We start from the raw sequence: 72089 nt of genomic DNA, 5'->3' as shown, positions 1-72089 counted from the left end.
AGAAGAGGTCATGTGGCCCAATACCCTTGTTTTACAGATAAGGAAAGGAGTTCCAGAGAGGTTAAGTAACCCCAGCATTTGGGGTCAGCGGGTGGCTCCCTTGCCAGAGATTGGTCCTGCTCTAGGCCATCTCTGTGGCCTCACAGTTTGTTCATTAAACAACAGATAAGCTCACAAGGAGAGGCCAGTATTGCTGCTGTTATCTGGCTCTTTGGGTGGCAGCTGCAGGCCTTTTCATTGCTGGAATTCGGCATTTGGAATCAGAGATAGGGTAGGGAAAACATTCCTCTGGGTACATGTGAACACATCATTCTTTGATGACCCCAGGCCTAAAAAGCTTAACTTGCCAACCACTCATTCATTCATTTCACCAACATTTACTGAGCACTTACTAGGTACAGGAACTCATGGTAGCCTCTTTGGGGGCCCCAGAGAGGAGTGAGATGTGAGGCTTTGCCTTGGAGGAACTTGTGCTGTGGTAATTATGAAAGGACGTCCCACTGCAGAGGCAGCTGGGGCTTCTGTGCAGGAGGTGGGTTTGTTGCTGCCCTTAGAAGGACTTAATGACATCCAGGTAGGTGAGCCAAAGCAAGGTCACTTGGGACCTCGGTGTGGTAAATCTTGGATACCAAGGCTCAGGTATGGCTCTGAATCTCGCCGTAAGAAAGAGGTTCCGTGGCCTCTCTCACTGGTGGTATTGGGGTTGCCCTGAGTAGCCCCACTTGAGAACCTCCCACTGTTGCCCCCAGAGTCATGGAGTCACGTAACTCCATGTGCCAGAGAGACTTTGAAGGCTGAAGAAAAAGTGGTGCCCAGTTCCAGGGGTTTCACTTTCACCTTCATCTCAGTGTCCTGAGGTAGAGAGAATTCACATCCTCAACCAGGGCTCAGGGAGGCTTTGGCAATGAACAAAGTCACAGGGCTGTTTAACCACAGAGCCGAGACTTGAACTCAGGTCCATGACCCAAAATCCTGTTGCTGTGAAACTGTCACTTCTGCCTTTTCTCACCTCAGGTTAAAAGCCAAAACTGTACTGAAAAATCCCACTACTGATACCCTCTGATGCCAGACAACATGTGAGATCTTGTACAAATGAGTTGAAAAGTGAAGTGGTAGGAAATCTCTTAGAGAAATGACTGCTGCTGTGGGAACGATACCCAGCCTGGGTATCATTTCTGCCTCTCCATGAGACAGGCTCAGCCTGCTAGTGAGAAAAAGTATGGTTTGGATGTCAGGCAGCTCCTGTACAATAGGCTCTGAAGGCCCCATGGTGGGCCTCTGGTCTTTCAACATCCCTTCCCCTTGTCTCATGGCCTGAAAGGGCCATGATCTAGAAGGCTTTTCCAGTGGTCACTGCTGATTATACCTGAAAACAAACTCTCTTGGGACAGAATATCAGATACAGCCCATTGGGAAGACAACGGATTAAGTATCTGAGGGACAAGAGGGCACCCTCAGAGGGGCAAAGGTGAAAGCTGAAGTAAAAGGGCAGCCAAGGCCTGCTGGTGGTTGGCCAGTAAGCAATTGTAAAGAAAAGCTCATTTCCACAGACATGCACTGAAGTCATGGGACCTCAAAGATTAGTAAGAAAGCCCCAGTCCTGCCTGATGCCCAAGAGCTTTGGGCCTGTATGCTCATGTGAAATGTGGATTTTGGCAGCCTGTGCATTTACCGGAGAGGGAAACTTGCCTTTCATGCACCATTAATAGTCTTCCCTATGCGTTTGGAAAGCTAGTGGCTGAGGTTTCCCACTGTGCCCTAAAGGGGAGTCCAGGCCAACCACACAATGTTTACCCCACCGGATTTCCCTTGTTGGTTTCCACAAGTTCTCCTGCTCCAGAATAAGAAATTCCCAGGGACCCACTTGGAAGTGTTTTGGGAAAAATGACTAAACCACCAGTGTCATGACCCCAATGCCAGGGCATGGAAATCAGATAGTAGAATGTGTACACAGTAAACCTTTCCCACTTTTAAGCGACCACTGGCATGTGACCTTACTTCCCCAGATCTCATGTGGTTGGTTCAGTTTTCAAGTGAGAGAACTGTACTACTGGAAGATCTCGGGAGATTTTTTCCAGCTCTGACAACCTGTGTTTCCACAATGTAGGAGTTCATGGGCAGTTCTGCCTGTCACCTCAGAGACCTGTGGTCCTCACATGATGTCCTGGCTTCCAGAACCTTCCTCGGAACTTCCCCTACATTCATGCCTGAATGTAGCACCTTGCTCAGACAGGGTCCTTAATAAATGTTTGTTTAATGAAAGTCTCCACGACTCTGAGTTATAGAGTGACTTGGCAGTCGAAAGCAAGAGTATCCCAGGACCCATGTCAAAGGGAAAGCAGGAGGGGTATTTACGCCAGGGAAGAGAAGGCTCAAGGAAGGCAAGGAAGAAGCAGACCTCTCCTGGGAGGCTTGCGGGGCAGAACCAGCAGAGCTGGGGTGACATGGGGGAGACATGAGAACTCCCAGGTACGATGCCTGTGGTTCAGTGAGGAGTCAGAGTTTGGGTAAAGAGAGCCAAGAAATAAGGCTGACTAAGGATAAATCTGGAAGCCTTGCAGTAACTGGAAGCAAAAAAAGGGTTTTTAACAGGGAACTGATGTAATGAAAACTGAGTTGGAAAACAATCTGGCAGCAGTGTGCAGGATGAACTGAAAGGGAAGGTCTGAGAGGAAGAACATCAGAGAGGTTACAATGGGGAATAAAATCTGGACAGAGGTGGAAACAGTACAAACTCAGGCAACAGGTTTGTAGCGAGCATATGCAAAGGCCTGGACACTGTTCTAGGAGCGGGATACGGTTGTGAAGGAGGTAGACCCAGATCCCCAGCCTTGGGAAACTCATCTTCCAGGAGAGGAAAGAGTAGGAAGGAGATGACTTTTAAGAATTAATGCCTCATTTTATTAGGTAAGGGATTTGAGGAAACATACACATCCAACTCAGAAGGATAAATATAAACGATTTAATCTATTCTCTTTAACATCCCTTTAGATGAAACAATGAATTGTGTAGGGCTGATCCTATAAAGTCACTCATAGTCAGCTTAAGGCCTGACACCAGAGCATGACTAGGCACAGGCAGCTGCAGAAAGGACTCCCACACCAGGTCCAAGCGTGCAGCTCCTTGAAGTTTGTGGCACTTGATTCAGATAATTAGTAATGGCTGCGAATGGGCTGGAGTCTGGATCGGGCCCACGGAGAGGTGTTTTGTTTGGCATCATACCTGAAACTTTGAGAGGAGTCCTGGGCTCTATAACGTCTACCCATCTCCACAGCTGTGTCACCCGTGTAGCCCTTAAAGTCATTAAACCTTGGGAATGCCAAGAGTGGAATGAGGGTCCACCAGGAATCCCCAATTTGGGGGGAGTTTTCCCAACAGGGGCTTTTGAAAACAATTGGGTATTAGAGATTTCGAGGTAAGTTTTGGAAAAAGTCTAGAAGGCAGATTATGGATTTGTCTTCAACTGACCACTGAGAATAGTCTTTGATCATTAATGGAGCAGAGGGTAGGGTTATGGTCCATTACAAAAATTAAGATATGGGCCTGAAGGTAAAGGAAAATCTTGTTCAGAGACAAAACATTTTTAGGGAATATCCCTAGAACTTTGTGATGACATTTTTTAAAATTAATTTATTTTATTTATATTTGGCTGCGTTTGGGTCTTTGTTGCTGTGCGTGGGCTTTTCTCTAGTTGTGGTGAGTGGGGGCTACTCTTTGTTGCAGTGCACGGGCTTCTCATTGCAGTGGCTTCTCTTGTTGAGGAGCACAGGCTCTAGGCACACGGGGTTTAGGAGTTGTGGCACACGGGCTTTAGGAGTTGTGGCACACGGGCTCAGTAGTTGTGGCGCACGGGCTTTGTTGCTCCGTGGCATGTGGGATCTTCCCGGACCAGGGCTCGAACCCGTGTCCCCTACATTGGCAGGCAGATTCTTAACCACTGCGCCACCAGGGAAGTCCTATGATGACATATTTAGGCTGGGATGGCGGGTGAATATTCCTAGGGGGTAGGAAAGTAAGGGGAAGGGATAAGCAAAACAACAACAAAAAAACCCCCAATATTTTGAAGTTGAATGACTGGGAAAATGATGTATGAGAAGGTTGGGGTGGGAGGAGGAGGTTAGGAGGAAGTCAGTGGTTTGGGTTTTAACCATAAGTGTGGAGTGATGGTGAGGCATCTAAGTGCTGATGTTCATAGGCACTTGAGATATGGAGTTAAAGAAAGAGGATTGGGCCAAGAAGGGAATTGGGGGTGGGGCACCCACACAGCAGCAAGAGCTGAAGTCAGGAAAAGAAACGAGTTCTCAAAAGGAGTATGAAGCAGAGGGCTAAGCTCTTAGGCTGGGAAATGCTCAGGGTTCAGGGACTGCAGGGGAGCTAGGAACAGGTACAGAGGAATAAGAAGGAGCAATGGGAGAAAAGGAAAAGCCTATCACATCAGCCACGGGCAAACTGATACAAGAAGGAGAAATGGCCAAATGGGTCCAAAGCCACAGACTGAGATCAGAAGAACAAAGATGGAGGGGGAAAAAGTATGGATTAAGTGGTGGGAAGGTTGTATGTAACCTCTGAGGGACTGGTATCATGAGTGTAGTGAAAGCAGAAACCAGAAATTAAGAGGCAATGGGTATAAAGGAAATGGTAACAGTAGGCATGGGTTATTTATTTGGAAGAAAAAGAAGTTAACTTGCAAAGAGGAGAGGAGGAAGCCAGAGATACAGAAGGAAAATGAGGAGAGGTCTGTATCATGGCAGCCAGGAAAGGAACCAGGCATGGAGTGAGGGGAAGCAAAAAGTAGTTTGGGTTAAAAGAATGGGCTTTCAGCTCCCACAGATTGGTGCTCACCTCCCACTTTACCACTTGCTTTGACATGCTGAGGCTCAGTTTCCTCATCTGTAAAATGGAGGTATAATGTATTGAACTCATTCCAGAAGGTCGTTGTGATGACTGAGCCCTAATGCATGTAGAGCACTTGGTGAAACGTTCCAGGTGAGAGTGAAACTGATGCTACAGGCATCAGGTCTTGGCCACACTCTTCAAGGGACTGCTGACACCACATCCAGGTTGTTTGTTCCCCTTGTAAAACAGCAGTAACAGTTGTCATAATATTTTTTTAAAAAGAAAAAATTACTTTTTGGAGATTCGTGCCTTTTGGACATTCTCCAGCTTCTACCTTCCTCTCTGTCTCTATTATTGTAGCATCCCAGCCATGCCTCCTTGTTCATTAGAGATGCTGGCACTTAGCCATGATCAGCCTCTTCTGGTCTCCTGATAGCTCTTGGGCCAACTCTCCCCAGCTTTCTCTGTAAACTCACCTTTTCTTACAAGATTTATCCTCCTCTATTCTGTCATCAAATTTTTGTGTCCCTTAAGACACCCTTCTCAGTCTATACAGTCTCCATAGCTCATATGTCAGCTCAGACACCTCCCCTGAATTATAGACCGTATATCACCACTTGGATGTTCCAACAATTCCTCCAGCTCAAAATTTCCAAAATCTAAAAGAATTCTCCACACCTCAAAACTGGTCCAGGCTCAGAGAACGACACACCACCCCTCTAGGTACACAGTCTGGAAACTTAGGAAACATACTTAACACTTTCCTCTCTCCTTATATCATTAGATTTAAATCATGAGAGTCATGCCAACTTAGTGAACCTGTCTATTTGTCTCTATTTCGACCTCCTAAGACCATGGTGACTCCCTCTCTTACCTGAAAAACTATGGAAGCCTCCCAGCTGCTCTCCTTCACCCACTCCGATACCCCTCCCTCCATCGTATTCTTCCCACTGCAGCCAAAGTGATTCAGATTTTTAAAATGTAGATATGACTTTGCTGATCCCCTGCTTAAAGCCCTTCACTGGCTTCTCATTTCTTTTAAGACAAACTCTAATTTTTCTAATGCACCTGAAAAGCTCTGCAGAGGTGTCCCCTGTCGCCATCGCAAGTCCCAATACACCCCATACTGCCCCTGCTCTCTGGGGCCCAGGTCACCAGCTTTCTTCCTGTTCCTTGCTGACCCTTCTTTCTGCTTCGCATCATGCTCACCCTCCCCCTGCTCCCATCCGTCCCAGGCTACCAGTTCCATTCCCCAGCCCCTCCCTGGGACAGGACACTGCAGCCACAGGCCTCCCTGCCCCCAACTGGATGTTCTCACTCACTTGGGGAACCATTCAGTAAAGATCTGTAACTCCTCCTCCAAGACCCTGTCTGTTAGCCCCTGGGGGCTGATCACATCTGTCTTGTTCCTTGCGAGAGCCCCAGGAGGCAGCCTCCTGTCTGTGGGGACCCAAATCAGAAAGTGTGGCAGGGAGGAGAACCAAGGTGGCTGGGTCACATTCCTCTGGGAGTGGGGGCAAGAAAGAGAGACGGACCAGGTGTACTGGAGAGGCTTGGCACCCGGCCCTCAGACCCTGCTGGACAGGTCGCCTACATGCTGCAAGGTAGGATTTGGTAGGGTCTGGCCAAGCGGGGCAGCACTTCTGCAAGGTGAGGGCCTGCCTTCCCACCCTGGCAGAGGGTCAGGGCTGTATCAGGGCATCTGGGAGCCCCTTTTGGTACTGCAAGGCCCAGAGTACATCCTGACCCCAAAGCACTGGGATACCCGGTTTCTGCTGTGCCCCCAGCTGACTTTGCCCTGGCTCAGACTGGGGACTCTGGCCTGGCATTTCCTTATCCTGAGGTTGTGGGGCATTAAGGTGTCAGGATATCTGTGGTACACATAGCATGGGAGCAGAGGCCTGGTTCATCTGGAGGCCAAAGCCCCTGCTTAGGGCCAGGCACCTAGCGTGGGATGCCCCAGTGAATGAGACCACAAACAAATGCCTGGAAAGCCAGGTATTTGAGATGGCTTTTGAAGGCCTGTGGCACTTTAGGGCCACATGTGTGTATATGTATGTTTGAGGGTAAGGGGAGGGTATTCCTGGCACAGGGGACATATAAGTAACCTCTCTGAAGTTCTAGGACCTTCCTCCATTCCTGTACCACACCTCAAAGGCCTATGTTCAACCTGTCTGTGTGACCCATTGGAATGTTCTACTGGACAGGAAAACCAATGTAAAAGGAGGAGAGAATCTTTAAGGATCTCTCCAGCTGTGCATTCAGAGATCTGAAAATCTAGCTCCTTTAAAGGGAGTCATTCTGAATAGCCTGGAAATGAACATAAATGACTGAAAAGTCCCTGAATGTTGAGACCAAATGAATCCCATAACAGGCACCAAATGGCATGATTCAGAGCACGGGCTCTGGAGACAGACTCCGTGGGTTCCAATCCCATCTCCACGACAAACAAGCTCGGTGCCCAAGGGCAAAATACGTACCCACACTCCAGTTTCCTCATTTGTAAAATGGGTACCATCATACTTAGCTCACAGGGTTGTTTTGAGGATGAATGACTTAATATTTGTAAAGTGCTGGGAACAATGTCTGACACACAGCAAATGCTATGTAAGCGTTAAAAAAAAAAATTCTTTTTGGTCTTTAAATACTGCTCTTTTAGGCATCTTTATGACATACTTTTGAGCAAGATGAGGAACCAGGCTTCTTTGCCCCATCAAACTTTTCGAAATACAGGCAGTGCTAACTTTGCACAGTAGTGCAGGACAGCAAAAATGACCATGCAAACTGAAACTATGCAAGGCAATCTTAAAAATCAAGAAAAAAAAATACAACTGTACTGTGACCTTTAAAAATTTTGTTGAAACATGAAAAACTCTCTTAGTATAGGTTTTAAGCGTATATGGAAGTGAAAAAAATAGTAAAACCAATGTTTTAATACACTGTAATTTAAAACATTAGAAACATTGCAATTCTTAGTTTTTTTTTTTCTTTGTAAAAAAAACTCAGCAAGAGTATTTGAACAGTTCCTGCTGCCTTCTTTTTGTAGAACTTAGAACACTGAGGGAACATCTTTTCTATGCCTTGGTGAACTGTCATACTCCTTTATAAAGTTGCATCAGCTTCCAACATTTTATACTTTGTGCTTTCAACACTGTAACATCTCTCTGAGAGTTTGTTAAACGTGAAGTTTTTGCCCGCATCACTTCCTCTAGGACATCTTCCTCCTTTTTGTCACAACCACTTTCTTCACCTAAGCTTTTAACACTGGTTTCAGGTTTCATCAATAAAAACAGAAACAGTGAGGGTCCTGACTGGCAGAAAGTCACAAGGAGCTTACTCAGAATGACGTAAAATTCCACTCTGGAAATTCAAAACCTAAAAACTCAACCTGTTCAAAGAAGCTGTTCATTAACAAAGGAACCAGATGATAGCAGACACATTGCTGACATTTCAGTCTCAACTTATATATATTTAGAAAAAGAAAAAAACTGCCCAACATGTGTGCAGGCAGTTTTAGTGCCTTGCACTTAACTGTTAATGATTATTTAAATGGTAGAATAATAGGATGAATCAATAGAATGAATCAAGCAACTGAATGAATTCAACTATGTCATGAAATTTCTGTACGTGCCAGAAATGGATCTTTGATTGTGTATCTAAGATCTCATATAAATCAGAAGAGAAATGTAATTATATATTCTTCAGGAACCTGATGAAAGTTATGGCTTCTTTCCCCCATAAAAGTGCAGCTGAGCAGATACAACATTTTACGCAGCATTTCAGGGAGTTCACAGAGCCCCCGAAATCCACTTAGAAGTCCTGGTTAAGAATCTAGAACTCTATTACTAGGTAAAACCCAGCCAAAGTCTGTTGCAGAGACATTGCAAGTCTTGGGAACTTAGAGCACTTTCCAAGAGAAGGTAATCCTTGGAGTGGTCACCTGGGACCAGGAACTGAATGGAATGGTTGCTCTTTCCTTTACACAAGGCTATTCGTTCTAAGTCTCTTCAACAAACCACCATCCCTGAAACTCTCTTCTGAGAGTATAGGTATTGGAAAATCTTACTGAAAATAAAGACTCAACATTCCGTTGCGGAAAAACACAGCAGAGGGGAGTGGCCAAGATTGATGGAGTAGGAAGACCCTGAGCTCACCTCCTTCCATGGGCACTCCAAAATTGTAAATATTTACAGAGCAACTATCCATGAAAGTGATCTGAAGGCTAGTAGAAAAGATCTCTACAGCTAAAGATATAAAGAAGGAACTATAATAGGACAGGTAAGAGGGGCATATATGGAGCATAGTCAAGACCCATACCACCAGGTAGGTGACCCACCAACAGGAGGATAATTACAATTGCAGAGGTGCCCCCCAATAAACCAGTGGTCTGGGGCTCACACTGGACTCCCCAGCCTGGAGTGGGGGTGGAGGTCCTACACTGGGAAGACAAGCCTCCAGAACATTTGGCTTTGAAGGCAAGTAGGGCTTGCTTTCAGGTGACCCAGAGGGCTGTGGGAAATAGAGACTCCACTCTTAAAGAGTGCACACAAAGCCTCACATGCCCTAGGACCAAGGGCAGAAGCAGTAATTTGAAAGGAGCTTGGGTCAGACCCAATGGCTGATCTTGGAGAGCCTCCTAGAAAGGCAGGAGGCAACTGAACCTCAACCTGGGGATGAAGACACCAGCAGCAGCCATTTTGGGGAGCACATCCCACCACAAGGACGCTGGTGCTGGTAAGCACAATTTTGGAATCCTCCCTCTAGCTTATTAGCACCAGGACCTGGCCCATCCCCACTAGCGCATTGGCACTAGTCCTGGAACCTCCCAGGCCAGGAAGCTAGCTGGGTGGGGACACAGCCTCACCTACCAGCAGGCCGGCAGCCCTAGGAACCCCTGAGCCTCTAGCCACCCTGGGATCTGGCCCTACCCACAAATGAGCTGGCACTAGCCCTGGACCCAGCTTCACTCATCAGGGAGGCACCAGCCCTGGGATCCCTTGGGCCCCAGCCCTGCCCATCTACAGGCCAACATCAACTCTGGGACACCTGGGGCCCTGCAGCTAGAGACCCCAGAACCCATCTCTGCCCACCAGTGAGCTGGCAGTAACTCAGGACCTGGCTTCACCCACCAGTGGGTGCACACCAGCCTTAGGACCCCCTGGGCCACAGCCCTGGGACCACCAAGGCCCTGAAGCCAGCTGTGTCAGGATCCAGTGTACTCACCAAGGGGCCAACACCAGCTATGGGACCCCTGGGCCTATAGCCAGAGAACCCAGGACCTGGCTCTGCCCATCAGTGGGATGGCAGTAGCTCCAGGACCTGGCCTCACTAGTGGGTGGGCACCAGCCCTGGGAAACCTTGTGCCTGAGCCCCACCCACCAGCTGGCAAAACAACAACTCCAGGATCACAGCAGCCCCACAGCCAGCCATGTCAAGACCCAGCCTACCCACCAGCAGGCAGGCACCACCTCAGGATGCCCGGGCCCTGGCCCTGGCCAACAGCAGACCTACAGCAGCTCCAGATCACCTTGAGCTCCTCAGCCAGGCATGTCAGGATTTGGCTATAAAATATATGTCAAAAACAATAAATTTTGAGGGGAGGGAGAAAATGCAGAGTTGTTAAAAGGCATTCAAGCCTTTAAAAAATCAGCAACTTAGGGCTTCCCTGGTGGCACAGTGGTTGAGAGTCCGCCTACCGATGCAGGGGACACGGGTTCGTGCCCTGGTCTGGGAAGATTCCACATGCCACGGAGCGGCTGGGCCCGTGAGCCATGGCCACTGAGCCTGCGCGTCCGGAGCCTGTGCTCCACAACGGGAGAGACCACAACAGTGAGAGGCCCGTGTACCGCAAAAATAAATAAATAAATAAATAAATAAATAAATAAATATTTATGGGCTTCCCTGGTGGCGCAGTGGTTGAGAGTCCGCCTGCCGATGCAGGGGACACGGGTTCATGCCCTGGTCCGGGAAGATCCCACATGCCGTGGAGCGGCTGGGCCCGTGAGCCATGGCTGCTGAGCCTGCGCGTCCTGAGCCTGTGCTCTGCAATGGGAGAGGCCACAGCAGTAAGAGGCCTGTGTACCGCAAAAAAAATCAGCAACTTAAAATGACTTTATATATATATATATATATATATATATATATATATATATATATATATATATATATATAAACCCATATACAAACCTTTTCGTAACCACAAACTAAACATCTATAATAGATACACACAGAAAAAAGAGGAAGGTATCCACACATAACACTAAAATTAGCCATTAAATCACAAGGGAATAGAGCAAAAGAAGGAACCAAAAAAAACAAAACAAAAAAAACCTCACAAAACAAGCCAAAGAGAATTAACAAAATAGCAATAAGTACATACCAATGAATAATTATTTTTTTTACTTTTTTTTTTTTTGCCGGGCTGCGCAGTATGTGGGATCTTAGTTCTCCAACCAGGGATCAAACCTTTGACCCCAGCAGTGGAAGCACGGAGTCTTAACCACTGGACCGCCAGGGAAGTCCCCATTTTTTTTTTTAAATAATTACTTTAAATGTAAGTCGACTAACTGCTCCAATCAAAAGACACAGAATGGCTGAGTGGATATGAAAACAAGACCCATATATATGCTGCCTACAAGAAACTCATTTCAGATCTAAAGAAACACACAGACTGAAAGTGAGGGGATGGAAAAAGATATTTCATGCAAATGGGAAAGAAAAAGAAAGCAAGTGCTTATATCAGACAAAATAGACTTTAAAATAAAGACAGTTACAAGAGACAAAGAAGGACATTACATAATGATCAAGGAATCGATCTAACAATAAGTCATGACAATTAGAGATGTATATGTACCCAACATGGGAGCACCTAAATACATAAAGTGAAATATTAACAGACATAAAGAGAGAAATTGACAGTAATACAATAATAGTAGAGGACTTTAACACCCCACTTACATCAATGGACAGATCATCTAGACAGAAAATCAATAAGGAAACACTGGCTATAAATGACACATTACACCAGAATAACTTAACAGATATATAGAACAGTCCATCAAAAAGCAGCAGAACACACATTCTTTTCTAGTTCATGTGAATCATTCTCTAGGATAGATCACATCCTAGGCTACAAAACAAAGTCTCAGTAAATTTAAGAAGACTGAAATCAAATCATGTATCTTTTCCCACCACAAAGCTATGAGAATAGAAATCAACTACAAAGAAAAAACTGCAAAAAAAACAATATAGGGCTTCCCTGGTGGTGCAGTGGTTGAGAGTCCGCCTGCCGATGCAGGGGACACAGGTTCGTGCCCTGGTCCGGGAGGATCCCACATGCCACGGACTGGCTGGGCCCATGAACCATGGCCGCTGAGCCTGCGCGTCTGGAGCCTGTGCTCTGCAATGGGAGAGGCCACAACAGTGAGACGCCCACGTACCGCAAAAAACAAAACAAACAAAAAAAACCACCACAATATAGAGGCTAAACAATATGCTACTAAACAACCAATGGGTCACTGAAGAAATCAAAGAGGAAATTTAAAGAATACCTGGAAACAAAGGAAAATGAAAACAGAAAGGAATCATGAAAACAGAGCAGAAATGAAAGAAATAGAGACTAAAAAAAAAAAGAAAATATCAATAAAACTAAGAGCTGGTTCTTTGAAAAGATAAACAAAATTGGAAAATCTTTAGCCAGACTCATCAAGAACAAAGAGGGCCCAAATCAATAAATCATAAAAAGAAGTTAAAACCAACACCACAGAAATACATAGGAACATAAGAGATTACTACCAACAATTATATGTCAGTAAGATAGACAACCTAGAAGAAATTAACAAATTCCTAGAAATGTACAATCTCCCAAGAGTGAATCAGGAAGAAATACAAAATATGAGCAGACCAATTACCATTAATGAAATTGAATCAGAAAAAAAAAAACTCCCAACAAACAAAAGTCCAGGACCAGATGGCTTCATAGGTGAATTCTACCGAAGAGTTAGAAGATAGTTAACACTCATTCTTCTCAAATTATTCCAAAACTTTTCAGAGGAAGAAACACTTCCAAACTCATTATACAAGGCCAGCATCACCCTGATATCAAAACCAGACAAAGATAACACACAAAAAGAATATTACAGTCCAATATCACTGATGAACATAGATGTAAAAATCCTCAACAAAATATTGGCAAACCAAAGTCAACAATACGTTAAAAGGATCGTACGTCATGATCAATTGGGATTTATCCCAGGGATGTAAAGATGGTTCCATATCTGCAGATCAATCCATTTGATTCACCACCTTACCAAACTGAAGAATAAAAATCATAAGATCATCTCCATAGAAGCAAAAAATCTTCTGACAGAATTCAACATCCATTTATAATAAAAACTCTCAACAAAGTGAGAATAGAGGGACCATAACTCAACATAATAGGCCATATATGACAAGCCCACAGCTAACAACATACTCAGTGTTGAAACGCTGAAATATTCTTCTCTAAGATCAGGAACAAGACAAGGATGCCCACTCTTACCACTTTTATTCAATATAGTTTTGGAAGTCCTAGCCACAGCAATCAGAGAAGAAAAAGAAATAAAAGGAATCCACATTAGAATGGGAGAAGTAAGACTGTCACCGTTTGCTGATGACTTGACACTACACATAGAAAATCCTAAAGACACCACCAAAAAACCAAAAAAAAAAAAAAAAATTAGGGCTCAACAATGAATTCAGTGAAGTTGCAGGAGACTTCTGCAAGAAATCTGCAGAAATCTGTTGCACATCTATATACTAAAAAGAAACTAACAGAAAGAGAAAATTTAAAAAGCAATCCCATTCACAATCACATCAAAAAGAATAAAATACCTGGGAATAAATCTGACTAAGGAGGTAAAAGACCTATACTTGGAAAAGTATAAGACACCAATGAAAGGAACTGAAGATGACACAAACAGATGGAAAGCTATATTGTGCTCATGGATTGGAAGAACTAATAATGTTAAAATGATCATACTACCCAAGGCAATCTACAGATTCAATACCAGCTAGAAGGGTGGGATAGGGAGGGTGGGAGGGAGGGAGATACAAGAGGGAAGAGATATGAGGATATATGTATATGTATAACTGATTCACTTTAGTTATAAAGCAGAAACTAACACACCATTGTAAAGCAATTATACTCCAATAAATTGTTAAAAATAAAATAATAAAAAATAAATTAAAAAACAAAAAAACCCACACCCATAACATTCTTCAAAGAACAAGAACAAGTAATTCTAAAATTTGTATGGAAACAAAAAAGACCCAGAACAGCCAAGACTATCTATCTTAAGAAAGAAGAACAAAACAGGAGGTATCCCACTCCCTGATTTGAAACTATACTACAAAGCTATAGTCATCAAACTAGTATGGTACTGGTACAAAAAACAGACACATAGATCAATGGAACAGAATGGAGAGTGCAGAAATGACTCACACTCATATGGGCAATTAAGCTACAACAAAGAACAAAGAATATACAATGGGGGAAAAGACAGCCCCTTCAATAAATGGTATTGAGAAAACCAGACAGCTACATGCAAAAGAATCAAACTGGACTACTTTCTCACACCATATACAAAAATAAATTTAAATGGATTAAAGACTTCAAAGTAAGACCTGAAACCATAAAACTTTTAGAAGAAAACACAGACAATAAACTCTTTTACATCAGTTTTAGCAGTATTTGGGGGGATATGTCTCCTCAGGCAAGGAAAACAAGAGCAAACATAAATAAATGGGACTACGGCAAAAAATCTTTGGTACAGCTAAGGAAACTATCAGCAAAATGATCACCTACTGAATGGAAGAAGATATTTTCAAATGACATATCCAACAAAGGTTAATCTTCAAAATATACAAAGAACACATATAATTCAACATCAAAAACACAAACAACCCAATTTTAAAATGGACAGAGGACCTGAATAGACATTTTTCCAAAGAAAACATACAGATGGCCAACAGGCACATGAAAAGATGCTCAACATCTCTAATAATCCAGGAAATACAAATCAAAATCACAATGAGATATCACCTCACACCAGTCAGAATGGCTATCATCAAAAAGAGAACAAATAAGTATTGGTGGGGATGTGGAGAAAAAGGAACCCTTGTGCACTGTTGGTGGGAATGTAAATTGTTGCAGCCACTATGGAAAAAAGTATGAGGGTTCCTCAAAAAATTAAAAATAGAAATACCTGTGACCCAGCAATTCCACTTCTGGGTATTTATGGAAGAAAATGAAAACACTAATTCAAAAAGATATATGCACCCATATGTTTATTGCTGAATTACTTACAATAGCCAAGATATGGAAGCAACCTAAGGGCTCATCAACAGATGAACGGATAAAGAAGATGTGGTGTGTGTGTGTGTGTGTGTGTGTGTGTATAATGGAATACTACTCAGCCATAAAGAAGAATGAACTATTACCATTGGTGACAACATAGATGGACCTAGAGGGCATTATGCTAAGTGAAATAAGTTTGACAGAGAAACACAAATACTATATGATTTCACTTATATGCGGAATTTAAAAACCAAAACAAATGTAACGAAACAGAAAGAAAGTCATAGGTACAGAGAAAAGACAGGTGATTGCCAGAGGGGAGGGGTCTGGGGGAGGAAAAATATAGGTGAAGAAGATTAAGAGGTACAAGTAAGTGAATTATGGGTATGAAATGTACAGTGTGGGAATATAGTCAATAATTATGTAATATCTTTCTATGGTGACAAATAACAGCTAGATTTACCATGGTGATTATTTTGAAATGTATAAAAATATCAAATCACTATGCTGTGTACCAGAAACCAACATAGTGTTGTAGGTCAATTATACCTCAAAAACAAACAAACTCATAGAAAAAGAAATCAAACTTGTGGCTACCAGAGGCAGGGGGTGGAGGGATGCGGAATTAAATGAAGGTGGTGAAAAGGTACAAACTTCCGGTTATAAGATAAATAAGTACGAGGGATGATAAAGTACAATACAATAAAGATAACTGGGAGGGAGACGCAAGAGGGAGGAGATATGGGGATATATGTATACGTATAGCTGATTCACTTTGTTATAAAGCAGAAATTAACACACCATTGTAAAGCAATTATATGCCAATAAAGATGTTTAAAAAAAGATAATTAACACTGCTGCATCTTATATGTGATAATTGTTAAGAGAGTAAATCCTAAGTGTTCTCATCACAAGAAGAAAATTTTTTTTCTATTTCTTTAATGTTATATCTGTATGAGATGATGGATGCTCACTAAATCTATTTTGATAATCATTTCAGGATGTATGTAAGTCAAATCATTATGTTGTACACCTTAAACTTATACACTGCTGTATGTCAATTACATCTAAATAAAGCAGAAAAAAATATGCTTTCAAAAAAAAAGAAGAGAAAACCACATCAGAATCAGCAAATCAAACTGAAAAATGTCCTGCACAGGACACCAGCTGTTGTAGGGAGCTCGGTTGCTGAGTGGCACCTGAGCCTACTGCTGGTGGCATCTACTATGTCCTCTCTTTTCCTCCTGCTTCCCCACTTCTTTTTTCTTCCTCTCCTTTTATTCTTCCTCTCCTATTCTTCTTTCCTACTACCTCTGTCATAGGCCCATGTGCACTGCTTCATCAAGTCCATGGTGCAAGATTTAAGCTTCATCAAAGCCAATAAGAAAAGATTGTCCTGAGTGAATCATGTTGAATTCAACAGACAACCTGAGAATGCCTCAGTGATGCCCATGAAACACCTTCTTACTGAAGAAGCTTACCCTTTGGGGGAAGTAATTTTGAGCAAGGAAGAATATTGGGGAATGCTTTTTTAAAAAATTTATTTGGCTTGAAGGGAAAAAGATTGTCTAAACAAAATCTGCTGATGAAGTCATAGAATGATTCCACCTCTGGAATGAGCTTCATTTTCATGTATTTTGGTAAGAAATTTGGCTCTCAATTGGGAATTCAGTCACTCTACCCACTCAAGGGCAAGATGATAAGGTTCTATCAGACCAAGCGTCTAAACGAACCTGAGACTCTACCAAGGTCAGAAATGCTGCACTTCAAGCCAAAAGATCTGTCTTGGGCTTGCTTGTTTTGACTTGTAACTATAAATTTGTCTTGTCTAAGTGTCCAATCACATTATAAAACAGAACGCCCATCTCTGCAGTACAGCATCCTCTGAAGTAAGAGGAGTCGTAAATGTACATTTTGGAGGATTCTCTAATTTTTCTGACCCTCTGATTTCCACAGGACTTTAAGTTGCTTCTCCTGAGTTCAAGCAACGCAAGATGGTTTTGGAAGTGCTGAACCCAAGGCATTATAACATCACCAGCATGGTGACCGAAGTTGCGCCTGTTGCCAGCATTGCAATCCTGCTGCTCACTGGCTTTCTTCTCTTGGTTTGGAATTATGAGGACACATCCTCAATACCAGGTAAGTCAGTCATTTATTTCTGTACCTAAGAAGATTGTTTTCTTGGGCTTTTGATCCATGAGGGTAAAGGAAATTTTGCAAAACGATGAAGAGCAAACTTGGGAAGATGGCTGAAGCCCACGGCACATAAGCAAATGAGGACTCAGGTGAAAAAATTTTAGCGAATTATCTGCACATGTTTATTGAAAACATTAAAACAATATCTTACATAACCCCTTCCAGTCTCCACTTTGCTTTGGTAGAATAGACTTGGCACTAGTATCCTTTAAAGTAAGTTTAAGATGGAGTGGAGCAAGGTAAAATTCCAGGATTGTTTTTTTATCTTTTGATTCAAATTCATTCCAGTTTTGCTCTAAAGGTGAAAAAGTCTCTGGAATGCCTTCTATACAGCTTTCTGTCTCCCTCCCACTTTACCTCATCCATGTCCTCTGCCCTCTCTCTTTTTTGAACTTATTCCTTCTCTTTATCCCATTCTTCATTTTTCTTTTATTCTTGGGCATGGTGGTGATGTTGGTGCCACCATGAGGGCTGGATGGGACCTGGACAGCGGGAGAAAATTGGGGACCACTATAGTTCCCTTGAAAACCTAAAAAAAACTTCCACAAGCTCTGTGGATCAATCAAAAGTAGAGTATAATATAATTATCCAGATAATTCCAGTAGAAACCCCATCACTCCACACTACCAGATTAACTCAGAATTCTCAGAAATATCAGACGGTTTTTTAGTTTTCAGGGAAAACTCCTCATAGCAGGCATCTGTCCCCAGTTCCATAAGATATCCATAAGATATCCGATAAGGCTTTATTTCAAGAGCAGAGTCATTACACACTTTCAAGCGTCGTGGGCCTCTTCCCAGAGTGATGTCGAGTGGGAGTGTGGCACTGCTGCAAAGTGCCCTGGGTCTGGATTCTCTATCGTTTTCCAGAGAACTGACTGTCTCTCTGCCCAATTCAGCCTGGTATTTTAGTTTACTTTAAGGCCCAATGGAATGGAATGTTTAGTTTGTTTTGTTCTCTACTCCTGATGGGGGTCTGAAGGAAGACTGTTCCACAGTCTTTTAACTTGAACCCCTTCCCCACCACTGCTCCTTCCTCACTGGATTTCTCCTCCCCCAGTGGGCACCCAAGTCAGGGTCCATGAAAGGTGGAAGTGAGGGAGGAGGTATTTTTTAACAACTCCCCCCAGATGTTTATGTTGCAGGTGATGGTAGAACTCCCTTGGACCTTTGGGGAGGGGCAAACACAAGAACTGGCATCCTTGAAGCCCTGGACCAGGAGCCTAGGTGGTAGCTCACTCTGTCCACCACCTCTGGGCTGGGGACATCATGCTGTCATATACTGATAGTCTATGACACTAATACATAGTCCTGTGGTTCTCAGCCCTGCCTGAGGAGGATCCCCATGTGGGTTTTTGTTTTTTTAACATCTTCCCAGGTGGCTTTCCTGAACATTCAGGGTTGAGAGCCACTGAATGGAGCCCAACCCGTTCATTCGACAGAAGGGGAAACTGAGCCTCAGAGAAGGGCTCTGCCTTGCCCAGGCAAACCATTGTGACAAGTACGAGTAACTGTGGAGTTCAAACTCCTCATTTCATGGGGGAGGGGTTAAAGCCACAGAAGGGAGATGGCTTGCCAGCATCTCAACTGGAAGGAAAGTGGCAATAGGGGGAGCAGGGGAACCACCAGGAAGACCTAAATCCCAGGTAGATGATCATTTTGCTACCAGGGAGCTTCTAGTTCCATGCTTTCCTTGGGAAAATGTGAGGTCTGGTCAGAACCTTCTAGCTCTAGAAACCTCTGGCCCAGGCTAAGATCCCGCGACTCCTGGTTGGGGAAGGGAAGGTGAGGACACTGGCCTTGCAGGATGGGTCTTGCTGACCAATACTTCTGAACTCCTTTTGCCAGATCCCTCCAATCACTGGTTCTCTGGATTCTTAGCTTTATACATATGGGGAATCTCAGGGTCAGTGAAGCCAAAGAGTTGAGAGGGTACAATGAGCCAAAGCCCTCTAGTAAGTTACAGTTTTCAAAGCAGTTTCACACCATTTTCTCTTGTGAACCTCTGGGCACTCTGGTGAGTTGAGTGTGTTGATGCCTATTTTACAGATGAAGAAACTAAGACTTAAAGAGGCTAGGTGTCCATAACTAGTAAGTGATGAAACTGGGACTCAAATCTAAGCTCCTGAGAGGCCCTGCATTATCAGGTGATGGGGACAGGGGGGTCGACGAGTGTGCAAAGGTGACACACACAGGCAGAGGACTTAGTGCCAGCGATGGCCGTGAGGGTTCGGAGAGGAAAGAATCATTCCTATTTGGGGGTTTTGTAAGCTTCAATTTGGGGAAACTGACCCAGTTCACTGGTCTCTGCCAGGACTACAGTTACCTGGCACCTGGCAGCTCTCCCTTCCCCAGTGATACAGGGCGATGCCCAACCTTGCACGTGGGTCCTCTCCCCCAGGGGCCCTCTCTGCCCTGGGCACCACATTCTTTATGGGAGCACTGGAAAAAAAGGACATGGCAATAGTCTCCTTTTGCTCATTAAAAATACAGAAAATGAACAAATAAACATGTCATCACAGACAGGACAAGAAGTAGGATGTTAGCAGCATCCTGGAAACTCCTCTTGTGCCTTTTCAATCATACCCTCTCTCATTTCCAGAAGTAAATAACCTTCTATTTCTTAACGATCGCTCCCCTGCTTTTTTTTTTTTAATAGATTTTTCACCTAATTTCATATTCCAAACAACATACTTTAGTTTTGCCTGGTTTTACATGCTTTAGCAATAGAATCCTACATTATTCTTCTGTCTTGCTTTTTTGCTCACTTTTTTGCCTGTGGGTTTTATCCAGGTTGTGGCATGCAGCTGCAGTTCATATGGTATGCAGTTATATGAACACCCCATGGTTTAATCTCCCATTCTACTGTTGATGGACATTTAGGGTGTCTCCAGCTTGGGGCTATTGTGAACAGTACTGCTATGAACATTCCTGTGCACTGGATACTCTAGGGTGTACACTCAGCATGGAACGTAACAGTTTCTTGATTAGGACAGAGGGTGGGAGGCCCCAGCTGTTGGCTTCACGGAGGCCATCTCTGCACAAAAATGCAGTGAAGTATTTACTGCTCCTCTGAGGGTGTGCAAGAGACTCCTGTACTCACACATGCCTAGATGAGCATTCCCAAATCTGAGAAGCAGAGAGCAGTGTAATGTGGACACAACCAGAGTATTTCCCTAATATTCTACCAAAATTTCTCCCCCGCCCAGAGCATTCTTCTCTCCAACCGGAAGGTATAAGATATACACGTTAACTGAAAGGATCATATTGTGTGATAATTATTTGATTTTGTGCTTTTTTCACATTCCTTTTCCCTGCCCAGGATCTGATGGGGACCTAGTTATACTTACCATACCATCACGGGTCCCTAAGTTGGAGCTAGTGTCTATACCTAGTAAGATTTCAGGGTTTGTTGGATGAATTAAGTTGAAATACGATTGACTGCTGAAGACTCAAACTCTGATTCTCTTATGGTTAAAACACTCCGGTTCTCAGCCTTAGCAGAGTTCATCACAATCTCCCTTTTTCAATAGATACAGCTCTTCACTGTCATATTTTAAATTTGATTGGCGGTTTCCAAATACTAAGACTTTCCACATAGCAACAAACATTTAGATAAAACATGGAAAGTGCAGCCTTTCATTTGTATGTCTTTGTGCCTCATGGCCATAGTATATGAAGTAAATCTTTGTTGAAAAAGTCTATTCCCAAATAGACTGGTGTTTGACTTCACATGGATTAAATGTATGAGATATAAGATATTTTTCCATTTTATCAAAATGTAAATACACCTAAAATATTCTAAATAAGGATGACATTTAAAACTTCATTCTTTACACGTGTCTAATAAATTGTAAAAATTCATTCAGGAAACATTTATTGAGGATCTACAATGTTTCAAGCTGTAAATACAAAGTGTTTTGTTACTATGCATATTTGTATTCATAAAAGGTCAGTATGTCATTAAATTTTAAGGAAATATGTATACAATCAAATCAGCTTATTTCTTTTTGAGAACTCAATGAAATTAGTTTAATATAAAGTCAGTCATCTGACTATATAACTGTATAATGTAGTGTTATGAGAACAATCTTAAGATTAAGAACCCTTGATCCAAAGAACTCAAATTCTTATATTGGTGCTATAAACATTAACAAAGAACTTTAAAGACAAAAGAACCTGGTAGTATTTGTTACATTAATCCTGCTAACGCAAAGTTAAGGAGTAAACCCTGTTTGCCAAATTTGGGACTGAACTTCCACTTTAGATGAGTCATGCAAAAAGTCAGATTATCTAAGGAGTTCACTGGTGGCCTAATGGTTAGGATCCCTAGCTTTCACTGCCATGGCCCACGTTCAGTCAGGGAACTGAGATCCTGCAAGCCATGCTGCACAGCCAAAGAAAACAAAACAAAACAAAAATTTAGATTATCTAAATTATTATAGCTCTGTACTGTCTCAGACAGTTGTGTGAGTTTTGGCTCCAGGACTATTTCACTGACAGAATGGAATTAAAGGAGTAAGATACAGAAATGGTATAACTTTACAATGAAACTCCTAAAACCATTCCAACAAGCTTCTGACGAACTTTTCACCACCACCACTAAAATCAAGCTACCAAGTTTGTTCTCTGATACAAGCAACAGCAACTCCCCTGGCTGCTCACCAGATTCACAGTCTTCACAATTCTGTCATCATCTGCGTCAGCAAGGGTGTAAGGGCCACGGCTCTTCACTAAAACCACATCACTGGACTCAGACTCTGGTCTAGACACAGATCAGACACACTGCCTCATTCTTCAGTGCTTAGCTTTATTTAGTCTAATGAGATTTAGCTTAAGATTCTCTTCTTAAACCAAATCCTTTTTTAAGGAAATAAAAAAGAAATGCATGCTTTTTATTTTTTAAACCCCACATTTGTTTACTTATTTATTTTTAGCTGTGTTGGGTCTTCGTTTCTGTGCGAGGGCTTTCTCTAGTTGTGGCAAGCGGGGGCCACTCTTCATCGCAACATGCGGGCCTCTCACTATCACGGCCTCTCTTGTTGCAGAGCACAGGCTCCAGATGCGCAGGCTCAGTAGTTGTGGCTCACGGGCCTAGTTGCTCCGCGGCACGTGGGATCCTCCCAGACCAGGGCTCGAACCCGTGTTCCCTGCATTAGCAGGCAGATTCTCAACCACTGTGCCACCAGGGAAGCCCCAGGAATGCATGCTTTTTGTTTGGACATTGTCTTTGCAGGCCATGTTTCTCACAGTTAAAAAGATGACACCAAAACCACAAATTAACTCAAATCCACCCACTCCATTGACTGGTGCTTTCAAACCCAGTTTTCAGACAAAACTAGCAGCCAGACAGATCTGTCAACTTGTCACTTGTCCTGGCTTCCATGCCTGTTACCAGAGGGACTGATCGACTTGTATTTGAAACCCATAGACACCGTTTAACACAGCAAGAATAGACTAGACACCTATTCCAGTTTGTTCAGACAGAAGTGATTGAGACCAAATGGAACTGGTGTGGTGTCAACTGGACAACTTTTTACTCATAGAGCTGTGAAGAGCCTCATGTTAACTTGTGTTGTGGTTTTAATCATTTTGTGTACGTGATTCACCTCTATACAAAAGGACATGTAGATATAAAGGAATAAGAACAACAGTAATTTAAAGTACTTTGTCTTTTTGGTGCTACGGAAATACTGATTGTAATCTGATGACTTTCCTAGGTCCTGGCTATTTTCTGGGAATTGGGCCCCTCATTTCCCACTGCAGGTTCCTCTGGATGGGGATCGGCAGTACCTGCAATTACTACAACAAGACGTATGGTGAATTCGTGAGAGTCTGGATATGTGGAGAGGAAACCCTCATTATTAGCAAGTAAGTCTGTTAATAATCAGTGACATATTTTAAAAATCAAGGCTGGGATATTTCCTATTAAAAATCAAACTTATTTTGATATTTTGCCATCTTTGTTTCCAAAGTTATGTTTTCATTACTTAAATAAAGGTGAGTGATTCCCAGGTAAAAATCTAACATTTGAGACAAGTAGAATAATTGGGTCTTGTTTGAAGCCAGAGGTACATATAAAGAACTCTGGGAAGACTGAAAATTATTCAAAATCTCTCTGAGCAGTGAATGTGGAAACTTAGAATACAGGTGATTTGGTTCTGACAAAACACACTTGAGGGAGAGGTATTATCTTTTATGCTTTCCTATTTCCTAAGATTTTGGTCTTAGCTGTACAAGTAAGCATCAAAACAAACAAACAAGCAATAATAGCAACAACAACAAAAAACACCTGAGGAAAAAAGTTCTGACTGTATCAATTCGCTGATGTGTTTCTAATGCCAGGCTACTGAGAAACTCTGGGAGGATAGACAGCAGATGAAGAAGCCATTCATACTCTGCTCTCCTATTGGTGACTGTGTGCCAGTGTCCTTGCTGAGTGATTTTATATAAATTAGGAACAATATTGCCTATTAAAAGAAATGGTATTCTCCTGCTCCCCATACACTTAATATTTTCCAGATAACTTTAGCAGACTGAATTTACTCCAGGGTTAACAAAATACGCATTGACTAAAGAACTAGCTTTGTGAAATATTAGTTTTCTTACTGATTGATCATGGAAAATGAAGAGTTTATAAGAGAGCACATATCATAGATGTTCAGCTATCTTTGCTAGATTTTTAGCAAAGCTATCTGCCAAAATGTCTCATTAATGAGTTTTTACATTTATAATCCCTGACAGAGATTTACCCACAAACTAAGACTGACCAGGGTGTTTTACTGATTTATTAGAATTGTTTCTTCAGATACACAGACTATTGCCCAGAAGTAAGTGAAGCATTTCTGGAAACTGCATTGATTTTTTTTTCAGGCCATGATGATATACATCATTTTTGAAACTACCATGGTGAACTCAAAGCCCAATTCTTTGAACCAAATACTTGAAAGAAGGGAGCAGGGGAGAAAAAACATGTTATCCTTCCAAATATTTCTACCTATCCAAGAATGTTATTTTCAACCAAACTAATATCTCGGTTTTTGCCTGGTTTTTTTTTTCATTTCACTCAGTTTGGTGGTGTAAAATTTTGAAGAGTAGCTAAGGCAGACCGTGTTACACATCTAACCATAAATGGCTTCAGGTGGAAATGTCATTTCATTGGGTTCACAGTGAAACACCCCAGTGCAGCGGTTCTCAGACGGTGGCCCCCAACCAGCAGCATCCACGTATCTGGGAACTTGTGAGAAATGCCCATCCTTGGGTCCCACCCTGACCCACTAAATAAGAAAATCTGGGGGCGGGGCCCAGCGATCTGTTTCCACGAGCCCTCCAGGTGATTCTGAGGCACACTCCAGTTTCAGATCCACTGCTCTAATGGCAAGGCCAGAGTTACTCTTGGATTTTACTTCTCTTGGTCTATGGAGCTCTGCCTAGCCAAATTTAAGTGAATTTGATATGCTCTCATTTTCAAAATCAACACTTTACTCACTTGTGCAACTGACTAGAGCCTCAAAAATGTCCTGCAACAGATGGCGATTGGGCTTGGAGGACTGGGACACTGCCTTCTGCTCTTTGATCCCCCAGCACAGCAAGTTGCCTTCCAGCCCTCCTCAAGTCAGTGTCTGCCTTCCCTGTCACCCCTTTCCCTCAGATACAGGCAAAGGGACCTGCAGGATATTCATCTAAAAGGATCACGCCTGCAGCTCAGTATCTAGAGCAGCGCTTCTCACCCGGGCTGCACATTAAAGTCACACAGGGAGCTGTTCAAAACCCCACTGCCCAGGCCACAACCCAACTGTTAGAGTCTCTTGATGGGGTAGACCCAGGCATCGGTAGTGTTTAGAGCCCCAGGTGATTCCAATGTGCTGCAGAGCTTGAGGGAGGAGAGAAAGTAAGAAGCTTCTGGGGCAGGGGGCCTTTCCCTGGGGTTGGGGAAACACCTAAGCAGGTTGGAGGGGTTTTGTGTAACTTTCTTACCCCTAAGTGTAGCTCAGGTGCTGGGAGTGCAAGACTAGACCTGGAGGGAAGAATGAAGCATGTGAGAAAGGACCAGAGGACCAGGACAGAAATTGCTCTTAGACACTAGGCACTTAGATCACCAGATAAATTCCCAGGAACCCCAAAGGCAATTCCTGAAACAGGACCCTCGTTACAACACAGGTGGCATCTGATCACTCTGCTATCTTAGTTAGGGAAGTGACCTTAGCCACCCTGACAGGGTCAGGTGCTGATTCACACTGAGGACCTGGACAACAACCCACCCTGCCCTTCCCCCAGCTCTCCCAGTTCTTTCCCTGTTCTGTCCTCATAGGCTTTTCTCTGGTTGGAGTCTGTGTTCTCTATAATTGCCTCTGAGCCGCTCAATTTTGTTGTTAAGCGCTGAGCTCCCCGCGGGAATAGGACATGTTTGTCCCCATCTCCTTCCCTTGTCTGCTCTTCAGGTCCTTCCAGAACTACCGGTACCTCTTGAAAAGACTCCATTGGACCTCAGAAAGCCTTTTCTTTTTCTTTGAATAGTTTGCCAGACTTTTTCTCTTTTGAAAAGTTTGACATCTGTAGTCATTACAACTGTGCTGAGATTATGCCCCAACTTTCAAGTCAGCCGAGTTCTGAAGTCGGGGGAGCTGCAGAACTGCGGGGGGCGGGACGTCAGGCACAAGTGCTGCCGGGATTCTGCCCGAGCAACTGGGCGCTCTGGGAGCAGCTCCATCTGATCATCTTAAAGTGCGTAAAGTGTGCAAGATTCCCAGGCAGGGATGCTCTAAATTACTGAGGGTCTACAGACGTTACGCATGATACTTTATGTCGTGTGTATGTATTAGTGTTTGTAATAGTATCAAAAAGGAGAATGTGGGTAGCATCCATAAAGGGGAGATAGAACTTAGCATGCTAACTGGGGTCAAATTTGCACATCAGTTAGCCATTTAAATACTAATTATTGTTATAGTATTTGTATACCTGTTTTAATCATGTATAAATTTACAGGGAATTCATTCATTTATTTTGTAAGCATCCACTATTGAGAATTTATACTAAGCACTGGATGATCCTAATCTATCATAGTCATTATTGGCTCTCCATTAATTCATTAAATAAATATTTATTAAGAACTTATTATGTACAACAGGTTATCATGAACAAATCAGCCCCAAATCCCTGCCCTTGTAGAGGAATATATTGCTACAGTGTTAATACACCGACAATAAAAGGGTAAAACATAGTATAGCAGTAGGGTGAATGACTGTCTTGGTTTACTTGGGACCAGAGGATTTCCCATGTTGTGGGATTTTTAATCTAAAACTCAGATAGACCAGGATGGTTGTCCACACTATTAGCAGGTAGATATGGGCTATACAGAAGATAAGGTGGGTGGAGCAACTTTGCGATGGGGAGAAATCAGGATTCCATTTCAGATATTTTGACTTGACTTGCTTAGTACCGCCGAACGGGAAGTTAAGAAGGAAGGTCAGAAACTAGCAAAGGAGGGTGAGGAGAGCCACACAGAGAAGGGAAAACCAGGAGAGTGCGGTGGTCTGAAAGCCAGGCGAGAATGCATGTCAGGGAGGATGGAATTGTCAACTCTCCAGATAGTGCCACATGACTGGACGGAGATGTGAGCATTGCATTTAGCACCAGGGAGGTCATGGGTGACCTTGATAAGGGCAGTTTCAATGGAGTTCTGGGGGCAAAAGTCTGACCACTGTAGAGAATGGGGAGAGAAGAATTGGAGGCAGCAGGTACAGACACTCTTTTCCCATAAAGGAGGCAGAGAAATGGAACAGAGCTGAAAGGGATGTTTGGTCCAAGGAGTTTTTATTCGTTAAGATACAAGATATTATGACATGTGTGTTTTAATGGGAATGATGAGTTACAGACGAAAGTGTTGATGCAGCAGACAGGAGGAGTGTGCCAGGTGAGATGACAAGGGGGTCCAGGTAACAAGTGGATGCGGCCTTGAAAAGGGACCTGGAAGTTCACCCACAGTAACAGGAGGGAAGGTTGAATATATGGGCACTGATCCTGGTGGTTGGACTTGCAGAGGTTCCAGTTGCTTCTGTTTTCTCAATAAAATAGGAAATGAAGTCTGTAGTTGAAATAAAGGTGAGAAATACAACACTGGGGGACAGAGGAGACAGGATATAACAGTCATCCAGGAAAGTGAGAGAGTGACTGGACTTGGGAAATGTAGTAGAATTGCCAGCTGCACTAAGGGCTCACTTGAATTTAACTGAGACCTGCCAGTGTGTGTGTGTGTGTGTGTGTGTGTGTGTGTGTCCATGTGCATGTATGGTTTTTTCCCTGGCCCCATTCAACTGCCAGGTGCAAGCACAGAGTAAGCTAAACTGAGAGCTGGATTTAGCCAGGGTTGAGGTTTTACCAGGCAACTAGGACAAAGTAAGCAGAGGGTCAAGGGACTTGAGGATGCATGGAAGGGAGAGACTCTAATGATCGACAAGAAAATATTTTTCCAACTTTCTAGTAAGAAAAGTTCAAATGAACAGGAAAGTTAGAAGAGCAGTCCTCCCCCCTTTTTCCCCATGACCTTGACCTTCTGAAAAGACCACATCAGTTGCCTTACAGGATGTCCCACATTCCAAATCTCTCTTACTGTCTCATTATGGTGTCATTGAACATATTCTTCTATTCCCGGTATTGCTTATAAACTGAACACTAGGTCTATAGGCTCTATTCGATTCAGGTTAATTGTTGTGTAATAATACGTTCCTGTTAGTCCTAGGCACTTCACATTGCATCACATCAAGAGACCAGGGAAGGTGTTCCCATATTAGAGATACTAAATTTGGTCAGCTTAGGGTGGTAAAAGTCAGATCTCTGTGTTACAAAGATTCTTTTTCTCTTGCAGAGACCTCAGTATCAAACCTGGGTAAGGATATTAGAGGGCAAAGGACAGGGAAAATGTGGTAAGATTGATGGAGTGTAAGTCACAAGCACAGAACAGGTCTACACAAGGCAAGTGTTTATAAAATTTTGGTACCAAATATTCCATTGATTGTCTCCCTTGTATTCCTAGTACTCATCAATCTTGAATCTGACCACAGGTGTCTGAGTTCTTTAAACTCAGAATGGGAGGGTGGCTTTTTCTTTACCACCTAAGGACTTACTTCCTGGCTACTTTTCATTTCGAAGAGACAATACGTTTGCCATCGTTGGAGATGTCTTTTGACCTCAGTCGCATTTCAAGAAGAATAATGACCCCCAGGGATCAGGCATCTTATACTACCCACTGTTCCTTCTGAGCCTGGGAACTCACTTGGTCTCTCCTCAGTGGTAAGAAGTCCTCACTCTCCCAGTCAGTCAGTCAGTCAATGTAACATCTCCCTCACTTGGTGTTACAGGCCGGCCCGCATTGTGGGAAGGAGATCTCTAGTGTTCTCCTGAATATCAGGGAGCTCTGGGCTGGCATCCCTAGTTCATCACCAACCTTCCCTTCTTCACTTTCCTGATTTACTCCAGTTAGATAAAACCTACTTTTCATAAGTGATCTTGTTTTAAATTGCTTGTTCTTAGTCACACTTGGCTTGCTGTGTATATCACTTCTGTCTTGCCTATTTTGTTCTTTGCCAAGTCAGAGCCTCTGTCTCAGGATAACTGAGATGTTGGCGCCCCCAAAAGAACACATCGATTTTAAATGGTAGCTCTTTATTAACTAACATTTAACTTAGTTTAAATTTGGGTTCAAGTTTTTAATTGACCAGTAATTCCTCAAAACATATGGACAGACCAATGTGTTTTATGATATACTCAAAAGCTCTCAAGGTCAGAGCAGAAAAATAGTATTCTGTTTGTCAACTAATCACTTAAAATTTATAGATCTGAGTTTGTGAGTAAAGAGTATACAAATTACTTACTTTCTGCTTTAATTATAGAATGAGGTAGTGGAAGGTAAGAAAGCTAGAGGCCTGAAATCTATTAATTAATAAGAATTTCAGTCTTTTGTATGCATGATGTTTCCATACAGGACAAAAGTTTGGCTAGTTGGTCAAATTAATTCCCTGGAATACAAATAGAAGCATCTGGATTTTTGTTTTTTGCTTTTATAGTTGCTAGGAAGATAAAAACTTGTCCAAAACTTAGGGTAATTTGAATATTATCTGGAATATATCAAAAGTATATTTGACTTAGTAGAAAGTATTTTGATTTGAAAATAAGATTTTCTTCCTGAAATATATATCAAGTAAATAATTTATTCATATAATAATTCTGTCTTCATTTCACAGAACTGCCATTATTTCAGGGCCTTTCTTTTAAAGTTTAAATGGGACCTTGGAATCCATCACAAATGTGTGGGTTTGGCTAGTACTTAGCCCACAGCATTAGCTACTCAGCCAGAGCTGAGCTCTTTTAGCCCAGGGTCTCCTATGGCAATATGTCCTCACAGGCATTAACTGAACAACCTCATTAAGGCAAAGTCATCCGTTTAGGAGCCAGTTGCAATTTGGATAGAGAGGAGCTAGTGAGAAGATGGCCACCCTAGCCCAGTGCAAGAACAGTTATGTAGGTTATAGTAGCTACTCCCCATCTTTGAGGGTTATGTGTTCAGAAGACACCCATAGTAGGAGAATTTGCAGTTGAGAAACAGAATTTTAGTATAGAAGTGGCGAGGAAGAACTAAGGTTGTAGTGAACACAAGAAAACGTGTACAATATTTACTTCACCAAAATAAGAGAAAAAATAACAACTAAAATAAAGCTAACACCAGAAATATGTTATGCATCTTAAATTTGCACAATTGAGCACTGTGCAATTCCTTCCATCTTCTATCCCTTGCACACCAGATTCTCCCTCATTTGCAGTTATCAAAAAGATATTTATAAATATATTTTACTTTCCTGCTATAATGTACATATTTTCTGTTTATTCCTCTGCCCAAATGTTTGGTTCCTTTCTGATGTCATGATTTGTGTCTCTGAACTCCACTCTGGCCTTGGAGACATGGGATAATGGGTAATCCTCATGGGGGAAAGTTCTGGAAGATCTATTTTAACTTCCCCAGCAGACCTGAGCAGGTTAGCTCTCGAGCCCCGAAGTTAAGGGTTCAATCACTTTAGCTCTGCCTATGGCAGCTCCTCGCCAGAGCACACAGGATGGGCAACTTTTATATACTTTCTGGCTCCTGCCCTGTAAACATGGCCAAAACACAGACTAATGCATTGGCTTTCTTCATGTCTCCTGTAGCTGCACTGCAGAAAACCTCTACTCCTTCTCTGCTCTCCACTCTTTTTAATTCCCAAACTCCACTTCCTTTTTCTGATTATCTCCAAGAAAAATGCCTATCAATTTAAAGCTACTCGAGTGGAAATTTTTTGAAGTTGCAGAACTGCCATGCTTACATGTTACTAAGGGGAATTTGCACTTGGCCGTGTGGTCCATGTATAAACACTATGACATAAACCCTGTAATCTGAAGAGCCTGTTGTCCTGCCCCACAGAGGAGTCTGGATAACGTGCTTGGAAGAGCTTTGCCAGCATGGGGAGGTGGAGGGTGATACATGAGACCTTGTCTGTGCCTGAGCACAAACCCTGTGGTCCTATTGTCTACTCAGCAGCAGAGTCAGTCGAGGGCCCCACACCTCAGAGGTGGCATTACCAGGGTCATAGGTAAAAAGGCTGGAACTTGGAGGGAGGTGGCTGAGACATGACTTCTCTTTCCTCCCTCCCTCACCGTATCTAGGTGCCCCTGTGGGTAAGGATTTTGGGGTGGCTGTCTGCACCTCCTTCTGCCCTGGTCTGTCTGCCGTGTATCCTCACTGAACTGACCTTCCTCGTTACCTTTAGATAATCTCGTTTGATTTCTCCAAGGGGTGTTTGGTCTTCAGTCTTCGCCTATAATACAAACAACTGGCACTTATGAAAAAAATGGACATACAAACACCACATGTCCTGCTTATATCTTCCTATGCTCTGATAAACTCCAACCCGTCTGTGTTCATACCCCCTCCATCTCACTCATCATAAGGAGGGTCAACCACATAGCTTATTAACAAGGACATTTTGACTTCCAGCTTCCTGAGCCGTGCTCATCATGGTCACAGACACCACTTAGCCCTCACCCAGGTAGCCTGCTTCTGTCTAGGCCCTGCATGAACCTTTTCCAACCTCAGCCCCTTTCCACAGGAAGTGCAGTCACCTGCAGAATTTCTTAATTTTTCTCTTGGTAGATGAAAATTAGTTTATACCACCCACACTTGATTCTTAACTTCATGAGTTCCCAACAGACATTCTTTTCTTCTAAAGTCCCTCTTTTACTGAGCAGTGAATGAGGAGTCTCTCTCCTCCCCAAATCCTCATAAACATAGGTTCATCTCAGCTGTTTCCTCTCAAGCCTTCCCTGTGCTGCTTGCATCCACTATCTAATAAACCCACCCCACCTTTTATCCTGAAGAGAATAACTATCCATTTATGCTTTCAATTATTTTAAAATATTATTCATTAATTTTATTCAAGGCATATTTATCACGTATGTACATTGGCAGATCTAGTAAAAGTAAGCAAAATAAACAATGTGAAATCAGGGGCTTTTATAATTATTAGCATTTTTACATTTTATAGTAGCTTATAATATAGGTGTTATTATTTGTGTCAGTATTGAAAATAAAGGGAATAAATGTTTTCCCCAATGTCATATATATGGTAACTATTGAGGTCAGGATGCAGACCCATACCTTTTGGGGGTGTTTTTGAGTTTAGTCTTTTTAAAATTTTTTATTGAAGTAGAGTTGATTTACAATGTTTTGTTAGTTTCAGGTGTACAGCACAGTGATTCAGTTATATACATAAATATATATATAGAGGCAGACCCATATGTTTTGTTTTGGTTTTTTTTGACTTTAGTCTTTTTAAAATTTTTTATTGAAGTAGAGTTGACTTACAATGTTTTGTTAGCTTCAGGTGTACAGCCCAGTGATTCAGTTATATATATTCACTTATATATATTCAGTTATATATATATATATATATACGTTTTCAGATTCTTTTTCCTTATAGGTTATTACAAAATACTGAGTATAGTTCCCCATGCTATACGGTAAGTCCTTGATGGCTATCTATCTCATATACAGTAGTGTGTATATATTAATCTCAACCCTCTTTCGCCTTTGGTAACTGTATGTTTGTTTTCTATGTCTGCGAGTATCTTTCTGTTTTGTAAATAAGTTCATTTGTATCTTTTTTTTTTTAGATTCCACATATAAGCGATATCATATATTTTTGTCTGACTTACTTCACTTACTATGATAATCTCTAGCTCCATCCATGTTGCTGCAAATGGCATTATTTCATTCTTTTTAATGGCTGAGTAATATTCCATTGCATATATGTACCACATCTTCTTTAACCATTCATCTGACGATGGACATTTAGGTTGCTTCCATGTCTTGGCTATTGTAAATAGTGCTGCTGTGAAAACTGGGGTGCATGTATCTTTTCCAATTATAGTTTTCTCTGGACATATGTCCAGGAGTGGGATTGCTGGATCATATGGTAACTCGATTTTTAGGTTTTAAAGGAAACTCCATACTGTTTTCCATAGTGGCTGCACCAATTTACATTCCCACCAACAGTGTAGGAGGGTTCCTTTTCCTTCACACCTTCTCCAGCATTTGTTATTTGCAGACTTTTTAATGATGGCCATTCTGACTGGTGTGAGGTGATACCTCATTGAAGTTTTGATTTGCAGTTCTCTAATAATTAGCAATGTTGAGCATTTTTTCATGTGCCTGTTGGCCATCTGTATGTCTTCTCTGGAGAAATGTCTATTTAGCTCATCTGCCCATTTTTTGATTGGGTTTTTTAAATTGAATTGTATGAGCTGTTTGTATATTTTGTAAATTAATCCCTTGTCAGTCGCATCATTTGCAAATATTATCTCCCATTCTGTAGGTTGTCTTTTTGTTTTGTTTATGGTTTCCTCTCCTGTGCAAAAGCTTTTAAGTTCAATTAGGTCCCGTTTATCTTTTTTAATTTATTTACTTTTTAAAATTTTTGGCTGCTTTGGGTCTTTGTTGCTGCGCGTGGGCTTTCTCTAGTTGGGGCGAGCAGGGGCTACTCTTCATTGCTGTGTGCAGGCTTCTCATTGCGGTGGTTTCTCTTGTTGCAGAGCATGGGCTCTAAGCGCGTGGGCTTCTGTATTTGCAGCACGCGAGCTCAGTAGTTGTCACTTGCAGGCTATAGGCGCGCAAGCTCAGTAGTTGTGGCGCACAGGCTTAGTTGCTCCGTGGCATGTGGTATCTTCCTGGACCCATGTCCCTTGCATTGGCAGGTGGATTCTTAACCACTGTGCCACCAGGGAAGTCCGGTCCCATTTATTTTTGTTTTTATTTCCATTAATCTAGGAGACATATCTAAAAAGATATTGCTGCAATTTATGTCAAAGAGTGACCTCCCTGTGTTTCCCTCTAGGAGTTTTATAGTATCCGGTCATACATTTAGGTATTTAATCCATTTTGAGTTTATTTTTGTATATGGTGTTAGAGAATGTTTTAATTTCATTCTTCTACATATAGCTGTCCAGTTTTCCCAGCACCACTTATTGAAGAGACTGTCTTTTCTCCATTGTATACTCTTGCCTCCTTTCTCATAGATTAATTGACCATAGGTGCGTGGGTTTATTTCTGGGCATTCTATCCTGTTCCATTGATCTATATTATTGTTTTTGTACCAGTACCATACTATTTTGATTACTGTTAACTCTGTAGTATAAACTGAAGTCAGGGAGCCTGATTCCTCCAGCTCCGTTTTCCTTTCTTAAGATTGCTTTGGCTATTCAGGGTCTTTTGTGCTTCCACACAAATTTAAATTGTTTTCATTCTAGTTCTGTGAAAAATGCCATTGATAATTTGCCATTGCAATGAATCTGTAGATTGCCTTGGGTAGTATAGTCATTTTAACAATATTGATTCTTCCAGTCCAAGAACACAGTATAACTTTCCATCCATTTGTGTCGTCTTCAATTTCTTTCATCAGTGTCAGTGTCTTAATAGTTTTCAGAGTACAGATCTTCTGCCTCCTTAGGTAGGTTTATTCCAGGTATTTTATTCTTATTGATGTGATGGTAAATGACTTTTTTCCTTAATTTCTTTTTCTGATCTTTCGTTGTTTGTGTATTTTTGCAATATCTACAAATCAATCAGTGTGGCATACCACACTAACAAACTGAAGAATAAAAATCATATGATGGGCTTCCCTGGTGGTGCAGTGGTTAAGAATCCACCTGCCAATGCAGGGGACATGGGTTCGAGCCCTGGTCTTGGAAGATCCCACATGCCGCGGAGCAACTAAGCCCATATGCCACAACTACTGAGCCTGTGCTCTATAGCCCAAGAGCCACAACTCCTGAAGCCTGCACAACTAGACCCTGTGCTCCACGACAAGGAAGCCACCGCAATGAGAAGCCTGCGCACCACAACAAAGAGTAGCCCCCGCTCACCGCAACTAGAGAAAGCCCGCGCAGAGCAATGAAGACCCAACGCAGCCAAAAATAAATAAAAATAAAATAAATAAAACATTTAAAAAAGTATTAAAAAATCATATGATCATCTCAATAGATGCAGAAAAAGTTTTTGATAAAAATTAACATCCATTTATGAAAAAAACTCATCAGAAAGTGGGCATAGAGGGAATCTACCTCAACATAATAAAGGCCATATATGATAAACACAAAGCTAACATCATACTCAATGGTGAAAAGCTGAAAGCATTTCCTCTAAGATCAGGAACAAGACAAGGATGCCCACTCACCACTTTTATTCCACAAAGTTGTGGAAATCCTAGCCACAGCAATCGAAGAAGGAAAAGAAATAAAAGGAATACAAACTGGAAAGAAGTAAAACCGTTACTGTTTGCAGATGACATGATACTATACATAGAAAACCCTATCCTTTCAATTATCCAAATTATCCACTCTTCCTTCAAATGCTGTAGCCTTACTTATAAGCAGTCTTAATAAAACATCTTCGCACCAAAGTGAGCTCCTCTGCAGAAGAATTCTGTACCACTGTCCTAAGAAGACAATATTCTCCTCACACACGGAGGCCCCATGACGTCTTCAGCTAGGATTTTACAACATGTTATAATGCTCATTGCCTTATCGTGCCCCAATTAGAGTAGGATTTGGGGCAGGAAGCAAGACCTGAAGGAGGACATGGGTGGGGAGGGGCTGCCTGCTCCTTCCTAGTTGCTCTGAAGACCCAGCTCAGGCCTTAAGAGCCAGGCCTGGGGGTGGGAATAGAGGGCAGAGCAGTGGAAGAGGAACCAGGAAGTTCAAGGAAGCCTGGGTTCCTCGCAAGGTCCCAGGGTTGCCACAGCAAGGGCTATCTAATGGCTCAGCGTGTCCTATGTCCTGGGAGAACTCTGTGACCCTGGAGACCTTGATGAATCATGACGGACGCAGAGCCCCAAGACAGCTGCTGTCACCACCACAGAGAGCCTTCCAGGCCAGCCCAGCCAGCCAAGCCCAGGGCCAGAGGTGCCCAGGAGATGTCCTTCAGTCCTATAATGATACTGCCCTGGAGGGGCCAGGCCTGATTAGGGCCTCTGGGGGACGGGTGGTACAAGGCAGAACTGCTGCTTCCAAAACTAAAGAGATAAGACTTCAGGTATTCCAGCAACTTCCAATTATGAGGCTCACTTCTGCATGGGGAGCACTGTCTGGAGAGGGACTGCTTGGAGGCTGGAGGCTCTCAGGAATATGGTGGTGTGGAGGGTTCAGTTTCTTACAGGCTTGCAGCTCTGACCACAGTAGTGGGTAATATTTTAGAGACTAGGAGTTAAAAAGAAGGGGAAATAACGAATAACTGTGCGTGTGTGTGTGTGTGTGTGTGTGCGTGCGCGCGCGCGTGTGTGTGTATTGATCTTTAGTGATGCTCAAACAGGGAGCTAGTAGGTAGAAATGTTTCAACTGCCGAAGGAGGTTCTTGTGCTAACACAGGTGCTTATTTAATCTGAACACTAGAATTTATGCATTTTGTCAAGATCAACATGCATTTGCTATGAGAGCCAACTGGTAGTCAAACTCATTACCGTGAGTTCTCTGGACCCTTAAAAATCAACACCAAGGTTTGCTTTCTCTGCAGGTCTTCGAGTATGTTCCACATAATGAAGCACAGTCACTACACATCCCGATTCGGCAGCAAACTTGGGTTGCAGTGCATCGGCATGCATGAGAAAGGCATCATATTTAACAATAATCCAGCACTCTGGAAAGCCGTTCGACCTTTCTTTACAAAAGGTATTCAGGTGCTGGGTATAGTCTGCTCTTCTGTCTATGAATATGCCTGTCTTAAAATAATTTTTAACTTCTGCTTCTTCACAGTTTTGAAATAATAAGAGCTAACATTCATTATACATGTACTACATAGTAGGCACTGTTTTAAACACTTGATACTTTAATCCCACAGCAACCCCGTGTGGTGAATACTCTTATCACTTACATTTTACAAATGAGAAAACTGAAGGATAAAGAGGTTAAGTACCTTACCCAATTTCTACCATTAGTAAATGGTAGCAAAGAAGACAACCCCAGAACCCACATATTTAACCACTTCAATTTTGTTCTTTCTGTTTTTACATCCATTTCATGGATGTAAAAAAGAATTAGCACTCTATATACTTAAGGTCACTTCAATTAGCGTGTATGTCAATTAGTGTGTCAGCCATATCCTTGATTTAACATAGCCAACATGTTTGCTGAATCATTGGCTGACTTCCCAGATGTTTTAACAGAAAGCAATTTGCAAATAAATTAGAGAATTTTAGAACTAGAAGGGCTGTATATGTCATCTCTTTCAGCCTCTGAGTTTTATACTCAAGGAAGTACATTTCTAAAGAGATTGTGATTTTTCCCCCAGGCAACATAGCCAGATATAGATGAACAGAAACTGGGCCCCAAACCTCCTTATCTAGTGATTTCCCCCTTTACTATATGCTGCTGGAATGGAAGCCTTTGGGAAATAATCATGACCAACCTTTGACATTAACATCAGAGAAGATGGTCATATACTAGAAACCTTATCATTGATGGAATCTGGCACTAGATGGGTTGTAGGTCTGACCAGGGACCATGGATATTCTTCCCTCCAGCCAGCCTCTGTAGTGAACCTAGATGCTACCTGTGTGGCTGCCGAGACGGGGAAAATCTACACCTGTCCCAGTCTAGTGGTGATCCCTCTCCACAGAGCTGCCCATCACCAAGACTCAGCACAACTCTAGCACAGATTCCACTACCTTAGTTTCCTATTGCTGCTTAACAGATTGACACAGACTTAGTGGCTTCAAACCACACATTCATTACCTTACAGTTTGATGGGTCAAAAGTCTGACATGGGTCTCATGGGGCGAAAATCAAGGCACTGATACGGCTGTGTTCCTTTCTGGAGGCTCTAGGGAGAAAGTGCTTCCTTGGCTTTTCCAGCTTCTAGAGGCTGCCCACATTCCTTGGCCTGTGACCCTTTCAGGGATATTACATTCTGTTCATATGTTTGAAATGTGGCTTCAAGCTCTTGAACATAGAGGCAAATCATACATCAGCCTGGGAGTGATAATCAAAGCCATCCCTTCCATGCAAAGGATTGATTCATGAAGGAATCATCTGTCCCACTTCTGGATGTAACAGTCACCCAGGAAACAGCATCCCTACCTTTCATATCTCCAAGTCCTTCCTAAAGTCAGAAAGTATGCTGCCAACCCAAACTTCTTTTTTATACGTGTGGAAATGCTTAGACTCTAGGACCACTCACCAGGTCTCCTTTCTTATTTGCAAAGTGTGACATCAGGGGCTTCTGCAGCACAGTTGATTTGTTTTGTTGGAGGACCCTAACAGCAAGTCTGAATAATAAAAGACATTAAAAAACTAATTACTCTTAAAGAAAACTTAAACTTAGAACAAGGAGAAAAAGGATTTTAAGAGTTAACACTCATGTTAGACCACCTACCATCATGACTCACTAGTGCAAAGACGGTCAGGGAGCAGAGCAAAGTAAGAGATCAGAGCCAGTTCACTCTACCGGGTGTCATTCATTCATTCCTCTATTTGACAAATACATAATATATCGAGAGCTACCATGTACTACAGACTCAAAGTACAACGCTAACAGGTTGTCACTGCCCTAAAAGAGTTCCCAGTCCTGTGAGGAAGACTGCTCAAACAACAAAGATTTGTTTTGCTGTTAGGACACTGACTGAGTACAATAAATCTGGATGTAGATTGAAGAGAAACTGATATTAAAAGAAGGGTATGTTTGGTAATTTAGAAGACTAGCATTTTACACATATGACCTATAATTAAACAGGAAGCACCTTAGATCAAAAAGGTAAGATCCAATTTGAATAGTTCTATAGCAATATTCTACCACCCACTGAAACATAAAATATTACCCTGACCAAATCCAAACTGTCTTTAGAGGGAAAGGTATATAATTAATATGGAAAATCGCTGATTGGTGATTTATGATCATAAGTACTAAATATTTCATTTGTAATCTCACAAATGACATGTCATCATATGAAGAAAAGTTCAGTTTTGAATAGTTTGTTTTAAAAATATTTATTCATTCATTCATTTTTAACCATAAGTGTGATAACCTGCTATAGAGAAAAATAAGAGAATACAGAAAAAGTATAAAGAATAGTATGAAAATCTCCACCCATAATAAAAATGTGGACAATTAAGCTTCAAACACAAAATGCCAAAATTGCCTGATAGTTTGTGTGCCCTGGAGTTGGAGGCAGCTCACTCTGACGTGTACCCTTCAGCTTTGTCTGGCCCCGGCCTGGTGCGCATGGTGACCGTCTGTGCTGATTCCATCACCAAGCATCTGGACAGGCTGGAGGAGGTCCGCAACGAGTTGGGCTATGTGGATGTGTTGACCCTCATGCGGCGCATCATGCTGGACACCTCTAACAAGCTCTTCCTGGGGATCCCCTTGGACGGTACTGAAATTTTCATTCTTGTGACTTGACATTGGGCCCTTTATTAAACAGGGCATGAGAAGGATAACAGACTCAAGTAAAGATATGCTCTTTTGTACACTGCTCTTCTTTAAACCTTTCTAAGTATTCCTAAAAATTGTTCCTGGTATGTCTGCCTTGTTCACTTATATGATCATAAATATCTATAGCAGGGGCCATCTTCTATTTCATTTGTATCTATCTCGCCTCATTGCTCTAGGAAATAGGATTCTACCCACAGCTGAAACTTAACAGATGTGATCATTTGATTTGGTCATAAATATATCCTACCACCAAACCTATGTATTTAACCATTACCAACCATTCTTTTGGGCATGATATATACATATATACATGTATATATGTGTGTATGTGTGTGTGTGTGTGTGTGTGTGTATATATATATATATACACACACACACACACACACATACACACATATACACATTCTATCTATCTATCTACACATACATATAAGTGCACATTCATACCCCTCCCTCAAAGCTACTAGGTATGAAAACTTTGACTCTATCTATACAGTGATAAGGGTACAGAGGCTGCTGGAAATGATGATGATAACTAACATTAATTTAGTGTCTACTATGTGCGAAGCAGTATAAAAAGTTGCTTCACATAAACTTTGTCACTTAGCATTTATAACAATCCTGGCAAGATGTCTCACTCAAGAAACTGCTTTCCTCACTATATTACAGAAACAAATATTAAACACATACAACTCAACGGCCAACAAAAGAACAAACATTAATCACGTGGATCCACTAAATTCTGCTGCTGTCAGCTTAATGTAATTTCTCCTAACTTGATTTCTAGCTGTGTTCATTGATTCATACATTCATTCAACTAATACTTATTGACTGCCTATTTCATGCCAGGCTTAGGTTCTGGAGATAGACCAGTTGGACAAGACGAAGTCCTTGCCTTCAAAGAGGTTACATCCTAGTGGGTATATGGACAGTAAAAAACTATCTATCTAATAATATATTAGGCTATAATAAGTGCCTTAAAAAAAAACAAAGCAGGGCAAAGGGCTAGAAAGTGAAGGGGGAGGTCAGTGGGAGGCTGAAGCTCTTGTGGAGACAAAGGGTGGTCAGGAAGGCCTCTGTGGAGAGGATGTCTGAAAATAGCCCAGATGAAGTGTGATGATGAGCCATGTGCAGATCTGAAGGAAGAACATCACAGGCATAAGAACAAGGCACGAGTTTCACACTTGCCCAAACCGGCTGAGCTATCACACCTGCTCCCTGATTGACCACATTTGGACAAGCAGACAAGCGATAAGCCCTCCCTTTCTCCGCTCCACTCTCCTCGAATCATCTCCCTGCCTCTTTAATGATTCCTTACCAGAGTCATAGGAACCCCATCTGATTGACATTAGGATGGGAGCCCCATTCACTCTGAGGACATTAGTCACAGCCTCTTGCCTCATCCCCTTTCACACAGGGACTCTGAAAGTCCTGTTTGCCTGTTCCACGTACATCTCTCCTAAGATATGACAGGTACCTATTTTAGAAGTCCCTGCTCTTTGGTTCCCCACTAGCCTTGACTCTTAGGAAGGATCAAGTAAAGGGAATTGTACAGCTCTCTGTTAACTTATGGATGCAGACTGCGGTCTAAGAACCTTCATAACCCATACAGACTTATGCATATTTCCCTCTGCTCACCGGATCCTTATTAAACTCTCATTTGGCCTGAGGGACCCAGTGCACCGAAGAGGAAAGGACATGGCCCTGAGGTTAGATAGAACCAGGCTCCAGCCTAGGGACTTCTTGCCACAGTGGTTCTACTTTGCTGGGCAAGCTTCTTCATTTCTATGAACTGCAGTTTCTGCATCTGCAAATGTCTCTTCCCTTCTCTTGTGTATAATTTGAAAAAAAAGGAGGGGTTTTCTTTTCTCTAGTATTCAACTTAATTCAAGAACATCCATTAAGATCTGACTGTGCACAAGACTCAGGACAAGGCACTGAAGATTCCAAGATGAATTCCACCCTCTGAACCGAAATATAAACAACAGAGTGGAGAGGCTTTTTGCCTTTCCAGGCACCAGAATTGAGGCCATAACAGCATTAATTACTTATTTCAAACGGTCGGGTAAACAGAAGGTGTTGGCAGCTCAGCCAAGGAGAAGGATGTGAGATTCTAGGCTGTGTCTCTAACGCAAACATGAAAACTGGCAAATCTCTGGTTAACGTGGCCAATTTAGATGCCAAGCAGAATAAATTAGTGTTGATTTGTTTAGTGGCATTCCCCTGGCTGAAACACCCAGTGAAGGTGGAACCTTGACCTGCTTAGAGTCCCAGATGGTAGGAGAGTCTACAGGGGATCTTCTCTGAGCAGTGTACCATTCTTGGGCTCACATTTTTGCTCATCTGTTCTGATCTTTTTCTGTTTTTCCAGAAAGGGCCATCGTGGTTAAAATCCAGGGTTATTTTGATGCATGGCAAGCTCTCCTTCTCAAACCAGACATCTTCTTTAAGATTTCTTGGCTACGCAGAAAGTATGAAAAGTCTGTGTAAGTAACATATTTTGGAATATTTATTGCTGAGATTGGATTGATCTGTGTTGTGTCTTAGTTATTGCTGGCCTCTTCGGCAAGCTTTCTCCTCTCCAGACCGCAAGGGAGCTGTTAAGTTGCCGGTGAAACACTTCTTACAGCAATTTGGCAGCATGTGGCCAGACCACAGAGGAAAGGAAGACTTTGGCCCAGGGCAGTTTTCCCCTAGGAGGCTGAGAGCTCCATCTCTGGAACTAGGACACTGCTGTGTATTTTGAGTTGAAGAGAAGGGTTGGCTGAACCTATCCTTATCATTAGTCAAAATTCTCTTTGCATGTCTGGAAAAATGGAAACATAAATCATTTTATTGTTGTGTTGCTTCTGAATGAATTTAACTTAATTCAATTTGTCAGAATTGACAGTAGTTGCAAGAGAATTTTTTTCATGATGAACTTTTTTAAGACGTGTTGTTTGTTTAGTTATGCATCTTATATCTTGGGGGATCCTAAAACTGTCATTAAATGGCTTTGCTTTGGTGTCAGACTAGTCTAGCAGAAGACTAGACAAATGCCCAATGACCTGGATAATCAATGGTTTTCAGAGTGTAAGTAGCCAGCCAGTATACATGCCACCTCTAACCACCAGTGGAAAGCACAGGGGATCTAAAGGTAGACAGACCTGGTTTGTATCCTATCTCTACCACTTAGTAACCAAATGTCCTTGGGAAGTTCTTCAAAGTAAAATATAACATACCCTCCGTGGTGGCAATACAGGTTAATGAGATCCTCTATGAAGGGCAATCAGCACAAAGCATGACACATAGTAGGCAATAAACATGGTAGTTTTCCCCATCCCTCTGTTCATATCTTTCCCAGATGTCCCTGACTATCTTAAATTCTCCATCTCTACAATTTCCCAAAGTTGTTTGAAGAGCTAACTTCATCCTGTTTGCGTGTTTTGAAATTCAGTAGTATTAGTCTCCAGGTAGTCAGCTTGATGTTGCTTTATGTATTTCAAGCGGATGATGAGTATTAGGTGGATGATTTGGACACCTGGTCCTTTAAACATTTCTCTTTGTTTCTACCGGAGCTTATTGTGACTTGAATCGATAAGATAAATGGTTCATCTCTTCACTGCTGTCAGAATTTGTGGTCGTCTAAAGAGTCTTATTGGTCCACAGTTAAACTTGGTCATTAGTTTAGCTTCAGTATGGTCAGCAGGCCCATAGAAACTTGCTGCATGAGACTGTATAACAGTTTCTCTTTGGTTTCTTTAAAATTATCTTAGCAACTTTCCTCTCTCTGTAACATTTGCCAATGGTTAGTGAACTAGGTAATATCTCCTATGACCTAAAGCAGTAAAGACCTAGAGAAATTCTTTTGTAATACCCTTGCAATGTGCCAATACTTTTTTGTTAAGGTATGAATGACATTTAAAATTATACTAGTTTCGGTTGTACAACATAATGATTCAATATTTGTATCAATATATTCTGAAAAATGATCATCACAAAAGTCTAGTTAACATCTGTCACCATACATAGTTACAAAACTTTTTCTTGTGATGAGAACTTTTAAGATCTATCTTAGCAACTTTCAAATATGCAACACAATATTATGAACTATAGTCACCATACTGTACATTACATCCCCATGACTTATTATTAAAGCCAGAAGTTTGTACCTTTTGATAATCCCCATCACCAATTTCGCTCCCACCCCCAACTTCTTGCCTTGGTAAACAACAATCTGTTCCATGTATCTATGATCTTGCACTTTTTTAAAGATTCCACATGTAAGTGAGAAAGATTCCACATACAAGTGAGAAAGACAGTATGCATCTTTCTCTATCATGCCAATACTTTAAAAAATATATTGGATTTAGCCTTTCGGTAACAGTTTTTAACCTTTAACTATAGGTTACAGCCTTGATTTTGCTACCAGTACCTAGACATGTTGGCTAACTCTGGTTCCTTAATATGAAGTGTAATGTATACGTAATTTATGGATATTTGCAAAGAATTAAGTATAAATTCAGTTATTCATGAGAACTAATGGCTTCAATTTAAATAGATTGTTTTATTTAAACAAATGGCAAATGAATCCATTTTTTTAGGTGTCTTAACTGAGTACAAGTAGATTGTATTTTTACTTTTACTTCCAGCAAGGATTTGAAAGATGCCATGGAAATTCTGATAGAAGAAAAAAGACAGAGGATTTCAACAGCAGAGAAACTGGAAGACTGTATGGATTTTGCTACTGAGTTGATTTTTGCCGAGGTACAGACCTGCACTAATCATAATTCCCACACAACATGCATGTATGACTGTGTATAGGTGTCTTAAAATTTCCTCTTGTTAATTGTTGCATGTTTCTGTTTTTAAATATTTGGTTTAGTATTTCTTTTTTTTTTTTTAATTTATTTATTTATGGCTATGTTGGGTCTTCGTTTCTGGGCGAGGGCTTTCTCTAGCTGTGGCAAGCTGGGGCCACTCTTCATCACGGTGCGCGGGCCTCTCACTATCGCGGCCTCTTGTTGCGGAGCACAGGCTCCAAACACACAGGCTCAGTAATTGTGCCTCACGGGCCCAGTTGCTCCACGGCATGTGGGATCTTCCCAGACCAGGGCTCAAACCCATGGCCCCTGCATTGGCAGGCAGATTCTCAACCACTGCGCCACCAGGGAAGCCCTTGGTTTAGTATTTCTATAATGCCCAACCCAAACTGCCCACTATTAGACAATCAGATTAGACTGAACTTTAAGATTTAAATTTCTCTGTGTCTGCACAATATAAAATATGAAAACAGGGGAGTGCAAAGACGCTAAATACATAGATAGATGTCTAAATTGTTCAGCTTTGAGCTGAAGATTATTAATGAAAATGTCCATTGTCAATTCCAGAGACTTGTTATTTCTGTAATTTCATTTTGTTGAGGCCTGTTGATCCTTGAGTGCCACCCTCCCTCCTGTTTTGAACCTTTCACTTTTCCAATGTTTCTCCTCATTTCAATTGTTCAGAAACGTGGTGACCTGACAAAAGAGAATGTGGACCAGTGCATATTGGAAATGCTGATCGCAGCGCCAGACACCATGTCCGTCTCTGTGTTCTTCATGCTGTTTCTCATTGCAAAGCACCCCCAGGTTGAAGAGGCAATAATGAAGGAAATCCAGACTGTTGTTGGTAAGAATTTATCAAGCAAACAATAGAGATTAGAAAACAATTCCTTCTGAATATCAGCTTCTAGGTCCTAAAAATCTTATGTCAAAATCTTTATTAGAATCCACCCAGAGAACAATAGAGCAGTTCACTGTGTCATATTTTCATTATGCCAGACAGGTTTCTGTGTTTTTCTGATATAAAAAAACACACGCTCATTGGAAAAAATTCAAATAATAGATGTATAAGGCAGAAAGTAGTATCTCCTGATCCCTTCCACTCTCCTTCCCATTCCCCAGGGGGAATCACTGTTAATATTTTGATGTGTATTCTTCAAGGTCTTTTTTGATGGGCACATAAACACATATATGCAGGGATTTTTTTAACATCTTTATTGGAGTATAATTGCTTTACAATGGTGTGTTAGTTTCTGCTTTATAACAAAGTGAATCAGTTATACATATACATATGTTCCCATCTCTTCCCTCTTGCGTCTCCCTCCCACCCTCCCGATCCCACCCCTCTAGGTGGTCACAGACCACTGAGCTGATCTTCCTGTGCTATGCAGCTGCTTCCCACTAGCTATCTATTTTACGTTTGGTAGTGTATATATGTCCATGCCACTCTGTCACAGCTTACCCTTCCCCCTCCCCATATCCTCAAGTCCATTCTCTAGTAGGTCTGTGTCTTTATTCCCATCTTACCCCTAGGTTCTTCATGACCTTTTTTTTTCTTTCCTTAGATTCCATATATATGTGTTAGCATACGGTATTTGTTTTTCTCTTTCTGACTTTTCACTCTGTATGACAGACTCTAGGTCCATCCACCTCACTACAAATAACTCAATTTTGTTTCTTTTTATGGCTGAGTAATATTCCATTGTATATATGTGCCACATCTTCTTTATCCATTCATCTGTTGATGGACACTTAGGTTGCTTCCATGTCCTGGCTACTGTAAATAGAGTTGCAATGAACATTTCGGTACATGACTCTTTGGTGGGAATGTAAATTGATACAGCCACTATGGAGAACAGTATGGAGGTCCCTTAAAAAACTAAAAATAGAATTACCATACGACCCAGCAATCCCACTACTGGGCATATACCCTGAGAAAACCATAATTCAAAAAGAGTTATATGCGGTTTTATTTGTGTTTTAAAAAACACGGGATCATCCACAAGGATCTGCTACCTTATCAGTGACAAAAGGCTTTTTTCACCCAGAGAAATGGCTATCATTTTTTGCAGTGTTTCTGGGTTTCAAGCAGCCCGTTCTTCCAGGTGGTGGCAGAGGGAGGAGGTAAGGGTGATGATAGCAGAGGCAGGGGAGCGATCAGTTTCCCTCCCCCACCCTCTCCTCCTCCTCTGCAGGAGAGCCTCCAGGTCCCTGCTCAGCTCTTCCCCACTCTGTCCCCTCCCTGCTCTGCCATTGCTTCAGCATCACTCTGCCACTGCTTTGGATATCCCCACCCTTCCCTGGAGACACTGCCACGTTCAGAAGAAGTCAGAATTGCTTTCTGGAGAAAACAGAATGCCTTATTTGGAGTGTGCTTCACATAAGTAATCTCTTTAGGAACACATTTCAGACATATGTGAAGAGGTATCAGTAATGATATAGATTTTTCTTTCTTGACTTTACAGAATCCCTGGGAAACAACCTATTTTGCTGTATAAAGGCATCATATTATTAAAAACTTTTTATCTTATTTATCTTTAAAACCATTTGAGTGCTGCTTGAAATAGATGACAAGGGGAAATTTCATACACGGATTAAATATGTGAAAGGGTTCTGCAGACGCATTGCCATAGGAGGGCCACTGCCTGGGAAGGTAGATAGCAAGGAGTCAGAATGACATCTGGGTTTCAAATTCTGGAATGTTTTCTCAGGCACCCTTTTCAGGTTATGGGTCCTGTGCCAGGTGCAGGGGCACCGTGGTGAACAAGCCAGTGTCACCCCTGCAGTCCTGGGGCTCTCAGTCTCGTGAGAAAAAGAGAATTCAAGAAACAAGCTCAGTGGAGTGAGAGTCACAGAATGATGGAGGTACAGGCAACACAGGGGAAATTGCTCTTGAGATCATAAACCTTTAATACAATTTCCTTGAGAGGTGAAAAGTGCTTGTGCCCCATGATGTTCCCTTGATGCTTCAACAGACCTCTGCACGGATGGAAAGTCCAAACAACCACTAGCACATGTGTACGTGTTCCCTCTAGACCTGCATGCCTGGTAATTACTTCCAAGGGTACACCTTTGGTTACCTGCTCCATCATCTACCCTCTACCTCCCCACCCCAGATAAACACAGCCCATTAAACTCTTAAGTGTACAGAGAGCAGTATGTGAGGGGCTGGGTGGTTAGAGTTCTCTAAGTGAGACCACTCCTGAATAACATAGTTGCACAGGAGACAGAGCTGCCTCAGGACCCTGGGTTGATTCTGATTCTGCAGAAGTGATACCCCATTTGAGGGTGCTTTGAAGTTTTGCCAATTCTGAGAGTGATCTGAACCTCTCTGACGAGTGTGAGGCCAAGCTGAGACGAGAGATCCGTCAATCCCCAGTTCACCCAGGGCTGATCTGAGGCACCCCTTTTGTCGTGGTGGGGAGAGGGGGTTCTTGCCACACTACCACACCAGGTTGTTCTTGATGAGGTGAGGAGGAGAGACTATCAGTGATATTTTCCGACAAATGACTGCACAGGATACCAGAAGAGAAAATTTCTTTGAACCTGATTAAACTCACCATCTCACTTTGACTAGAGAAGGAATGAACGTCTTCTAGAATTTAGAGTAGGGGACAAAACTCAAGAACCACAGAGGCGGCAGATAAATAAATGTTTGAAGCAGTTTGGGTAGGTCTACATGATACTGCAGAGCCATGTGGGAATGTGGGTCCCATTTTACCTTTTTTATTTTTCTAGAAATTTAGACTTTAATATGAAAAGCCCAGGTGTTAAGATAATTGACTTCAAATCTGAATTTTCATAAGACACTCTGTGGACCAAACATAACATATTTAATGCAGGTTGCTGGTTTATATTAGAATTGTAGATACAATTTTTCTTCAACCAAGAGCAAACTGTTCTATGGAAAGCACAGTATTTTTAATACCAATCGTATATTAAAACTAACATGAGCTTTGTTTTTTTTTATCTTCTTCTACAGGTGAAAGAGACATAAGGATTGACGATATGCAAAAACTAAAAGTGGTAGAAAACTTTATTTATGAGAGCATGCGGTACCAGCCTGTCGTGGACCTGGTCATGCGCAAAGCCTTAGAGGACGATGTCATCGATGGCTACCCAGTGAAAAAGGGGACTAACATTATCCTGAATATTGGAAGAATGCATAGACTTGAGTTTTTCCCCAAGCCCAATGAATTTACTCTTGAAAACTTTGCCAGGAATGTAAGAGCCCTTCCTTAAAATTGAGTGTGCCACTCTTGAAAATGTCACCTCTTAAGTGCTCTCTGTTTCTGTGTTTTCACTGCATATATTTCATTCTATTTACTCATTCTCTTCACACCTCACCAGGAAAACACATTTCCCCTAGCTTGGAACACGACCACCATGTCTGTGCTCAAGGCAAGGAGGCTGGCTCTCCAGCTCTCAGAAATGTCTTCATGGAGGTACACAGTAGGTCAAAAGATGAATAATTCAGGCCCTTAATTTGCTTAAAATGAGGCAAATTTTCTTTAACCAACCCATTTAAACTTAACTTTTCCATTTAAACTTATCACCTTGTCACCATGTAGATTCAGCCGTAGCATCATCTAAGTCAAGGAAATCCACTTCTGCTTCAGATGGAAATCAAGTGAGAAGAAAAGATTTGGTTTTGGCAGTGGGCCTTTGGTTTCTCAAATGGCCCCACAAGCACTAGGCCTCATTCTATATACGACTTTGTAATTACAAGAGCCTCAGCTTCTTCTTTTTCTGTAACTGAGGTGTACTGGAGATTCTGCCTCCATTATGTCAATTCTAGGCAATGACTTTTTTAACCTGAATTATCCTGATAGTTCCCTCTGTGTCCCCTTTTTCCATTTGCATATGGAAATATGATCTTAGTTAAACCAGTTGTCTAATTCATTCCATTTCTAGATAAGCAACCCACGCCATGTTGGCAATTGGTCAAAAATAACTTACTGAGCGTATTAAGTGTCAGGTACTATGTGAGTCCAAATGGGGACAAGACAGGCAGAGGTGTCCCATTAAATATTTGTATAACTAAATATATTTAGATCCTTGGCACTAATAGACAGGGAATCCACACCTTTGCCTAAATTTGTCCTTGTCATCATGTTATATGCCCTGGCACAAAAACAATCTTTGCCTCAATGACTGGCAGAACAGCAGTAAAGCCATGGTCTTCCCACAGAGCTAGCTGAGTATTTACATGAAAAGCAAAACAGGGGATTGTTTGAAGTTGTGTCCGTATCACAAAGGGTGAATCAAACTGGAGGGAGAAAGAGGCTTATCTGAGTTACAGTCATTCCTCTCCGTGAAGGAGCAGTATGGCCAAGTCGCCGAAACCGAGCATTCTGACTCACAGTGTTTTCAGGGTGAATCAAACAGATATGCATGACTCTAGCCTTTACTTCTCGGGCTAATTGTCTGATCATTTTCCTAGGTTCCTTACAGGTACTTTCAGCCATTTGGCTTTGGGCCCCGGGCCTGTGCGGGAAAATACATTGCCATGGTGATGATGAAGGTCACCCTGGTCACACTTCTGAGAAGCTTCCATGTGCAGACATTGCAAGGTCGATGTATTGAAAAGATGCAGAAGAAAAATGACTTATCCTTGCACCCAGATGAGACCAGCGACCTGCTAGGAATGATTTTCATCCCAAGAAATTCAGACAAGTGCCTCGACCACTAAAAAAGTTTGGTCAGTCCCTGCCCTGGAGCACTTCTCAACAGTATTCCACATGGAAAACACCCACCTTTGCCAGGTAGTCCTCCTCCCATGAACAACTGTGGCCTCTGGCCTTTTATACACTTACCTCCTGTGGGGTGTCAGAGGGAGCCGGGAGATGCCGGTCATCTGAGCGCATCCAAACCAGAAACCAGACTGCAGGAGAAAATACAGAGGCCAAGATTTGTGCAGGAAACTGCAGCCCTAAAAGCCCATTCCACAAAACATGCTTTGGGAAAGACAAGCCATCAGCAAGACTCACGCCCGACTCCTCACTGTCCTGCACTGAGATGGGAGCTTTGTAATGACTGGGGCAGAAGCACTCAAGTCAATTACAAAGGCCAGGCCAACACTGGGTACCTAGGGCTAAACACACCCACTAGTGTGAATAAAGGGCTTTTGATTTTGTTTTCGGTGGGTTGGGGACCGCAATATTCACACCTTTGGAGAAATGCTTACAAATTCAGAATGTGACTTTTCCTATGAATTATATTCAATTAACTCTTGTTTATCCACATGTGATTTGTCTGTGGCAAAAGTTAAATTGAAGACTACCCTTTCCCAATCTCTCAATTTATTCCTCAGCCATTTACCTCTGATACAATAGGTGTAGATTCAGGTAATACAAGTAACTTATTAATAGCCTGAGTAAAATATATAATTAGTACCATTTATCTGCTGTAGGAAAAAAAATTCACACAGTGCATTTCAAATTAAAATAAAATTCCTTTTTTCATGTTTGCATTGTTGCTTAGCTCCAGGAGTACAGTAACTAAGAAATAACTTCAGGTAACGGCATCTATTAATTCTTACCACAGCTTCAGTGATTTGGCGGAGGGAAGTCTCTGAATCTATATCTAATTCTACAACCCAGTGAGTTCAAACTTCTAAGGAGTGCTCCTCATATACCATAATCCTTCTCCCTCAACATTTCTCCCCCTCTCTTTCTTTTCATAACCCCAAAAGCCAAAAGCAACAGATCAGTAGAGAACATGGCTAGGGTAGAACCCCTGCAATCACATTTTATCCTACCTCAGATTTAACAGTTACCTTAGAGATCTAACATTTATCTAGTTTATTGGATCACTATATAGCCTTGGAAAAATGCACACCTTGGAATTTTCTGTCCAGGGCGAATCAAGTAGATGAGTGAAATTTCCAAATACTACTTTCCTTGTGTTATACTGATATCACTATAAGAGTGTATCTGCTGAATGCCACTTAAAAACGAAAAAAACTAAACTCATTTACAAACATGTAAATGTTTTTCATTGAGTCAACCTGAATATTCTTCTTATCCTGCTGCTTTGCAATAGGGCAACAGCTGAGTATAAAATGAGAGTGCAAACTCCTGAGAGTGGGAGGTCTTTTCTTTCTTTTGGAATCCACGCCCATCCCCCATTCTTTCTCCCCATATTTACTTTCAAGATCAACACTGAATTGACACTCTGGCTCAGAGATACTCTAACTGACCCAGAAACTAAGTAAAGGGGAGGCAGGTATCCTAAGAATTCAAGGATGGGCATTAGTAAAGAAGCCAATATTTGAAATTGGAATTATCTGGATCATCTATATGATGTAAACATATGTGAAAATACATCTGTGTATCTGGATATGTCTGTAGTCAGGTCTAGATGAGTATCCAATCAATTCAGATCCCTGAAAGAAAAGCAAGAATTTTAGACTTAGTGTGTCTTCGTTAATTCACCTGGTGATTATTAACAAACAGTTTACTTTGTCCTTGGCTGGAGCTGCACAGTAGAGAAAAACAGACTTTGGACCAGTGTACTCCATCCATCTAATTCCCTTGAACATCTACTGTATTTAATGTGCATATATGTAGCCAAGGCCACAGTCTGTCTATACAGTCAAAGTGAATTGGAAGGTGGATATGGTTGTATATAGATAAATGCAGATACAAAAATATGCTAGGGGAAAACAGGGGTGGGGGGGAAGGGGAGAGGGAAAGTACTAGTTTGCATGATCTAAGCAAACTCTCCCAGAAACAAATTATCTGGGCAATTGTTCAACTTGTCACTCTGTCCTGTATTGACAAACCTCATATGTTTGTACAGGCTTAAGGAATTTGGAATATCATTGACTTTTCAGTGGGCTGATGAACATATATTTGAAAATTCTGTTTTCTCTTCAAAATTTTGCCTCATTGTTAAATATTTAATTGTCACTCTGAATGTGCTGTGTATTCTGTTTTTACCAGCTCTCAAAGAACTAGGATGTATAAATTATTAGTGAAATGAATGCATATGAGGGCTCTATCATTTTCAAATTGTGAGAACAACTGTAGTCTCCTGCCTTTGGATGTTCTAGAAACCCCCTTCTGCCTTCATTGACATCTTACTCCTCCCTCCCACAAGTGGAAAATCATCTCATTCAGAAAGATCCCACATAATGGGAAATGCCAGTTGGAAGTTGTCACTTTTTATTTCTAAGCAGCACCCCTCACCATTCATGGTGCTAATATTCCATAGAAGTGTGTGGCATTGACCCACTGGAAAGAATGTTAGCTGGGCCCTCCTCAATCTCCTGTATTAGTTGGTCTCTGGGACTGAATCTCTCACCTGTATTTGCAAAAAGACTTGCTAAATTAAACTTTGTCAAAGTAAGGAGTTGAATGTAATTTGCAGTACTTTCAGTTGGACTTAGCTCAAAAAGCAAAGTCAAGAGCTGAACCCTCCATGGCTCAAGGCAAACAAGATATCACTCATTCCCTTACTGCAGCTTTTAGCAGGTTTTGGCTTACATTTAGGGAGTCACTGCCATACCCTGTTTCCACCAGGTCAACAGACAAAAGGAGTACATTTAGATAAGGCAACCTGGTCATCAAGCCCTGCCCATTAGGTATACCTGCCTCTTTCTCTTCCACCAAGAAAGCATTTCAAAGTACAAGTCAAAATTATTATAAGAATATAAGTATAAGAATTACTGCAAAAATAACCTTAAATCTACTCTAATTATAAGCCAAAGCAAATGTTTCACAACCTTAGTATTTTAATTTATTAATAAAACATTTCTTGTAACAAAGTTCTTAAGTTATGAGACATGGAAGTTCAGCCTGTGGCCCAGGTGATTTTTAAAGTTCCTTTCAGCTCAACGACTCTGTAAATAAGGAGGTGGTGAAGACTTGAATCTGGGCTCAGCCATTTCTTAAATGTATGCTTTGGTCAAACTGTTTAGTCTTTCATACCTCACTTTTCTCATCAATCCAATGGGGATAATAAATTCCTCATAAGGTTGATGTGGCGATTACAAGGGATAAATTTATGTGAGCTCTCAGCACAGTGTCTGGTATAGGGCAACCTCTCAGTAAGCCTTGGGCCTGAAAATGATGATGCTCAGTAATTAGGCTGATCATGACACCCTGAAACCTCTTTTCATGCAGTGGAGGGGGCAGAAGATGTGCCAGATGCTTCAACATTACGATTCCATTTTAAGCTTCATGACAACTCTCACATTAGTATGATTGCCCCAGGAAGCCCCACATTGTTCATGACAAGACAGAGGCCCAGGGATTTGGTGAGACTTGCCCTCAAGGGCCCAGCCAGTAAAGGAGCTGGATTCTAGTCCATTTCTCATCCCAAAGTCTTGGCCCCTCCATCATGCCACCTCTTTGCAGCAGGACTCACTGCTGGAAGGCTGAGGAGTGTAGTCCCAGGTTCCTGGCTCTCCCCCAGGTGGTGTTGGGTAAACCCCTTTCAAGCCTTGCTCATTCCCTGACTCATTACCCAAGGAATCTAAGTCAGGAAGTACTTTAGTTACTTCGTCCAGAAAATCTGGATGATTCTACCTGCCTTACTCACTTCCATGCATGTTTGGAGGCTCCTTCTCAAGAGAGGTAGTGCATGGGAAAGTGCTGTAAAACTTCACTTAGTGTGAGGTGGTAGTATTAACATGTGGATTCCATCAGCTGCCTCAACTGGAAATTATCAGATTCCATTAAGCTATTACCTAACCACTAGGAACGCTTCTAGTTTTGCACAATTTCAATTCATGTCAGATGTGGTACTGCATGAAAAAATCAGACAGTGGAGAAAAGAGTAGTAATTTACTATAAACACACAGGGGCAAACTAGACCTCATGATGGCCATAAAATTCTCTCCATTTAGGCCAAACTGACAGGTGCTAAGAAGCCCATTGTGATGGAGACAGCTGTTAGGCAGTCTCTTCCTTTGGCAAGGATGTTAGCTATGAATGAAACAGTCACTCATCTGGTTATTTCCAAATGGCCAGGTGTTTGGCATGGAGGAGACCCAGCCAGACACAGGCACGGAGGCTTCCTCTTCTAGCCTAGTGCAGCTTGGATGGATGAGGAGGTGAGAACACTTCACTTTTCTGCCTCTTTCCCATTCCAGTTTATTGTGACATGTGTTCATTCTTTCAGACCAAGAAAAACAATAGTAACTGTACTTACTTTCTTATTATATTAAGTCCTTTACATAATCATCTCATTTAATTCTCTCAATAATACTGTGAGGCAGGTACACCCCCATTTTACAGATAAATTCTGCCCTTCCATCCATTTATATTCCTTTGCTACCTGCTTCATAGAGTTTATCAAACCTACCCACACAAACCCCAACACACAGGCTTGGTATCTCAAGTTCTCTTATCAAAACCTGCCCCCCCCGATTTTTTTCTTGATCTGCTAAACTTATCTACCCATGTTATAAAGCATAGCTAATATTCAAAATGTTTTCCTCCCTTCCAACATAGGTTTTTGTTTTTCCAAGGCATTGCCTGAAAGAATTATAAGCACCAGAAGCAGGGCGTGTGGAAGGAGAGGAGGGAGGAGCGGAGGTGTTGCCTTCCAGATACCCCTAAAATAATAGCACCTACTTCACCCACACATGAAGCTGGTGCTACCTATACAGCGGTGTCTAGAAGAGTGAGGCACCTATGATCAGGCCAACTGTAAACAGAGCCTGTGGGAGAAAAGGAGCACGTCTCACCCAAAGGTCTTGAAGTTCAATGTTCTAAAATACAGTGCCACCCAAACCAAAGTCATCCATGAGCTGGATCAGGCTCACTAGTACCTCCTTTCCCAGTGGAAATTAACACTTTCCCTAGACACCAACACTTTCGTTCAGGTAAGCTTACCACCTTCCCCAAACACAGCTTGCTGCTTTTACTACTCATAGTGCTCTAGAAACAACCAAAAACAGGCAAATAGAAATCAACTGTCACTTTGGAGAAATCCCTGCCCATGATGATGCAGGTGTGGGTGATATTTCTTTGTGTGTTGTTTTTGAGGCAAGTGTGAAGGGGAAAGAATTGTTATAAATGGTTAATGTGCCACAACTAATAGCTTTCCATCTCCAAGGGCTTACCATGGGCCATGACATTTACGGTCTCTAACATTAAACCCTTTCACATCCATCATTTCATTTGTACCCCTATGCACCCATTCACCCGAACACTAAGTAAGGAAGGCAGAGAAGTCGCCATTTTTCTGATGAGGAAACTGAACCACATGGAGGTTGTATGGTTTGTCCAATGTCGCACCATAAGTGCCACATCTAGGATTGCCCCCCAAGGATTCCAGCTCCAAATCCAGCAGCTGTTTGATATCACCTGGCCAAACTTCCCTTCATAGCTGTGCATATTCTGAAGATTATTTGGGTGTCTTCTCAGCAATATGAACCTCAGCAGATCTATCTGTAAATATGGGTTAACCAAGGTAATCGAAGATGATCTCATCTCAAGATCCTTAATTACATATGAAAAAACTCTTTTTCCAAATAAGATCAGATTCACAGGTTCCAGAGATTTGGATGTGAACGTATTTGGGGTGCCATTTTTCAACCTACTACGCCCCACTCCCCAGCACATGACTGGCACTTCTCAGTTTCTAGAGAAATGTTTCCTAAGCTTGAACATCTGAGTCACCAGTCACCTGGGGATTTTGTTACTAAGTACATGTGGGATCCTGACTCAGTAGATGTGGATGGAGCCTGAGCTTCTGCATCTCTAACAGGCTCCCGGGTCATGCTGATGCAGACCTAGGTGGTCCAAGGTGAGCAAAGAGTATAGTAGTGAGGTTCATAGAGAAGCAGTAGCAGCACCTGGGAGCCTGTTAGGATGAAGACTCTCAGGCCCATCCCAGACCTGCCGAGCCTGAATCTGCATTGCAACATGATCCCCAAGCACTTTGGTTGCAAGTTAAAATTCCAGAAGCACTGATCAGGTAAGGTTTTTATATTCCTACTTCACACCCAAGACCTCACCCACCATACTCTGCACCTGTGCTTATAGAGTCTTCATTCCTGTTTGGTCAGGTCTTCCGTTCCCTGCATGGCTGTAACTCCCCTCAGACCCTGAGGGGAAGGCCTTGGAAGGAAATGCACCCCGTCCTCCCCTGTACTCGTTCTGTTGCACGAACAGTCCACTGAAGCCCCAAGCCAAGCAGCCACTTGCCCCAAGGCTGTGAATACCACACTGTATGATTCCAAAGAGCCACAGCACTTGTGACACTCACAGAAGCTACCAGAGGGCATCTTGTCCTTCTCAGAGAAAGTGCTACAAAACTCTCCTGGGAATCCTGGAATTTCTTCCTGATATAGGGATCAATTCCACGTGCTTTCTCCACCCTTCTGATGCTCACAGCAAACTCTTACAAGGAGTCAGACAATGCAGATATGTCCCTTCATGCCTCCCAATATATTAAGAAAAAGGATCCCACAACAAAAATCTCTCAGGCATCTTCCATCATCACTTCTGTGGTTTCTTCGCTCAGGGAGTTTTCCCTGAAAAAGAGCCTGCTCCCTCCACTGGACGTGCACAGTCAGGCAAAGGCTGAACTTAGTTGAACCTAGACTAAAATCCTAGCTCTGCTATTTATCAGCTGTGTGTTGTGGGGCAAGCGGCTTAACTTCCCAGAGCCTAGTTTGACCCATTTGTAAAAGTGAGTATAACATATGCCTCCCAGGATCCTTTGATTAGACAGAGACTGGAGTACTGGATAGAACCACACATGGAAGGGGCAGCGAAGGGGCTCAGAGAGTGTCCATGATCTTTCTTTGCTCTTCCTTTGGTCCTCTCTTCCCACGGCCCTTAGGAAAATGGATGGCCCAGTGCATCTTTCCTTCTTCTTCCTCCACTTCTCTCTTCCTGGCTCAGTGGTCTTTCAGATAGTTCATTTTGAAGAAAAGACGGTCCTAATCTTGTCCTAAGAGGTCTATCTACACTCATTTCCACATCAAAATTAAACTATGTCAACTAAAAACAAAACCGCTGAAACCAATTTTGTAGATGTCCAGAACTGAATTAAGTTTTTCCTAATGCTTAAGTAACTACTGTCTTGCAACAAAAATAATTTATTCTTGCCCTATTACTCATTTCTTTCTTTGATAAACTTATATTGAGCACACGCTAGGTAGCCAGTTCCTGTTCTAAGTGCCTATTTCCTTTTACCTATATGTTGAACAGAAAATAAGTTAAGAGATAATGAGTAATACCATTTCAGATAGTGGTAAGAGCTGAGAAGGAAATAAACCAGGTGATGAGATATAATGGGTTTGGGGGCTCTATTTTAGTGTTAGATGGTCGGGTAAATCACCTGAGATATTTAAGTTAAGATCAGATTGACAGAGTAACCAGTCAAGATCAGGAGAAGAAAGTTCTAGATAGAGGGAACAGCAAGTAAGAAGGCCTTGGGTGGGATCAAGCTTGGAGTAGTTGAGGGCTCACAGGTGGTATGACTGCATTCTCATGATCAGAGAGGAGCATGAAACAGGTGAAAATGATGAGGAATGAAGATGTTATGGACGGGATTGTGTCCCTCCAAAACTCATGTGTTGAAGCCCTAAACACCAATGTGACTATACGTGACAACAGGATGTTTACCAAAGTAATTAAGGTTAAGTGAGGTTATAACTGTCATTATAAGAAGAGATACCAGAGAGCTCGTTCCACCACGTGAGGACACAGTGAGAAGGCAGCCGTCTGCAAGCCACGAAGGGGCTCCTCACCAAGAACTGAATTGACCAGACACTGATCTGGGAATTTGAGCCTCCATAACCATAAGAAAATTAATTTCTGATTTTTAAGCTACCCAGGCTGTAGTATTTGGCTGTGGCACATTGAGCTAAGACAGCAGACCATGCTGGGCCACAAGGGCCACAGTAAGAAGCTGGGTTTTAAGCAGGGGGTATGTTGAGTCCAGCTCATTTCAGCTCATAAAAGTGAATTGTTCTGGTTTCAGGAATTTTGTGAGCTATTAACCATCAAGTTGGTATGTTTATATTGGCCATAATGGGAGTATTTACAACATGGAAACTGGCAAATGCTACAAATCAAGGCTCTTATCTTTCCTCCCAAAACCCCCTTCCAAGAAAACAAGTTATCAAATACTAATGAAGTTTGTGCAATTTAGGTACAATAGGAAGTCAATAGAGGGTTTAGGCAGGAAGATAAGTTGATCTAATTTACTTTTTGAAATAATCACTCTGGCTGCTGTGTGGAGAATGGTTTCTGGGGGGATGAGAGTGGAAGCCAGGGACCCAGCAATTTCACTCCTGGGTATATATCCAAAAATCCCCCAAAACACTAAGTCAAACAGATACATGCACCGCCCCCCCTCCAATGTTCATAGAAGCATTATTTACAATTGCCAAGACATGGAAGCAACCTAAGTGTCCATCAACAGATGAATGGATAAAGAAGATGTGGTACGTGTATATACAACAGAATGCTACTCAGCCATAAATAAAGGATGAAATTTTGCCACTTGCAGCAACATGGATGGACTTGGAGGGCATTATGCTAAGTGAAATAAGTCAGACAGAGAAAGACAAATACTGTATATCACTTATATGTGAGATCTAAAAAATATAACAAACTAGTAAATACAACAAAAAGAAACATAAAGAAATAGAGAACAAACTAGTGGTTACCAGTTGGGGAGGGGTGGGGGCAGTGGGAGGTGCAAACTATTGGGTATAAGATAGGCTCAAGGATATACTGTACAACACGGAGAATATAGCCAATATTTTGTAATAACTGCAAAGAGAAATTAACCTCTAAAAATTATACAAAAAGTTTAAAACATTTTAAAAAGAATGAAGAAAAAGAGTGGAAACCAGGGGACCCAATGAGAAGGACTCAAATCCAGATTTTCTGATCCCAAGTCCAGTGCTCATTTTATTGTCACAAATGAGGTCTGTACTTAGTATTCTCTTCCAGAGCCTATAGAAACTCTGCTCCTTTTGCCTTTTGTTATAGTGTCCAATTCCCTAAACCGTCAATCAGCAAAAAGCTCTCCTCTTCACCAAAAAATTACCATTGGGCATTATCAAGATGGCAGAGTAGGAGGATGGAGAGCTCACCTCCCCCCACAAACATATCAAAAACACATCTACATGTAGAACAATTCTCATGGAAGACTAACTGGAACCTGGCAGAAGCACTCCTATCAACCAAAGCTGTAAGAAAGATCTCCATGTGACCGAGTAGGATGGAATAAAAAGGCTTTGGATTGTGCCTTGTGCTCTTGGGAGGGATCTGTAAGGAACAGAAGGTCCACACAGGTGGACTGGCACCCAGGGGAGTGAGCAGGTTGAGCCACAATCTGGGCATCTGAGTTCTGGGATCCCGCACGGAGGAGACAAGCCCCCTTGCCTGCTGGGAAATCCACTGAGACAGACAGAAAGGCTGGAGAAGCCTAGACACTACTCATGAGGAGCGTGCACATGCTGGCTTGCTAACAATCAGGGTAGAGAGAGCCTTGCACTGGCGGCTGCAGCCTCACTGTACTTCCCAATCTGAAGAGGCAAAAACCCTGGCCCCTACTCACTCCACACCACAACCTGATGTGAGATTTGAGCAAAGATTAGGTTCAGCTATGCAGAGACAGCCTGGAGGGCCTGGGGTGTGATCCGGGTGGAGCTGCAAAGCCCACTGTCAGCACATGTATGGGGCAGTGGGTGGGTATGCAGTGGACAGCATCAGTGCACACGGAGTGGCACTACAATAATGTGCATCAGCTAAGTGCTAAATCTCCAGCAGACAGGCACTGGGAAGGAGTCTGCAGTGGTTATTTTCCAGGCAGAGTGCCTGTGCACTCCACAACATGGCTTAGTGTTAGATCTGGAGCAGACAGGTCATGGGAGAAGTCTTCCACAGAGGCAACCCAGATCTCAAGTGGCAGTGCAGCCATCTCAATTCCTGCAGCCACAATGCCCTGACCCCCCCGCCCCAGCTTACTCCACACCACAGCCTTGTACTAGATCTGGGATGAACATAACAGAAAGGGGCGTGACTTTGGGCAGCTTCTGAGTGGAACCACAGAAGCCTACACAGGTGGCACATAAGTCCTCTGTGACCATTGGGATCAGAAAATCTGGATTGCCTCACTTACTTCAGCAATCATCTCCTTTGGGGCAGGGCAAATGGAGCACTCAAGGGCAATGGAACCTGATCAAACCCAACCCTCAGGGCTTCTACTCCAACAACTATTGAGCAGACCCTGCCCCTGACATGGTGGTGACAACCATGGAGCAAAGAGGAATACCCACCTCACATCCCGTATAGCCTCTCAATACTACAATATCAACCACATACCCTATCAAGGGGCTAACAGCCAGCACACTCTGAGGAAAGACATGGCTGACATCTGCACCAAAAACAGCCCTCACACCAAAAATATCAGATACACGCAGTCTACACAGGTATCCTCCCACAAAAAAACACCACTTCAAGACCACGATAATAACTGTTTCTCCTAAATTCACAGAGACAGAGAAAGTTAAGTAAAATGAAAAGACAGAGGAACTACTCCCAATTAAAAGAAAAAGAAAAATCACCTGGAAGAACAAATAATCAGATCTCACCATTCTATTAAACCCTGAGTTCAAAAAAGAGGTAATTAAATTGCTAAAGTAATTAAGAAAGATTATCAATAGAAAAGCAGATCACTGTAACAAGGAACTAAAAACTATAAAGATGGACCAATCAAAATTAGGCAATTCAATTGCCGAGATTAAAAATCAATCTAGGAGCAATGAATAGCAGACTAAATGACACAGAAGAATGAACAAGTGATCTGAAAGACAGGATAATGAAAATCACACAAATGTAACATCAGACAGGAAGACAGATGAAAGAAAATGAGTGTCAACTGAAAAAAAAATGCGCAACCTAAAAGTTGAGACTTGTGTTTTATTTGGCAGACAAAACTGAGGACTTAGGACCAGGACGCAGCCTCTCAGATAGCTCTAAGGGACTGCTCCAAAGAAGTAAGGGATGAGCCAGGATATATAGGAGTTCTTGAAATAAAGACCAGGTAGTTGGAACTTCAAAAGATTGGTATTAATTTAAAAAAAAACAGATACCTTAAGTTAATAAACTCAGGACTTTTCTATGTATGGGAAGATGCAAGAGTCTGGGTTCATTGAAACTATTTCTTTGATACGCTCCTTAGCTATCTAGGACCAGTATCCTGTTCTTTCCAATCCTGAGTCTCCTCAGGGTGCACTGATGAGGGTCGCTGCAGTGGCTGAGGGCTTGTCAGCAGGCATCCCTTTTGTCTCCATCCTGAGTTCCCTCAGGGCTCACCGTCAGGGCGGTGGGGGGGGGGGCTTGACAGCTGCAACACCCTTTGTTTACTGATACGGCAGAAGACATTTTTTCATTCACAGAAGCAACATAAGAGATGTAACAACCTAAGTGTCCATCATCGGATGAATGGATAAAGAAGATGCGGCACATATATACAATGGAATATTACTCAGCCATAAAAAGAGACGAAATTGAGCTATTTGTAATGAGGTGGATAGACCTAGAGTCTGTCATACAGAGTGAAGTAAGTCAGAAAGAGAGAGACAAATACCGTATGCTAACACATATATATGGAATTAAAAAAAAAAATGTCATGAAAAACCTAGGGGTGAAACAGGAATAAAGACACAGACTTACTAGAGAATGGACTTGAGACTATGGGGAGGGGGAAGGGTAAACGGTGACAAAGCGATAAAGAGGCATGGACATATATACACTACCAAACGTAAGGCTAGTGGGAAGCAGCCGCATAGCACAGGGAGATCAGCTCGGTGCTTTGTGACCGCCTGGAGGGGTGGGATAGGGAGGGTGGGAGGGAGGGAGACACAAGCGGGAAGAGATATGGGAATATATGTATATATATAACTGATTCATTTTGTTGTGAAGCTGAAACTAACATACCATTGTAAAGCAATTATACTCCAATAAAGATGTTAAAAAAAAAACACACATTCATGAAAAAAAAAAAAGAGATGTAAGAGATAATACAAAGCATGCTGACCTACACATAATAGGGGTTCCAGAAGGAGAAGACAGAGAAAAGGGGATCAAAAATGTATTTGAAGAAATTATAGGTGAAAACTTCACAAACCTAAAGGAGGAAACATATCTAGGTACAGGAAAAACAGAGGGTCCCAAACAAGATGGACTCAAACAGATCCACACCAAGACATATCATAATTAAAATGGCAAAAGTTAAAGAGAGGATTCTAAAGGCAGCAAGAGAAAAGCAAAGTCAGGTACAAGGGAACCTCCATAAGGCTATCAGCTGATTTCTTTCCAGAAACTTTGCAGGCCAGAAGGGAGTGGCATGATATATTCAAAACTCCTGAAAGGGAAATACCTGAACCTAGAATACACTACCCAGTAAGATTAACATCTAGAATAGAAAAAGAGATAAAGAATTTCTCAGACAAGTAAACACTGAAAGAATTCAGCAATATTAAACCTATGCTAAAAGAAATATTTAAAGGTCTTCTCTAAATAGAAAAGAAGCAAGTAACTATGGAAAAGGGAAAATCACAATAGGAAAGGTAAATATATAAAAAGATTGAAGATCACTTAAGTAAGCCAATACATAGACTAAAGAACAATACAAAAATTGTAAAAGTGATGATAACTACAATTAATAGTAAAAGGATAAGCATAAAGGTGTAAAATAGGACATAATATCACAAAATACGGGAGGGGAAGTATAAAAATGTACCTCTTTTAGAATGGGTTTGAACTTGAGTGACTACCAGCTTAAAGCAAATAGATACAGTTATGGGTCAACATACTTGAACTCCATGGTAACCACAAATCAAAAACATATAAAAGACTCACAAAAATAAAAAAGAAGGGAACTCAAGCATACTACAAAAGAAAATCATCAAACCACAAAAGGAAAAACAAAAAGAAATGAACAAGGAAGAACTACAAAATCAAATGGAAAACAAGATTTAAAATGGCTAAGAGTACATACCTATCAATAATTACTTTAAAGGTCAATGGACTAAATGTTCTGATCAAAAGACTTAAAGTATCAGATTGGATTAAAAAAAAAAACAAACCAAGAACCTATAATATGCTGCCTACAAGAGACTGACTTGAGGGAGAAAGACACACACAGACTGAAAGCGAAGGGATAGAAAAAGATATTTCATTCAAAGGGAAATGACAAGAAAGCAGGGGGAAGCAATACTCTTATCTGACAAAATAGACTTTAAAACAATGACCATAAAGAAAGACAAAGCAGGGCATTATATGATGACAAAGGGATCAATACAAGTAGAGAATATTACACTCATTAACATATATGCACCCAGTATAGGAGCACCTAAATATGTAAAACAAATACTAACAGAGACAAAGGGAGAAACTGATAGGAATACAATAATAGTAGGAGACACTAACACCCACTGACATCAAGGGACAGATCATCCAGACAGAATATTAATAAGGCAACAGAGGTCCTAAATGACATTACAGACCAGTTGGACTGAATTGTTATCTAGGACGCTACATCCAAAAAAATACATATTCTTTTCAAGTGCACATGGAACGTTCCCTAGGATAGACAACATACTAGATCATAAAACAAGCCTAAACAAATTTAAAGGATAAAAATTATTTCAAGCATCTTTTCTGACCACAATAGTCTGAAACTAGAAATAAATCACAAAAAGAAAAATGGGAAAAGAACAAACACAAGGAAACTAAACATGCCAGTGAAAAACCAGTGGGTCAATGGTGAAATCAAAGAAGAACTCAGAAAATACCTCAAGACAAATGAAAATGAAAACCCAAACTTACAAAATCTATGGGACACAGCAAAAGCAGTTCTAAGAGGGAAGTTCATAGCAATACAGGCCTTCCTCAAGAAACAAGAAAAATCTCAACAACAACAACAATAACAACCCTATCACCTAAAAGATTTAGAAAAAGAACAAACAAAACCCAAAGTCAGCAGAAGGAAGGAAATAATTAAGATCATCAAGAAAAAAAGGGGGCTTCCCTGGTGGCGCAGTGGTTGAGAGTCCGCCTGCCGATGCAGGGGACACGGGTTCGTGCCCTGGTCCGGGAAGATCCCACATGCCACGGAGCGGCTGGGCCCGTAAGCCATGGCCGCTGAGCCCGTGCGTCCGGAGCCTGTGCTCCGCAACGGGAGAGGCCACAACAGTGAGAGGCCCACGTACAGCAAAAAAAAAAAAAAAAAAAAAAAAAGAAAGAAAGAAAGAAAAAAGGGAAAGGGCTCAAATCAATAAAATTAGAAATGAAAAAGAAGAAGTTACAGTAGACACCACAGAAATACAAAGGATCATAAGAGACTACTACAAGCAACAATATGCCAATAAAATGGACAACCTAGAAGAAATGGACAAATTCTTAGAAACGTATGGAATCCCAAGACTTAACCAGGAAGCAACAGAAAATATGAACAGATCAATTGCAAGTGCTGAACTCAAACTGTGATTTAAAAACTTCCAACAACAACAACAAAAAGTCCAGGACCAGATGGCTTCACAGCTGGATTCTATCAAACATTTAGAGAAGAGTTAATGTTTATACTTCTCAAACTATTGCAAAAAATTGCAGAGGAAGGAATAGTCCAAAACTCATTGTATGAAGCCACCATCACCCTGCTACCAAAACCAGACAAAGATATCACAAAAAAAGAAAATTAGAGACCAATACCACTGATAAACATAGACATAAAAATCCTCAAGAAAATACTAGCAATCTGAATCCAACAATACATTAAAAGGATCATACATCATGATCAAGTGGGATTTATCCCAGGGATGCAAGATTTTTCAATATTTGCAACTCAATCAGTGTTACACACCACATTAACAAATTGAAGAATAAAAACCATATGATCATCTCAATAGATGCAGAAAAATCTTTCAACAAAAATTCAACACTCATTTATGATAAATACTCTCCAGAGAGTGGGCATAAAGGGAACCTATCACAACATGATAAAGGCCATCTATGACAAACCCACAGCTAACATCATACTCAATGGTGAAAAGCTGAAAGCATTTCTGGTAAGATCAGGAGCAAGACAGGGATGTCCACTCTTGCCACTTTTATTAAACATAGTTTTGGAAGTCCCAGCCATGGAAATCAGAGAAGAAAAAGAAATAAGATGAATCCAAACTGGAAAAGAAGTTAAACTGTCACTGTTTGCAGATGACATGACATAGAAAATCCTAAAGATGCTACCAGAAAACTACTAGAGCTCATCTATGAAGATGGTAAGGTTGCAAGATACAAAATTAAAACACAGAACTCTGTTGCATTTCTATATACTAACAATGAAAGATCAGAAAGAGAAATTAAGGAAACAATCCCATTTACCATTGCATCAAAAAGAATAAAATACCTAGGAATAAACCTATGTAAGGAGGCAAAAGACCTGTACTCTGGAAACTATAAGACACTGATGAAAGAAATCGAAGATGACACAAACAGATGGAAAGATATAGCATGTTCTTGGATTGGAAAAATCAATATTGTCAAAATGACTGTACTACCCACAATCTACAGATTCAATGCAATCTCTATCAAATTACCAATGGCATTTTTCACAGAACTAGAACAAAAAATTTTTTAAATTTGTGTGGAAACACAAAAGACTCTAGCCAAAGCAATCTTGAGAAAGAAAAACAGTGCTGGAGGAAGTAGGCTTTCTAACTTCAAACTATACTAAAAAGCTAAAGTAATCAAAACAGTATGGTACTGGCACAAAAACAGACATATAAATCAATGGAACAGGATAGAAAGCCCAGAGATAAAACACACACCTATGGTCAGTTAATCTATGACAAAGGAGGCAAGAATATACAATGGAGAAAAGACAGCCTCTTCAATAAGTGGTGCTGGGAAAATGGGAAAGCTTCATGTAAAAGAATGAAATTAGAACACGATACACAAAAATAAACTCAAAATGGATTAAAGACCTAAATGTAAGGCCAGACACTATAGAACTCTTAGAGTATTATAGGCAGAACACTGTTTGACATAAATCTCAGCAAGAGCTTTTTCGATCCACCTCCTAAAGTAATGAAAATAAAAACAAAAATAAACAAATGCGACCTAATTAAACTTAAAAGTTCTTCACAGCAAAGGAAACCATAAACAAAATGAAAAGGCAACCCACAGAATGGGAGAAAATATTTGCAACCTAAGTGACCGACAAGGGATTAATTTCCAAAATATACAAAGAGCTCATGCAGCTTAAAAAACATAAAGAACGCAATCAAAAAATGGGCAGAAGATCTAAGTAGATATTTCTCCAAAGAAAACATACAGATGACCAAAAAGCACATGAAACAATGCTCAACATTGCTAATTATTAGCAAATGCAAATCAAAACTACAATGAGGTACCACCTCACACCACTCAGAATGACCATCATCAAAAAGTCTACAAATCATAAATGCTGGAGATGGTGTGGAGAAAAGAGAAGCCTCCTGCACTGTTGGTGGGAATGTCAATTGGTGCAGCCACTATGGAGAACAGTACGGAGGTTCCTTAAAAAACTAAAAACAGAACTACCATATGATCCAGCAATCCCACTCCTGGGCATATATCTGGAGAAAATCATAATTTGAAAAGATACGTGGCCACCAATGTTCACTGCAGCACTATTTACAATAGCCAATAAATGTCCATCAACAGAGGAATGGATAAAGAAGATGTGGACATATATACAATGGAATATTACTCAGCCATAAAAAAGAATGAAATAATGCTATATGCAGCAACATGGATGGACCTACAGATTATCATACTAAGTGAAATAAGTCAGACAGAGAAAGACAATTATTACATGATATCACTCATATGTGGAATCTAATTTTTAAAATGATACAAATGAACTTATTTACAAAACAGAAACATTTTTATAGATATAGAAAACAAACTTATGGTTATCAAAGGGGAAACACGGGGGAGAGGGATAAATCAGGAGCTTGAGATGAACATACACACGCTACTATACATAGGATAGGTAACCAACAAGGACATACTGTATTGCACAGGGAACTCTACTTAATATTCTGTGATAACCTATAAGAGAAACGAATCTAAAAAAGAATGAATATGTGCATAGGTATAACTGAATCACTTTGCTGTACACTTGAAACTAACACAATGTTGTAAATCAACTATACTCCAATAAAATTAAAATTAAAAAAATAGAAAAGATCAATAAAACTTAGAGCTAGTTTTTTGAAAAGATAAAACTGACAAACCCTTAGCCAGGATCACCAAGAAGAAAAGGGAGAGGACCCAAACAAACTAAGAAATGAAAGAGGAGAAATAACAACTGATACCACAGAAATACAAATAATTATAAGAGAATACTATGAACAATTATATGCCAACAAATTGGACAACCTAGAAGAAATGGACAAGTTTCTAGAGACATGCAGCCTGCCAAAACTGAGTCAAGAAGAAATAGATAGTTTGATAAGGCCAATCACCTGAAGTGAAATGGAATCTTTAAAAAGAAAAAGAAAAAAAACAACTCCCTGCAAACAAAAATCCAGGACTGGATGACTTCACTGGAGAAATCTACCAAACATACAGAGAAGAACTTGTACCAATCCCTCTCAAAATATTCCAAAACCCTGAGGAGGAGGGAATACTCCCAAATTCATCTATAAAGCCACCATCACCCTGATATCAAAACTAGAAAGAAAGAGAGAAAGAAAGAGAGAAAGAGAGAAAGGGAGAAAGGGAGAAAGGGAGAAAGGAAGGAAGGAAGGAAGGAAGAACAGAAGAAAGAAAGAAAGGAATAAAGGAAGGAAGGGAGGAAGAAAGAAAGAAAGGGAGAGAGAAAGGAAGGGAGAAGGAAAGAAAAAAATTACAGGCCAATATCTTTGATGAATACAGATGTAAAAATCCTCAACGAAATATTAGCAAACTGAATCCAACAATACATAAAAAGGATCATAGACCATGATCAAGTTGGATTCATTTTAGTGTTGCAATTATGGTTCAACATACAAAAATCAATGTGACACACCACGTTAACAAAAGAAAAGGCAAGAACCACATGATCACCTCAATAGACGCAGAAAAAGCATTTGACAAAATTCCACACTCATTCATGATTAAAACTCTCACCAGTGTGGGAACAGAGGAAACATGCCTCAACATAATAAAAGCTATTTACGACAAACCCACAGCCAACATAACACTCAACAGTGAAAAGCTGAAAGCATTCCTACTAAAGCTGAAAGTATTCCTACTAAATTCAGGAACAAGACAAGTATGCCCACTCTCACCAGTCCTATTTAACACAGTGTTACATGTCCTAGCCACAGCAATCAGACAAGAAAAAGAAATAAAATGTACACAAATTGGAAGGGAAAATGTAAAACTGTCACCATATGCAGATGACATGACACTGTACAGAGAGAATTAAAGTCTTCACACAAAAACAATTAGAACTAATGAATGAATTCAGCAAGGTAGTAGGATACAAGGTTATATACAGAAATCTGTTCCATTTTTTTACACTAACGATGAAATGTCAGAGAGAGTAAAAAAAAAAAAATCCTATTTAAAATCACACCCCCCCACAAAATACCTAGGAATAAACTTAACCAAGGAGATGAATGACAAATAAGCTGAAAACAATAAAACATTGATAAAGGAAACTAAAGATGATTAAAAGAAATGGAAAGATATCCCTTGCTCTTGGATTGAAAGAATTAATACTGTTAAAATGGCCATACCATCCAAAGCAATCTACAGATTTAATGCAATCCCTATCAAAATATCTATGATATTTTTCACAGAATTAGAACAAATGATTCTCGAATTTATACAGAATCACAAAGGGCCAATAATTGCCAAAGCAATCCTGAGGAAAAAGAACAAAGCTGGAGGCATAACCCCTCCAGATTTCAGATTATATTACAAAGCTACAGTATTCAAAACAGTGTGGTATTTGCACAGAAACAGACATATAGCGATCAGTGGAACAGATAGAGAGCCCAGAAGTAAACCCATGCACCTAAGGTCAATTAATCTATGACAAAGGAGGCATGAATATACAATGGAGAAAAAACAGTCTCTTCAACAAGTGGTGTTAGGAAAAATGGACAGCTACTTGTAAATCAATGAAATTAGAACATTCTCTCACACCTTATACAAAAATAAACTCAAAATGGCTTAAAGACCTAAATATAAGACATTAAAACTCTAAATATAAACCATAAAAGTTCTAGAAGAGAATAGAGGCAAAACATTCTCTGACATAAATAGTAGCAGTATTTTCTTAGACGAGTCTAATCAAACTAAAAAAGCCTCTGCACAGCAAAAGAAACCATGAACGAAATGAAAAGGCAACATATAGAATGGAAGAAAATATTTGCAAGTGATGCAAATAAAAAAAGGGGTTAATATCCAAAATATACAAACAGCTTATAAAACTCAGTATCAAAATAACAAACAACCCAATCAAAAAAATGGGCAGAAGACCCAAACAGACATTTTTCCAAAGAAGACACACAGATGGCCAACAGACACATGAAAAGATACTCAACATCAGTAATTATTAGATAAATGCAAAAATCAAAACCACAATGTGGTGTCACCTCACACTGCTCAGAATGGCCATCATCAAAAAGTCTACAAGGGCTTCCCTGGTGGCGCAGTGGTTGAGAGTCCGCCTGCCGATGAAGGGGACACAGGTTCGTGCTCCGGTCCGGGAAGATCCCACATGCCATGGAGCGGCTGGGCCCGTGAGCCATGGCTGCTGGGCCTGCGCGTCTGGAGCCTGTGATCCGCAACGGGAGAGGCTGCAACAGTGAGAGGCCCGCATACAGCAAAAAAAAAAAAAAAAAAAAAAGTCTACAAATAATAAATGCTCGAGAGGGTGTGGAGAAAAGGGAACCCTCCTGCACTGTTGCTGAGAATGTAAATTGGTGCAGCCACTATGGAGGACACTACAAAGTTCCTTTAAAAACTAAAAATAGAGCTTCCATATGATCCAGCAATCCCACTCCTGGGTATACATCTGGAAAAACGAAAACTCTAATTCAAAAAGATATATGCACTCCATAGTTCATAGCAGCACTATTTATAATAGCCAAAACATTGCAACAAACAAGTGCCCATCAACAGATGATTGGCTTAAGAAAATATGGAATACACAATGGAATATTACTCAGCCATTAAAAAAGAATGAAATATTGACATTTATAGTAACATGAATGGACCTAGAGAATATTATATTTAGTGAAGTAAGTCAGAGAAAGACAAATACTATATGATATCACTTATATGTAGATTCTAAAAAATAATACAAATGAATGTATATACAAAACAGAAACAGACTCATAGACATAGAAAACAAATTTAGGGTTACCAAAGGGGTGGGGGGGGAAGGAGGGACAAATTAGGAATATGGGATTAACAGATACAAACTATTGGACATAAAATAGATAAGCAACAAGAATTTACTGTATAGCACGGGTAAATATATTCAATACCTTGTAATAACCTATAAAGGGATTTAATCTGAAAACATATATGTAACTGAAACACTTTACTATACATCTGAAACTAACACAATATTATAAATCAACTATACTTAAATAAAAAATGACCATTAATGTTAGGCTTCTCAATTGAGACCCTCAAATGAATCGGAACCTCAAAGACCCTCAGAGAGTCAGGGCCTTCAAGAGCATATGGCTCAAGCCTTGTCTCCACCCCCAACTCTACTCAATGTGGAAACTGAGGCCTACAGAAGCTTAACGTCTTCCCCATGATAGACAGATGGGTAGGGAAAGAGCACAAGGGACACTGGCTCCTTGTCCAGTGTTGTTTCTGCTACATGGAAAGGCTGAGAGACACTGAATGCAGAAATCTGTCCTGCCATTCTTACTGCAGGTGAGACCAATAATAAATGACAATGGCAGGAAACTTTTACAAACTGAAAATTAATAAAAAATTGTAACTTAGGACAATCATTGCTTACTCCTACCCTGGAGAGCACTAAGATTGAACTTTGGCTGCTTCTTTTGTATAGATCAGCCCTTGCCCTGCTCCTCTTAGCCTCGTTTGCCTTCTTGGATGAATCATCTGTGACTTGGTCTACATGACCAGAGCTGGGACATTTCCAAGAGAATTGCTGGATGCAGGTACCTACAAACAGGATCATTTTAATCCTTTTGAGTCCAATGCTGCCCCAGCTTTTACATTCCCTTCATCACAACCTGTTAAGTCATTTTCGGTTTTCCAGTTGGCTACTCATGTTTCCAATGATATGCGTTCTGATCGGCACTCTCTGAGACCTTTATGAGCATGTTCCCTGTCAGGCCACTTGGGTTAAAAGCATTTAACAACAGCAGGGGTAGAAACAGCTCTTATAAAACAACCTGCTTTTTACTCAGTCTCAGGAAGATGTACCCTCAATGCTGATACTTTCTCAAAGCTTCTAGCTGTTAACGATACGAATGCAGGTAATTTAAAAGTGGCCATAAAGGCAATCAAAGAAGCTTCCCTCTGTTAATCACAAGAAAACAAAGGAAATAAAAAAAGAGTTAATCAACCCACCCCTTTCAAAAGACCTTGCAATTATAGACCATGGAAATAAAGGTAACTTAAGTTCATTAGGATGAAACAATTGCATGTTTTCTTGTTAGGAATTAATCATATCTCAGAGGTTCAGGAGAAATTCTTTACATGATTTTTACTGTTTTCATGGACTTAAGGAATGTTATTGCTGGAGCAAAAAAGATCTACCATCTACAAACCCTAAAGGCTTAGAGGTTAAGAATTCTGCCTAAGGCCACACAACTCATGGACACCAAGACAAGGAAGGAACTCAGTCTCCTGGTTCTCAGCCCAGTACATGCTCACTCAACTGTCATTTTCCCCTCCAGA

At 41.3% G+C, this 72089-nt stretch overlaps 1 protein-coding gene across 1 annotated transcript; it reads left to right on the top strand.

The window, feature by feature from the left end:
* Window positions 1–17166: 17166 nt before the first annotated feature.
* On the top strand, window positions 17167–51703 carry LOC137231028 (aromatase). Its single transcript, XM_067751556.1, has 9 exons — window positions 17167–17311; window positions 23088–23238; window positions 36458–36612; window positions 39135–39311; window positions 41745–41859; window positions 44005–44119; window positions 44860–45022; window positions 48158–48399; window positions 49619–51703. The coding sequence occupies exons 1-9, from the start codon at window positions 17167–17169 to the stop codon at window positions 49865–49867; spliced, it is 1512 nt and encodes a 503-aa protein (XP_067607657.1). The 3' UTR covers window positions 49868–51703.
* Window positions 51704–72089: the final 20386 nt, after the last annotated feature.

The sequence above is a fragment of the Pseudorca crassidens genome, chromosome 1 (genome assembly GCF_039906515.1).
Source record: "Pseudorca crassidens isolate mPseCra1 chromosome 1, mPseCra1.hap1, whole genome shotgun sequence".
NCBI lineage: Eukaryota > Metazoa > Chordata > Mammalia > Artiodactyla > Delphinidae > Pseudorca > Pseudorca crassidens.
The sequence above is the reverse complement of the archived record's forward strand: the minus strand, read 5'-3'. Positions and strand labels throughout refer to the sequence as shown.

Coding starts and splice junctions, on each gene's coding strand:
- LOC137231028 (XM_067751556.1), top strand. CDS start 17,167: ATGGTTTTGGAAGTGCTGAACCCAAGGCATTATAACATCACCAGCATG. Junction 17,312..23,087: donor GGACACATCCTCAATACCAG/GTAAGTCAGTCA, acceptor TGACTTTCCTAG/GTCCTGGCTATTTTCTGGGA. Junction 45,023..48,157: donor GGAAATCCAGACTGTTGTTG/GTAAGAATTTAT, acceptor CTTCTTCTACAG/GTGAAAGAGACATAAGGATT.